General features: G+C 38.5%; 7 protein-coding genes across 10 annotated transcripts in view; 4 read left to right on the top strand and 3 right to left on the bottom strand.

Annotated features, from left to right (window-relative positions):
* The first annotated feature begins 10972 nt into the window (after positions 1-10972).
* Positions 10973-12992, top strand: LOC141430412 (uncharacterized). The gene has a single exon (XM_074091104.1). The coding sequence runs from the start codon at positions 11248-11250 to the stop codon at positions 12910-12912; it is 1665 nt and encodes a 554-aa protein (XP_073947205.1). The 5' UTR covers positions 10973-11247; the 3' UTR covers positions 12913-12992.
* A 2164-nt stretch (positions 12993-15156) lies between these two features.
* On the bottom strand, positions 15157-30028 carry oxt (Xylosyltransferase oxt). Its single transcript, XM_074091102.1, has 4 exons — positions 29260-30028; positions 28865-29007; positions 27018-27175; positions 15157-21506 (listed from the first exon to the last, which is right to left on the bottom strand). Exons 1-4 carry the CDS (start codon positions 29856-29858, stop codon positions 19689-19691), a joined length of 2718 nt encoding a protein of 905 aa, XP_073947203.1. The 5' UTR covers positions 29859-30028; the 3' UTR covers positions 15157-19688.
* A 5767-nt stretch (positions 30029-35795) lies between these two features.
* Dhrs4 (Dehydrogenase/reductase 4) lies at positions 35796-37944 on the top strand. The gene is made up of 6 exons (XM_074091101.1): positions 35796-36240; positions 36336-36513; positions 36600-36677; positions 36757-36903; positions 37004-37138; positions 37564-37944. Exons 1-6 carry the CDS (start codon positions 36110-36112, stop codon positions 37732-37734), a joined length of 840 nt encoding a protein of 279 aa, XP_073947202.1. The 5' UTR covers positions 35796-36109; the 3' UTR covers positions 37735-37944.
* ecd (ecdysoneless cell cycle regulator) lies at positions 37906-41196 on the bottom strand. 2 transcript variants are annotated; one of them, XM_074091099.1, is made up of 3 exons: positions 40728-41196; positions 40293-40501; positions 37906-39277 (listed from the first exon to the last, which is right to left on the bottom strand). In XM_074091099.1, exons 1-3 carry the CDS (start codon positions 40936-40938, stop codon positions 38030-38032), a joined length of 1668 nt encoding a protein of 555 aa, XP_073947200.1. In that variant the 5' UTR covers positions 40939-41196; the 3' UTR covers positions 37906-38029. The 2 variants fall into 2 exon arrangements, with proteins under 2 accessions (XP_073947200.1, XP_073947201.1); XM_074091100.1 differs by having other exon boundaries at positions 40293-40495.
* A 967-nt stretch (positions 41197-42163) lies between these two features.
* LOC141430407 (U6 snRNA phosphodiesterase 1-like) lies at positions 42164-48166 on the top strand. The gene is made up of 5 exons (XM_074091098.1): positions 42164-42435; positions 42527-42669; positions 44236-44413; positions 44508-44670; positions 44839-48166. Exons 1-5 carry the CDS (start codon positions 42347-42349, stop codon positions 45019-45021), a joined length of 756 nt encoding a protein of 251 aa, XP_073947199.1. The 5' UTR covers positions 42164-42346; the 3' UTR covers positions 45022-48166.
* On the bottom strand, positions 48167-59502 carry LOC141430406 (tether containing UBX domain for GLUT4-like). Of its 3 annotated transcripts, none has more exons than XM_074091094.1 (9): positions 59438-59502; positions 59106-59303; positions 58836-59028; positions 58266-58485; positions 57013-57409; positions 56282-56473; positions 54032-54194; positions 53758-53941; positions 48167-49786 (listed from the first exon to the last, which is right to left on the bottom strand). In XM_074091094.1, exons 2-9 carry the CDS (start codon positions 59184-59186, stop codon positions 49681-49683), a joined length of 1536 nt encoding a protein of 511 aa, XP_073947195.1. In that variant the 5' UTR covers positions 59187-59303; positions 59438-59502; the 3' UTR covers positions 48167-49680. The 3 variants fall into 3 exon arrangements, with proteins under 3 accessions (XP_073947195.1, XP_073947196.1, XP_073947198.1); XM_074091095.1 differs by having other exon boundaries at positions 59432-59463; XM_074091097.1 differs by having other exon boundaries at positions 59428-59452.
* Positions 59503-63360: 3858 nt separating this feature from the next.
* LOC141430444 (uncharacterized) overlaps positions 63361-70898 on the top strand; it is a 10872-nt gene continuing 3334 nt past the window's right edge. Inside the window, exons 1-4 of the mRNA XM_074091138.1 lie at positions 63361-63398; positions 64417-64698; positions 69640-69674; positions 70775-70860. Coding sequence (XP_073947239.1) covers positions 63361-63398; positions 64417-64698; positions 69640-69674; positions 70775-70860 — 441 coding nt within the window. The remainder of the gene's footprint in view (positions 63399-64416; positions 64699-69639; positions 69675-70774; positions 70861-70898) is intronic.

Raw genomic sequence — 70898 nt, 5'->3', positions numbered from 1 at the left:
GCTATATTTGTGTACTTATATACTACAAAATTACTAATTTACACTACATATTTATTTTATCTTACTCTGGTGACTATACCTAATATAAAAAATATGTAAATACGACTACGCGAACGAACGTAAAATGTGATCGCGAAAGAGAGCGCGAGACGAGCAACGTACGGCACCGGTGACAGCGCAGCCTTGACCAAAGAACTTAATCCTACTAAATTTCAGTGTGTGCGTGCGGCGGGTGCGTGCGTACTAGCGCCAACTGGGCGCACACATTTAAGCCGCGCGAGATACTTTTTGTCGTAGTGAGCCTACTTTGTTCACTTTTACTATGATAATAACTGAAACTTTTTTAATTCAAATACGTATAAATATCAATTGCATAAATTCACCCTCATATTGTGAGTGGTTTTACTATATATTAATTGTTATGGGTAGTTTGCAAAAAATATACATTATTATATACTTGTACCATTTCGTGGTTTATTTAGGAACGGCAGTGGTGCTGCAGCAACGCAACGGGCAGGCGGAGGGCGCGGGGGTGGAGGTGGGCCGCCTCGGGCCCTCGGACTATTTCGGCGAGATCGCGCTGTTGCTGGACCGCCGCGCGCCGCCACTGTGCGCGCCGCCGCCCGCTCAAGTGCGTCAAAGGGATCGTGCCAGGTATGCACACTGCCGCAGAGATCGCGCGGGGTGGAGGTGGGCCGCCTCGGGCCCTCGGACTATTTCGGCGAGATCGCGCTGTTGCTGGACCGGCCGCGCGCCGCCACTGTGCGCGCCGCCGGCCCGCTCAAGTGCGTCAACTGGACCGTGCCAGGTATGCACACTGCCGCAGAGATCGCGCGGGGTGGAGGTGGGCCGCCTCGGGCCCTCGGACTATTTCGGCGAGATCGCGCTGTTTGCTGGACCGGCCGCGCGCCGCCACTGTGCGCGCCGCCGGCCGCTCAAGTGCGTCAAACTGGATCGTGCCAGGTATGCACACTGCCGCAGAGATCGCGCGGGGTGGAGGTGGCCGCCTCGGGCCCTCGGACTATTTCGGCGAGATCGCGCTGTTGCTGGACCGCGCGCCGCGACTGTGCGCGCCGCCGGCCCGCTCAAGTGCGTCAAACTGGATCGTGCCAGGTATGCACACTGCCGCAGAGATCGCGCGGGGTGGAGGTGGGCCGCCTCGGGCCCTCGGACTATTTCGGCGAGATCGCGCTGTTGCTGGACCGGCCGCGCGCCGCCACTGTGCGCGCCGCCGGCCCGCTCAAGTGCGTCAAACTGGATCGTGCCAGGTATGCACACTGCCGCAGAGATCGCGCGGGTGGAGGTGGGCCGCCTCGGGCCCTCGGACTATTTCGGCGAGATCGCGCTGTTGCTGGACCGGCCGCGCGCCGCCACTGTGCGCGCCGCCGGCCCGCCAAGTGCGTCAAACTGGATCGTGCCAGGTATGCACACTGCCGCAGAGATCGCGCGGTGGAGGTGGGCCGCCTCGGGCCCTCGGACTATTTCGGCGAGATCGCGCTGTTGCTGGACCGGCCGCGCGCCGCCACTGTGCGCGCCGCCGGCCGCTCAAGTGCGTCAAACTGGACCGTGCCAGGTATGCACACTGCCGCAGAGATCGCGCGGGGTGGAGGTGGGCCGCCTCGGGCCCTCGGACTATTTCGGCGAGATCGCGCTGTTGCTGGACCGGCCGCGCGCCGCCACTGTGCGCGCCGCCGGCCCGCTCAAGTGCGTCAAACTGGATCGTGCCAGGTATGCACACTGCCGCAGAGATCGCGCGGGTGGAGGTGGGCCGCCTCGGGCCCTCGGACTATTTCGGCGAGATCGCGCTGTTGCTGGACCGGCCGCGCGCCGCCACTGTGCGCGCCGCCGGCCCGCTCAAGTGCGTCAAACTGGACCGTGCCAGGTATGCACACTGCCGCAGAGATCGCGCGGGGTGGAGGTGGGCCGCCTCGGGCCCTCGGACTATTTCGGCGAGATCGCGCTGTTGCTGGACCGGCCGCGCGCCGCCACTGTGCGCGCCGCCGGCCCGCTCAAGTGCGTCAAACTGGACCGTGCCAGGTATGCACACTGCCGCAGAGATCGCGCGGGTGGAGGTGGGCCGCCTCGGGCCCTCGGACTATTTCGGCGAGATCGCGCTGTTGCTGGACCGGCCGCGCGCCGCCACTGTGCGCGCCGCCGGCCCGCTCAAGTGCGTCAAACTGGATCGTGCCAGGTATGCACACTGCCGCAGAGATCGCGCGGGGTGGAGGTGGGCCGCCTCGGGCCCTCGGACTATTTCGGCGAGATCGCGCTGTTGCTGGACCGGCCGCGCGCCGCCACTGTGCGCGCCGCCGGCCCGCTCAAGTGCGTCAAACTGGACCGTGCCAGGTATGCACACTGCCGCAGAGATCGCGCGGGGTGGAGGTGGGCCGCCTCGGGCCCTCGGACTATTTCGGCGAGATCGCGCTGTTGCTGGACCGGCCGCGCGCCGCCACTGTGCGCGCCGCCGGCCCGCTCAAGTGCGTCAAACTGGACCGTGCCAGGTATGCACACTGCCGCAGAGATCGCGCGGGGTGGAGGTGGGCCGCCTCGGGCCCTCGGACTATTTCGGCGAGATCGCGCTGTTGCTGGACCGGCCGCGCGCCGCCACTGTGCGCGCCGCCGGCCCGCTCAAGTGCGTCAAACTGGACCGTGCCAGGTATGCACACTGCCGCAGAGATCGCGCGGGGTGGAGGTGGGCCGCCTCGGGCCCTCGGACTATTTCGGCGAGATCGCGCTGTTGCTGGACCGGCCGCGCGCCGCCACTGTGCGCGCCGCCGGCCCGCTCAAGTGCGTCAAACTGGACCGTGCCAGGTATGCACACTGCCGCAGAGATCGCGCGGGGTGGAGGTGGGCCGCCTCGGGCCCTCGGACTATTTCGGCGAGATCGCGCTGTTGCTGGACCGGCCGCGCGCCGCCACTGTGCGCGCCGCCGGCCCGCTCAAGTGCGTCAAACTGGACCGTGCCAGGTATGCACACTGCCGCAGAGATCGCGCGGGGTGGAGGTGGGCCGCCTCGGGCCCTCGGACTATTTCGGCGAGATCGCGCTGTTGCTGGACCGGCCGCGCGCCGCCACTGTGCGCGCCGCCGGCCCGCTCAAGTGCGTCAAACTGGACCGTGCCAGGTATGCACACTGCCGCAGAGATCGCGCGGGGTGGAGGTGGGCCAACTCGGGCCCTAGGACTACTTTGGCGAGTCTTCATCTTTATTTTTATAACTCCCTAGGTCCCTCAGTTAAGTAATACTAAACATACAACAATTGTCCGAGTTACTATAAAATATACCCAAATCACTATATACGAGGGGCGTTTGATAAAAAGTGAGAATGAGTATGTTCTAAACAACTTTTATTTAATGTCATTTTATTTTCGACATACTTACCTTTTAGCATAATACACTTAGTATATCTTTTTTCTAAACTTAAAATTCCATTTTTAAAAAAGGTCTCATCTTGAGTACTTAACAAATCTTGTACCTACTGCAGCAACTACCGCGTCGTCGTCTTCAAATTTCTGGCCTCTCACTCTCAGGTATTCTTTCAATCTCGGAAATAAGTAGGTAGGAATCACTGGGGGCGAGATCTGGTGAATACGGAGGATGCTTAAGGATATCGAGCCCAGCATCACGAATTGCAGCCATTGCAACGGCGGACTTGTGTGCGGGGGCATTGTCCTGGTGGAACAGCACAACTTTCGAGAGTTTACCTCGCCGTTTTACGCGGATCTCATTGCGCAATATTGCTATTTGTTTGGCACAGAAAGTGCCCGTAATAGTGGCTCCACACTCGAGATACTCAATCATTACTACCTCTTTACCATCCCAAAAAAGAGAGCCCATGACCTTACCGGGAGATGGGCCCACATTGAATTTCTTCGGAGTTGGACATGATGGCCTTTTCCATGTCATTGATTGCAGTTTCGTTTCAGGGTCGTAATGATGGAGCCATGTTTGGTCCATTGTTATAAGCCGCGCCAAAAAAAGTTCCCGGTCTTGCTGTATCAGGTCCAAAGCTTCTTGACAAATCTCGACTCTAGTTTGTTTTTGCGTGTCAGTAAGCATTCTTGGTACGCGCAGATACCTTTTTCATACCCAAGCGTTCATGTAAAATATTATGCACGCTCCCCTTTGAAATCTTCACATTTTCAGCAATAAAACGAACCGTGACACGACGATCCGCCAAAACTAAATTTTCGACTTTTTTCACAATTTCTTCAGTTACTGCTGTAGTAGTAACGAAGAAAGTCGTCCATGGTCGATGTTCTTTCACGTCTAAATTCGGCGCACCAACGTGCGACTGTCGAATACGGAGGAGCATTAGACCCTAAAGTGTCCCGCAAATCTAAATTGGCTTGGTCCGTAGAAAAAAATTCAAACAAGTATTTGATAACGGCGCGCAGTTAAATTTTCTCCATTTTCGCTAACGTACTCAATGGCATTGCAAAGAAATTACCGATTTTTTTTTAAACAAAAGACTTAGTAGCAATCAGCAAGATAGATTAGCTTTACCGGCCAGTATTTAATTTCCTAATATTGAAAGAGTTTGCATCTCTTTTTCACTTTATATTGAACGCCCCTTGTTTGTAAAGGTAAACCAAAAATATATGTCTATTGTCAAGAGGGCGCTATTGTTCTTATTTATATGGCAATAGTTCAGTATAGTCGGAACAATGCTTTCTTTTTCCTTTGGCGACTTAAAACCTGAGGAGGAAAGACCTTCTTTCGTAATTCGCGTAATCGAATACCTAGAAAGTTTATTATAACCATACCCGTCCCGTCCGTCCGTCATAACGTCTCGTCCGTAATATTTGCCAAATTTCATCCAAATCCGTCAAGCCGTTTCAGCGTGAAGAAGTAACAAACATACTCACTCACTCACAAACTCAACTCACTCACTAACTTTCACATTTATAATATTAGCAGGATTCTGTGGCTTAACTAATGTTGTTTAGTTTGAGCAGTATGATCTATGTTTTAATTATTTGCTCGTGTTACAGGCCACACCCGGCATTAAGCCTCACTTATTCCTATACATTAATGAAATGACTATAATGTTCTTGTTTGTGTTGTAGATTTGAACGAGTATTGGGGCTCTGTGCCGACATCCTGAAACGCAACATCGCACAGTACAACAGTTTCGTTTCTCTGTCCGTGTAAAAATTGTTCAAATGGACTTTGTGGTTAGTCCAATAAAATTAGACTGAGACCTGATTTAGGTTTGAGTTAAAAAAATTATACGAAAACAGAAGAAAGACAAAAAACAGAAAAGTTAAGATGAAAAACAGACAGAAGTCGCAATATGTTCCACTTCCATAAAGTATTTTATTCTAATAATTAATATGATGTTCAAAATGTGGCTATTCTTTCTGTCTTAGAGAGATTTTTTGTTCTAATTATATTTGATGCCAATTTTATGTGTTGTCCGATTGAAACTATATTTAACCAAATTTTAGTAAGTTTTGGAATGAAATAACGTAATGTAAAGTTTGGCTGCAATCTAGGTGTGTATGTGTGTTTTACATTGTACTATTTTAATATATACTTATTCATCGTAAGTCAATTACTGTGAAGAGTAAGTGTTGTTTTATTCTGTATTTTATTAAAATTAATAAAGCGAAAAACATTGTTTTATGATACTAAATTCTCAGTAATATTAACATTACATTTAATTTTCATCTTTCATCCCTGACAAATTCAATGATTAATTTATTATGTTCTGTATCACCAAATGAAGAGCTATACATACTACGTGCAGGTAATGACAATACAAATCAAAGCACGTAAAAAGAGCTCCTGGCGATATACCTGCGCAGAAGCTGCGCAGTGAGCGAAATACGGAGCAAATTGGCGGCGGAGCAGTGGGGAACGCGGGAGGGGGCGGCCGTCACGCCATTGGCTTGTTAGTTGACAGATATTATGCGCAAACGTATCCCCTCCACTAGCCACCCAGAGCTCTTTTTACGTGCGTTGACTTGTATCATCCCGTCTCGCTCACGCTAATGCTATAGATAGGAGAGTAAAGCTGGGTACTGACCAACGTTACGAAGTGTAATGTACATTCGCATCGAGCATGTTACGCATTGAGCATGTTCGCTGTGTTCTCCAAATCTGCGTAATGTTGCTCGTCAAAACTTGTTACAGCGTACTGACTGAACCGCGTTTACAGTCAAAGGATTCGCCAAAAAACTGGCAGCCGGGTGGAGCACTCAAAAGGGTTTCCCCGTAACACTAAGTACTGACTGCACGAATGCTCGCTGTGCAACATGTTACATTACACCTCGTAACGTTGGTCAGTACCCACCTTAAGAGGAAAGCATGATGAGAATTGGGTATGAGGCTCCTGAGATGGGAGGCTCCAACTACAGGTATATTTTTATCGATAGTAGACTTATAATGTAGCTCACTCCTGTACAGATATTTATTTCACTTTCCGTTTTTTTTTTTTTGTAAACCAGACGTTTGGTGAGATTAATAGGTTATGAGCCTTGGTCTGATAAAAAAACCGGCCAAGAGCGTGTCGGAAACGCCAAAAATAGGGTTCCGTAGCCATTACGAAAAAAATAAGTAATATTTTTCTAATGATTTCGTATTTTATACTGAATAGCGGCCGCTCGGCTGGTGATCTTCTGGTTTACCTGACACATCGTTGGGCACAGGCGATTGAGACAAAGGGTGAAGCATTGGCTGTTAGCTTAGATGTAGCGAAGGCCTTTGATAGGGTTTGGCACAAAGCACTCCTTTCAAAACTTCCGTCTTTTGGGCTTCCCGAGAAATTATGCGGATGGATCGGCAGCTTCCTAACGGACAGAAGCATAAAGGTCGTAGTTGACGGCGCATGCTCTGACTCCATAATGCTGGTGTCCCTCAAGGCTGTGTGCTATCGCCTACGCTGTTCCTTCTGCATATCAATGATATGCTGCCAACTGGCGGCATTCACTGTTATGCGGATGATAGTACGGTTGATGCCTCTTACACCGGCCGCGCCAATATTTCTCGGGAAAACGTCACAGAGTGCCGAAACAAACTTGTGTCTGAAATTGAGACTTCCCTTAAAGAAGTTTCAGAATGGGGTCGACTTAATTTAGTCCGTTTTAACCCCACAGAGACACAGGTTTGCGCGTTTACCACAAACAAGTCTGCGTTTGTTGCTTCACCTCTTTTCGAAAGCACTTCCCTAGCTACCACAGCCAGTATCGGAATCCTTGGTATTGACATCTCGAGTGAAGTCCAGTTCCGCGGCCATTTAGAGGGTAAGGTTAAATTAGCCTCAAAGAAGCTCGGCGTGCTCAACAGATCGAGACAGTATTTCACTTCGGCCCACCGCCTCCAGCTTTATAATACACATATGGAATACTGCTCTCATCTGTGGGCAGGGGCTCCCCAGTACCAGCTTCTCCCTCTGGACCGCATACAACGGAGAGCGACTCGAATAGTCGGCTGCCAGCGAGTTTCTGATCGACTTGACTCTTTGACGCTGCGTAGAGATGTAGCTTCACTGTGCATCCTCTATCGCATGTACAACGGGGAGTGCTCCGAGGAGTTATTCGGGTTGATCCCTGCCGCATCCTTTCGCCACCGACCTACGCGACAACACTTCCATCCTCACCATTTAGACGGTTGGCGGTCCTCTACTGTGCGTTTTTCCAGAAATTTCCTGCCTCGCACAGCAAAACTCTGGAATGAACTATCGCCTGCGGTATTCCCGGACCGATATGACCTTCAAGTTTTCAAGAAAAGAGCGTACTCCTACCTTAAAGGCCGGCAACGCACTTGTGACTCTTTTGGCGTTGCAGGTGTCCATGGGCGACGGTAATCGCTTACCATCAGGCGATCCGCCTGCTCGTTTTCCCCCTATACCATAAAAAAAAAACTTCCAAGTTTAGGTAAAGTTTATACCTTAGGCTACCTACTATTTACTTTTAAACTACTAATAGTTTTCAAGCAAACTAACCGTTATAGTTTTCCTTGTAAGTTGGATATACTAACTATCATCCTGATTTTTTTTTTATTTTTCTACCCACCGGTTTAGATTTTACAGGGGAGGGGACGCTCGATTTTAATGAAAATTTGCACTCTAAAGTTGAATATTTCGCAAACAAATCACTGAATCAAAAAATCGACTTAGCAACCCCCTAATGGTATCCAACGATACCCCACACAATAGGGTTGGTTGAGAAAAAAAATCACCCCCACTTTACGTCTATGGGAATGGGAGGTACACCAAAAAATTTATTGTACCATTTTCTCGGCATAGTTTGCACATATCTTCGTGAAAAATTACAGCTTTCTAGCATTGAAAGTCCCTGAGCAAAGCCGCGGACGGACGCACAGACAGACAGACATGGCGAAACTAGGTATAAGGGTTCCGTTTTTGCCATTTTGGCTACGGAACTCTAGAAACAGGTCGTATCAACAGTTGTCAAATGTCACGGGTGACACTATATACCGGCACGGACAATATCGGCCCGATATTTCGTGTACATGCACATACAAACTGGCCCTATACCACGAAGTGCAAAACTCGAACTTCGTATGTTGCCGTCCCGCTAACGCTTACGTCATTTAATCCGCGAGTGAAAGGGACGGTGCGATACGAACTTCGATTTGCGAGTTTCGTTAGTAGCCCCTCTGGTGTCAAACTGACAAGAATTTCTATGAGCGTGTACACGAAACCTCAAACCGGTATTTCCATGTCGGTATTGTACGGGCGGGAAATAGTGTCACCCTAATGTCACCATACCACGACACATACGTACACCAAAGACGTACACACACCGAAGTACGTGCGGCGACATTTGACAACTGACAGCTGTTAATACGACCTCTTTTTTTAAATGAAACAGACCAAGGCACGAAACCTATTAAATTATTAATTTCACCAAACGTCATTGACTTATACACCTGTGGACTGGAAATGCCTACAAAATACGAGTGCATACCTCTAAGCATGGCGCATAAAATGGCACTCAAGGGTTGTGATATCGATTTCGAAACCAATATATTTGATATCGATATTCAAATTATTAGCGGAAAATTAAAGCTTTTTGGAAAAGTCAGTTTGAAATACATTTTGTTCATAATTACTGGCGTATAGGTACAAGGAGATTGGTAATATAACATTCTTTTGGAAATCATAAGGGGTAGAGGTATTTATCAGGGCTTTAAATACCGTTAAAAAGTGGTAACGTTACCAACTGTCAAACCAATTTAACGTTAAATGATAATTAACGTTAAACGATTTACCGTTACTTATACAACTTTTTACCGGTATAAAAAATGGTAACGTTATCAGCTATTCATTAAATTAACGTTAATTCAAAAGTATCGTTAAATCATTTTAACGGTATTTATATTAGTATTTACCGGTAAGCTTGGGTAACGTTAAATGGCAGATTATCCTCATTTATCGAGCGAGTATGCACGCGCTAAATTGGCAACACTCGGTAGCATAGCAAAAAATACCGATAGTGTTACTTCGGTATAGTTATAATAATGTGAATTGAGTTAACGTTAACAAGCCCTACAATGTAAAGTAAATTTACCGGTAAAAATAACGGTAATTAGATAACGTTAAACAATGTTAAGTTATAAATTAACGTTAAATTTTAATACCGGTACTAGGTATCTTTATGATTTTTACCGTTATTTAACGTTACTTATAGTGTGAATTTGGTAACGTTAACCAGCCCTGGTATTTATATCGAAATCAGCAGGGCTACTACGAAAATCGAAACTCGAAGTTCGTGTCGTGCGGTCCCTCTGACACATACTATTTAATACGAGAGCGAGATGGGACCGCACGACACGAACTTTGAGTTTCGTAGTAGCCCTGCTGACGCGCTTGCAAGCGTGTAAATGACATTCAAGAGTTTGTATTGTATTGGCTAGCTACTATTCTTTTAATCTGTGGTATTGGCTAGGAGTTTGCAGACGTTTAGCAAGCCTAGTATAGTAGCAATAACAAATCGATTGGCATATTATTTATTAAAATCTGACGAGTAGTCTAGATGCTACGGTGGAACATACGTAAATACAAACATACATAGACTGCTAAAATCATTACTCTTCCTTCCTCTTTAGTCGAGTAAAAAATAGTCTTGCGTGCACATGTCAGTCAATCCAATACATTATGACAAGTGTTTGTTGCCATATCATCAACCAAGAAATCTGTATTACAGTCTTAAAATCTGTATAAGATCTGCAGGGCTACTACAAAACTCGAAGTTCGTGTCGTGCGGTCCCTCTGACACTTATACTGTTTAATACGAGAGCGAGAGGGACGGCACGACACGAACTTCGAGTTTCGTAGTAGCCCTGCTGAATAAGGTATGAGATCAGTAACATAAAATTTCTTTACTTTAATTGATTTGATTTTCTGTAATGGTAGTATTGTCAATGGCAATAGTGTATGGAAATACGGTAATGATATGATATCTTAGATCTGTGCGAAAAACTTAAAATTTTGTTCAGAAAAAGCATTGTTATTTTATTTATACATAAGTATTCTGTTTTTACAAACCATTTTTTGTCCACCTTCAATCTGTGACGTGATTCTTCATGAAGTTATTGCTTTGTTAACAACAGCCCCTCCATAGTTCCGGCGCTTGATTTATTACACTGTTTGGTTTTTATTAAATTTACAGTAGAAAACTTGCAAATTGTTAAAAGCTTTATAAAAGTACTAGATTTTACCCGCGGCTTCGTCCGCGTGGAATTCGGTTATCGCGTGCTGTTCCCTCGGGAACTGTGCATTTTTCCGGGATAAAAAATAGCCTATGTCACTCTCTGGCTCATAAACTATCTCTATGCCAAAAATCACGTCAATCCATCGCTCCGTCGACGTGAAATTCGGACAAACATACAAACACACACACTTCCGCATTTATAATTTTAGTATGGATAGTAAAATATTATCTGTATCGCCAGCTTAAAATCTGTTTAAATGGTAACACTTCATGACTGTCACTGACACTGACAGTAAGTCATTGTTTGTAATATAATGAAAGTACTATGTGCTTGTAATGTAACGCGCCAAAAATGTGGTGCTAAAAAAGAAATAAATTCTGTACTGTATATACGAAAAAGTGATTTCTGGGAACGTAAATCCAGTGGTTCATATTGAGATTGACAGTAATAGAACCATATTGAGGTCAATTACAAATAAAGTAAGTTTAAAATTATGATGGGGACTTGAAGGGATACTTGGAAGATATAAAATATAAACAGAAGAATTGTGTAAACGTTGCAGTTAATATGGATGTCATAGAATCAATAAAAAAGGACAAAGCTTATATCAAATACAAATTAGTTGTAAAAAATTGGGAAAAAGAATTCAAAACCAGCCACTCGCGCACACCTTCAAAATTCGATATCAAGGAAGCTCCATCAAAGATAAAGTATGCGTACAAAAAATATTTTCAGCTGAAAAGTTCTGCACTTGAAAATTCTCTATCAATCTGCATTGAAGACGAACCCTTTGGGTCTCCAAGCCATGCTCAAGATTTTGATAATGCATTTGAAGCTCTAAGCCCACCAACTGAACAATTAGTTGCCACTCTACCGAGTGGGCCACAACTTGAGAAGCTATTGTTAAATGCACCACCTAAACAGGAGCCCTTCAAAAATGTTCAACCTCAAAGTCCATTCACTGATAATTTATCTAAGAAGCTGTTTCAGAACAAGAAATTCACTTTAAGAAATCCAAGAAAACTTTCAGTGCATAAATCACAGTCAATGATTGAAAATAAAATTGATCCAAATAGTGAGATATCAATTACTGAATGTTTAACTGCTGCACCAACATCAATGTCAATAGATGTAAGCAATAATTGTGACCCATTTTCAATATCTGACAGTAAAAGTGTAATTAGTAATAATGTCCTTTCAAAAAGCTTTGGCAATGTCCAGAATAGTATGATAATTCCTTCTGTAAGACAACTTGATCAGGGTTGGCTAGAAAGAGCAACAGGTTTGAAATTAACTGAGCTAGCCAATCAGACCACAAAGTTGGTGAGCCCTAAAACTTTTGGTTTGAGTAATATTATTATTGCCAGGGTAGATCCAGGTGAAGATAAATTCTGTGATTATGTAGAGAACAGCGAGTCTGAAGGAGAAGACAATTCGTTTACTAAGTTGAAACCAGCCCTTAAAAAGCGGAAGATAGATTCTTCAATAAATCATGAAGTAGTAATAGATAATAGTGAAGATAAACCAAAAATTGATGTATTAAAGACACATGAATTAGATAAAACTCAAACCCCAGAAGTACCTGCAAAGAACAAAAGAACTCGGAAAACACTTAAAAAGAGTACTAAAATTCCACAAGGCAGCACAGAACAGCAACCTCCAGATATTACAGAATATGTTCCTTTTGGCATTGAAAATTTAAAGCCTCGGCATTCTAAACCTACCGATATTTTGAAATCAGTTGATAACTCTTTAAATTCTGATCTTAAATCTTCTGAAGCCAGCGCTATTGGAAATTTAGAAAATAAGATTAAAAACGGTACTCTAAATGAAAACTTTGTAAAAATCAATATAGAAAAAAAAGTCTTTGTGCGAGGTAAGAAGAGTATGAATTTTTCAAAGTACAAAAGACAACAAAATAAGGACAAAAAGGCTCTTCATGCTGGCATGGAATTTCCGGAATCTGGAAAAATGTTATGTTTTAAGTGTAATTTGCCAGGCCATATGGCAAGGTATTGCACAGCACACAGAGGAGATGCACTTTTGCCCTTAGAAAGCTATAGTGAGGATAACATTCCTACATTAGAAGACATAGAGAATATTGTAAGTAAGGAAACAAACAAGCTTTCATTACCAGAACAATTGAGTACATCAGTCTTTGAAGCTAGTGTGATCCCAGAGTCATTTCTTAAACTGTTGGCTGATAATCCTACCAATGACACAGGGAAATAAAGCCTATCTATTCTAGTTTAACGGCAGAATCTACAAATATTTTACAAGAAACTCTTCAAATGTTTGGACATAAATCATTCCGTCCCGGACAAGAACATGCAATCAAGCGCATTTTATGTGGTATGTCCACATTATTGATATTATCAACAGGAGGGGGAAAATCACTATGTTATCAACTTCCAGCTTACATTTACAGCAAGCAATACAAATGTATCACTTTGGTTATATCGCCACTCGTGTCTCTAATGGAAGATCAAGTATTGAGCATGCCTGACTTTTTGAAAGCTGGATGTCTGCACACAAATCAACCACCAACACAGCGCCGTAAAATTATTCAATGTTTGAAAGATGGTCAGATAAACATTCTTCTTATTTCACCTGAAGCATTAATATCTGGTGATTCATCCAATGGCTTTGCAGGGCTATTTAAATCACTGCCACCTATTGCATTTGCTTGCATTGATGAAGCTCATTGTGTCTCACAATGGAGCCACAATTTCAGACCAAGTTACTTGATGATTTGTAGAGTTTTAAGGGAAAAACTCAATGTCAAATGTATTCTCGGCTTAACTGCAACTGCAAGTAAGTCCACTATTAAAAGTGTTATAAGCCATATTAACATACCTGATGGATTGACTGGTGTCATAACAAATCCTGCCCTCCCAGATAATTTGTATTTATCTGTGTCTTTTGAAAAAGACAAAGACAGGGCTTTAGTGACATACCTGATGTCAGAAAGAATTAGCTCTTTCAATTCAATTATAGTCTATTGTATAAGAAGAGATGAATGTGAAAGGGTAGCTGCTGTTCTTAGATCTTGCCTTCAAGAACCAGGCAAAATAAGTATGGAGGCACAAAACAAGAAAAGGAAGAGAATGTCTTATATAGCTGAAGCATACCATGCCGGGATGTCAGGAGCCCAGAGAAAGAAAATTCAAAAGCAATTTATGGATGGCACCTTGAGGATCATTGTAGCTACCGTTGCTTTTGGTATGGGAATAAACAAGTCTGATATAAGGTGCATCATACATTACAATATGCCAAGCAGTTTTGAATCTTATGTGCAAGAAGTTGGTAGAGCGGGGCGTGATGGACAAACTGCATATTGTCATGTTTTTATGAGCAGTAGCAGTAGTGATAAAAACGAATTGCTGAAACATATTCACGCTAATACAATTGATCGCTCAACAGTAAGAAAATTACTTCAAAGAGTGCTCATTCCTTGTGAATGCACCAAATCTAATGACGAATCAATAATGCCCCCTTTACCCAAACAAAGATGTAAAGGACATGAGGTCGGAATTCCAATAGACAACACAGTAGAGGAACTAGATTTACCATCAGAGAATATTGCAACATTGTTGTGTTATGTAGAACTTCACCCAAAGAAATACATAAAAGTCCTTAATAATGCTTATACTGAATGCAAAATTGCCTCATATGGTGGCCCCCAAAAGATAGTTGAAGCTGCAAAAACATGCCCTCCTTTAGCAATGGCGGTTTTGATGGAATCAAAAAAAGGTTCAGACATCACAAAAATTACAGTCTTAGAGTTTGATGTTATAGAGGTTGCAGCCGCCATAGGTTGGGAAAGTGGTATGACAAAGTACCATTTGAAAAATTTAGAATGGACTACAGAAGGCGCTTCATCAAAACGATCTCAATTAAAAGTTGAATTTAATACTCTTGGATTTAGGGTAAAAGCTCTAGGTGATCTTACACCGACGGAACTTGACAGTGTGTTAGATGATCTACACAGCATGGTAATGACTCAAGAAAAAGCTATGTTGTATCAGCTAGAAGAAAGCCATGCTGCTTTTAATAAACTTGGCAGTAATTCTTTGGAAAATAGTAAATTATCCGAAGATAATCTCATTTCAAAATCGAATGAATTAAAATCGACGATCCGTGACTACTTCCAAAGAGAGGATACCTTTGCCAATGATATTGTGTGCCAAGAACGACCACTTGATGAAGAAAGTATCATAAGTGACGTGCGAGCATTGATTGCTTCATATAAAGACTGCAGCTTTAATGGCCGTAGCATCGCAAGAATATTCCAAGGAATATCTTCACCAAACTTTCCTGCAATTGTATGGGGTAGATGTAAATTCTGGAGATCACATATTCATGAAGATTTTTACGGAATTATCAAATTGGCAACACAACAATTAATCCAAATGAAAAATATTTAAGTAATCTTTTTGAAATAATTATGTAAGAAACAAAATTAAAGGCATTAGATAAAATAATTTAGATTTTATTTTTAACACTTTAAATATAGGTATGACATATCCATCCATATCCAAATTCAATCTACTTATACACAAAAACGGAACATCTCAGAGCATTATCAATCACTTTGATCTAGTTCTAGTATGACTTGTGTTGTTAACAATGAATTCGGACTAGAAAACCAACCAACTCCATCATCGTAGTTATAAAGTAGAATAGTTAAAAAAAAAAAAAGTTATTTTTATTTTAACTTATGATTGGTTTTTTGGAGTCTTTTTTATTTCAACTCCAAATTTGTTACTTTTACGGGTAGCACGGATTGCTGAGGACCTGGGTTCGATTCCCAGAGCTGGTCTCTTTTTCTGGTTTTTCTGTGCATCCATGTCTGTTTGTATTTTCGATATGATTTCACGGGATACCCGTAAAAGTAACAATTTGTTACGAACAAGTTTGGAGTTGAAATAAAAAATACAAAAATGACTCCAAAAAACCCAATCATAATTTGATTACTCAGTAGCGACATCTCGTCTGGGTGAGCGGTTAGTTCCGAAAGAGTGTGACGTCTGTCGACGAAACATAGATGTCGCTAGTGCTGCTGCTTACGTAGCATAGTAGAAATAAGCAACCTGAGATATGTATGCATAGGAAAAATTCGTGTCCAGATTTCTGTCCAGCGTGGTGTAGGGGTTTTAGCACGCAGCACGGATCCCTGGGTTCGATTCCCAGTGCAGGTCTCTTTTTCTGGTTTTTCTGTGCATCCATGTTTGTATTTTCGATATTTATCTTCAAAGGCTATACCCGTGTAAGGGAACAAAATATGCCCCTGACGTTATTAGCCAATGAATATATCCTATGTATTGGTAATAATGCTAGTTATTAATCTGCCAAGTTTTATCTCATAATTATTGACAGTTTCCTTGCAATGTCACTTGAAAGTTTTTTTTACTTTTCTAAATATCTTGAAAACTACTGGTCCGTTTCTTTTGTGAACGTATGTTGTTAATGGCATGAAGAGGAATAAATTCGCAAAACACTAGAATCTCTAGGTCAACATTCACTTGGGTCATTTTTGATGTCAAATATTTCTAACTTTTTTTTTGACACTTGTGAGTCAGCGACACCCACCATTTTTAGGGTTCCGGAACCAAAATGGCAAAAACGGAACCCTTATAGTTTCGCCATGTCTGTCTGTCTGTCTGTCTGTCCGTCCGTCCGTCCGCGGCTTTGCTCTGTGGGACTATCAATGCTAGAAAGCTGTAAATGAAAAGTGCAAATTTTCATTAAAATCGAGCGTCCCCCCCCCCCCCCACCCTCTAAAATCTAAACCGGCGGGTGGAAAAATTTGAAAAAATTTAGGATGGTAGTAAGTATACCAAACTTTCAAGGAAAACTATAACGGCTAAGTTTGCTTGAGAATTATTAGTAGTTTACGAGTAAATAGCAGCCTAAGGTATAAAATATACCTAAACTTGGAACATTCCGCACACAATACGAAATCCTTAGAAAAATATTACTTGATTTTTTCGTAATGGCTACGGAACCCTATTTTGGGCGTGTCCGACGCTCTTGGCCGGTTTTTTTACACTGATGTGACATCTCTTTCCGTACCTACAAATATATATTGGTCTGAAATCAATCGGCTTGGAGCAACATGGTGATTTTTTTAAATAAATTTTAGTTGCCTAAACATCAATCTCTAGAATGTACTCCATAACGGACTATAGGTACGCTTAAACAATCTGTAGGATAATGAAGATTTATATAAAATATAAATATTCTCGTACTCGTAGTACGCGTATACCTTGGTGATGTACTAACTAGGCCGGTATACTCAAAATTAAAGAAATCGCCATGTTGCTCCAAGTCGATTGATTTCAAACCAATATATTAAATGATATCTGTACATCACAAGTATTTAACACAACTTTATTTTTAACACAGTAGGTTCGCTATTTGAAGGGATCGCTAATGCGGATCGGAATTATTTCCAAATATCCCTGTCCATGATATAATCATTAACTTTATAATACGCCTTGGATATTAATGTCTTCTTGACAATAGATCTGAATTTTGTATCCGTTTCGTTATAAAATTTTATTATAAAAAGTATGCAATTTCCCAGAAACGACTTTTTGGTTTTAGCCAGTCTGTAAGATGGAACTTTAAGCTTCCCTGTTTCTAGTAGCCTTTGGCTTATCGACGTTAGTGGGAAAATCACATATGTTCTTCCTTACATACATGATTATTTCAAAAACATAAAGCGACGGCAGGGTTAGTATACCTGTTTCTTTAAAAAAAGATCTTAAAGATTCACGCGTCTTCAAATTATAAATTGCTCTCTTTTGCAAGATAAAAATCGACTCCATGTCTGCAGCAGATCCCCATAAAGTAAGCAAAATACACCAACCGTGCCGTCGCCACATCGGTTAGCTGCCGTATTTTCCAAACTGCAAAAGCAGCAGAACTCAATCTACCCGCGATTGCTGTGACATGAGGTCCCCACTGCAGTTAATAATCGAGCGTAATTCCTAAAAATACTGTTGATTTTACAAATTGAATAGTTTGACCATTTAACTTTATATTAGAAACTTAATTCGAGTTAGATGAATTTATCAACGAGAATTTAATATAATTATTTGGTTTTCTTAGGATTTAGTAACAAATTATTGGCAGCAAACCATGCGGATACCACGGACAGGGTTTCATTGGGTTCAATGAAGTCGGTATCTTTTCTACTAACCTTAAACAGTAAAGACGTGTCGTCAGCAAACATAACTATACCCGACCTTTGGCTTACCATATAAGTTAGGTCATTTACAGAAATAAGATACAGGAATGGGGCAAGAATGGATCCTTGAGGCACTCCCATTTCGACCACAGATCCCTCCGATACCGTTCCGTTAATCGCTACCTTTCGCTTTCTTTGTGTGAGGTAAGATTTAATGAGTTCTAAAGCGAGGCCACGAAAGTGGAATATTTTGCAAACAGATCACTGAATCGAAAAATCGTTTTAGAAACCCCCCATTTGGTTTTAAAAGACCTATCCAACGATACCCCACCCCACACTACAAGGTTGGATGAGAAAAAAAACACCCCCACTTTACGTCTACGGAGGTATTCTAAAAAAATTGTTTTTAAATTTTTTATTGTACCATTTTGTCGGCATAGTTAACATATATATTCGTGCAAAATTACAGCTTTCTAGCATTGATAGTCCCTAAGAAAAGACGCGGACGGACAGACAGACAGACATGGCGAAACTATAAGGGTTCCGTTTTTGCCATTTTGGCTACGGAACCCCAAAAAGAGTACTACACGTACTTACGAGAAAAGTGTACGTTCAGGTTCTAAAGCGTTTCTTTTTTTCTACGTGTAGTAGGTACCTACTGTTTTTTTAATTAGCGTACAATTTAGTCCATTTTTTCTGATTCACAAGAAATTTGAAAACACGACTGCTATATAATGAAATAGATAGCGCCCGCCAGGTTTTTTGTAACTACGGGTAGTACATTTTTTTTAAAAAGCGTACATTTTCGTACATTTTTTTGATGCCAGTTTGAATTCCATGCGACACCATGTCACCGCCAGGAAGTATGACACGGAATTCGATCTTATACTGTATTATATGTCGTCGCCTGATCGCGAAACTCCCAGATAATGAAATTCCTAGGGCATATTATCATGAATCGTCGCCATTCCATGTACTCGTAGGTATAGGCCAGTAAACCCGACATCGTTCATCGTGGTACAATTTGCCTAGTGGCATTTAGCCATATCGATTGAATAGTGTATATAACTCTACAAGTTAAAGAGTAGGTGGGCAAATAAACGATCAAAACTTCTTTTAAACACCAAATGAAAATAAGATTTCATTATGACCATTATCTTTTTGACATATAAAAAAACTATCCTATCTCCTTCTCCGGGATCCAAACTCTGTATACCGAATTTCATCTAAATCGGTTCAATGGTTTAGACGTGATGAAGTAAGAAACAGACTTACAAACGTTCGCATTTATAATATTAGTGGGATTTGTATTTATAGTGCCGCTGCAATAACAAATAAAAAATTAAGGAGGAACTCCTTACGCCTTGCGTATTCTTGTTGTTTTCATTGTATCTCTTTAACGTTTAAATATACAAACCTCAAACTCGGAATGATAATAGAAATAACTATACCTACCTAATGCATTACGTCAAATAATAGAGCTCGACTTGGCGGGGGCACTGCCGTGCCCCCAGATAAAAATAGGTCAAGCGTGAGTCGATCTAAGGGAAAAAATTTGAGAATTTTCGTGTACTATACATAATTATAGATAATAAATAGTTAGTTTTCACCTTGACTGTACGGAACATTCGGTGTGTGTCCGACTCGCCCTTGGCCGATTTTTACCTAATTATGCTCAAGATCGATTACACGCAGTCCATACAAAATACTCGAGTGTAAAAGTACTTAATCGACATAAAAGCTTATAAAATAATATAATTTAAATGCACAAAATGACATTGGAATAATTTCAATATGTTTGGTGAACTATTTGTCATACTCTTTCAAGGCGACCAGTCTTATTATTTAATTTTCCTATTGATCCCTTTGGATCAGGGGATAGAGAGCTCCATTCTGTCGATTTACAGTATTCAAAAGTAAGCTTACCACAAACAAAGTGTTTGCTCATATTATTACTAGAACTAAAACTCACACACGAGCCTAATACACTATAAAATTGGGAAGTTAACCCATCTATCCACTCTCTTAAGTCCTGATGTATTCTTTTTGTGTTTGAATATGATATCTTTTGTAATAATAAACTATCATCAGGACCAGGTATAAAATGGATTGGTTTTATAAAAGAAAAGTTTTTGTAAGCACTCTGAGATCCACTGTGTATTATGTTTGCCTCTTGATGAGACAACTCCTTACCAGAAAAATATTGCAATGGCGTTATAAGGAATTTAGTTAGTGCTACTAAATTAGATTTACTTTCAAATAATCCAACTTTCCAAATTCCTGGCAGCAAAGGCACCTTGAGGTTAGGTTTTATGAAGTTTGTTAAATTATTTTCATCCAGATGAATGTAGTTTATGTCTGCTATGACGCCAGCTGGATCCAACCAAAGAATCGTTAAGTTTTCAAACTGTTTATCAATGTTGGGTGCAAATTGGTATAGTAAATTTGGCTCCGATAATGGCCCTAAAATATTACCTAAATTTCTGAAAATCATTTCTTTTTGATCATAGTTTGAGCTAACCTTAAATATTTTTATATTGTCTGCGTATGGGTTTTCGAGATTTAATTCTAAATGTTTTTGTGGCTTATACCAAGTCTCCATTAGCACACTGACATCTTTGTCTATAAATGCTCTATGTAATATAAGATTTCCTTTGTAAACATCTGCGAAATTGTAAGTGCTTATTTCAATAATTTCTCCAAAATCTAAGGAACACGCCTTGTCTAGTAAAATTTTAGCGTTTTGCCGTGTGATGCTCTCTGCGTGCGTTAATAATGTATCATCCGTGCTCGCAGTCAAGTCATCTGTGCTATAAAGGCTTTGCCAGTAAGCTTCCAAATTGGGTATAAAGTGATGATCATCAAACCCTATGTAATTTTCTACTCTAGTAATTATTTCCTGGTTTATAATAGGCTCAAATTTTCTAGCGAAAAATAGCTGCCTGTCTTGCGTGTTCTGAATTCTGGGCCAGTCTTCTATTTTAAAATCATTAGGAGAACACCCGCACCAGTCAACTACATGTTTATATTGACATTTACAACCCAACTTTCTTTTCCAATTAGTGACGTGCAAGTTATTGTCCACATATGTATTGCAGAAATGAGAATTCCTTAATACAGTGTGGAAAAAAGATTCTGCTGGTAGCAGGGTGTGCTGGAATATTATATCCAAACCACTCAGTAACGTATCTTGTTTGCCAATAATATAGGACACAAATTCTGGTGATAATGCTATCCAATCACTTCCTCCATCAATAACGATGCCACGAGGTAGTTTTCTTTCGCCAACTCTCCACATGTGAGTTTCACATTCAATAAATGTTTTGTCCAGTCCTTGTTTCTTGATAAATCTTTGAACTTCTCTTCCATGCGATTTTACAAAGTTGAGACCTTTATTGGCAGACAGAAAACTCTCAATACTTTCCAACGATTTAATTGGGAAATCACTTTCACTTAAATTGATCACAAAATCCCATTGCCAATCAAGCTCCATAAAATCTTTCATTGATCTTAAAAGCATGGCGAGTAAAGATGCACCACCCCATATTGTAGAAAATCTCTTTGTGGCCAGTTTGATATTTTTGAACTGTTTTTCCAATAACGATAGTTTTCTATGCAAATAATCTTGACGCTGAAACACATTTTAGAGTTTTGTTACCTAGTAATGGAATAAAACTGTAAATATCGTTCAACATAATTATACCTACAAGGTGACTTCAAATTACTACGGAATATTTCAGATGTTTGAGTTAGCTTGACTTACCATAACTGTAATTGTTATTCAGGATTTTTTTATTGTGATTTTCAAATGTTTCCGTGCATTAATTGATGATCAAAGTATACTGCGCCAAAGGCGTTGTACACAGAATAAAAAATCTCAAGAAAAATCTTTACCAGGTTTTCAGTCAAATCAAACAAATTACCTGCTGAAATATTCCAGAATAGTTCAAAGACATCCTGAATACAGGTAGCTCGTAACTTACGCGATAAACTTAAGGTTTTGTCATTGGCACAATCGTCCATTCTATCTGAACTTGTATATTGCCATAAAAAAAACTTAAAGAGGTAGTAGGTGGGCAGGTCACATACAATACATTACATATACAGGGTGTCCCAAGAAGTAATGTCAAGCGAAAGTCGGGTAGAGGGCACCCGAATCACCCCCCATGTATGTTCCGCGATTTTTCGTAGTTTAGAGAGTTATGGCCTTTTTTCTAATTTTCTACTAAAATGAGACCATTGACTGAGACTGAGACCTATACTTGCTCATATCGACTAAAATAATTGAGATCATTGCCTGTTTTTTTATGTGGAGTTGAATAAGTAACAGGATCATATATTATGTATGACATGTTAAAAGAACAAGACCCAAATGTTACAAAAAAAAGAATTTTATAAAGTGAGCGTAGAGTACATGCTACTATGCTACTATGTATGCTTTCAAGAGTAATAAAAAAAAAACTCACAAGTATTTAACTTCCAACCAACTTCATAAAATTCCTTACTTTATTAGCTATCTACACCATTCATTTTATAGGTCTATCATTAAGGGATCATATGAAAATTTTTAGTTCCGAAGTTGGACCTACCTAACTAGACCGTTTGTCCCAGGACTCCCACTCCCAGGTATATATAGTCGCCAACAACTTCGAGCGCAGAGCCTCCGACTATTACGGGAGTTGGCACAATATGGACATTAGACGTGACTTTCGTCTTGTCCATGTTCATTTTCAGCCAACTCGGTCGGAAACTCTGCTGAGTCAGTGACTAAGGTCCTCCATGCTCTCAGCCATGGCTAAAATGTCGTTGGCGAATCGAAGGTGAGTGAAGTACTCGCCATTAATGTTGATGCCTCGTCCGTTCCAGTCCAGAACCTTAAAAGCATCCTCCAATGCAGCGGTGAACAGTTTCGGAGAGATGACATCTCCTTGTCTGACTCCCCGCTACAGAAGTTAGGCTTCATGCTCTGGTCCTGTAGTTGGACGGACATAGTAGCGTTTTCGAACAAACACTTCAACACTTCGATATACCGGTAGTCTACTTGGCACCACTGGAGCCTGCAGCACAGCCCAAGTCTCGATCGCACGAAGGCTTTCTTGTAGTCCAGAAATGCAAGGCAAATGGGGAGGTAATAATTATTCTGTTTTCTGCATAACCTAAGTCGTCAAACCTGGGTGCGAGACGATTTACGAGCCTGGAAAACAGCTTGTAAACTTGGCTCAGAATTGAGATGGGTCTATAGTTCTTCAGCATGGTGTTATCACTTTTTTTGAAGAAGAGCACCATCACACTTCTGTTCCATGATTTCGGCGTTCTCACTTGGTGGAGGACGGAACTAAACAGCGTCTGAAGGCCCTTAAGGACTGGTTTACCACCCGCCTTCAGGAGTTCGGCTGTAATTCCGTCGTCACCCGGGGCTTTTCTTAAGCTGTTTGAAGGCCATACTAATCTCGTACAGGCTGACATCCGGGATGTCTTCGGTATACGAGTAGTGTCGGGTTAATCCAGCCCTCGGGTCTCTAGCTAGATTTTCGACAGGTGGTCGGGTTGTCGTGTATAGCAGCTGTGCTGTGTATAGCTGTCCATAAAACCTCTCAACTTCCCCCAATAGTTCACGTTTAGATGAAATAATTCTGCTGTCGTCGGTCTTTAACTTCATCAACCGGCTTTCAGGCAGACAGATCCCTGGTAAACACCTTAGAGCCCCAGTTACGCTCAATAGCCTCTTTAATACTTTTAAATCGGCGTACATCGCGCTTCAGGGACTTTGTGAGATCTGCCTGTTGAGTTGCCGATAGCGACAAGCGTCACCAGAGAACTGCAGAATCATCTCACGCCTCACCTCTATGATCTTAAGGGTGGAGTCAGAGAGCCTTTTGGTTCTAGTACGGTGGATCTTGAAGAACTTAGACCCGACCGTATGGACATCTTCCACAAAGCCGTCGTTGTAATCGTCCACGTCGCTACCTAGGCATTCGAAACGGTTTTGAAATTCGAGCTGAAACCTCTCGGGGTTTTGGAGCTGAGCAGGTTCCGGGCGGAGCGTAGATTTCATCAGTCGAGACCTTTCAAGCTTGAACTGGATATCCAATGAGCCTCGTGGTTTTAACCGCACTGATCACGGAGAAATAATTGAATATGTGCTTTTTCATCGACATGACAAAATCTATCTCATTCGACGTAACACCATCGGGGCTCATCCAGGTCTACTTCTGCTTACGTTTTCTGAAGAAGGAGTACTCCATAAAACCGGCCAGTAGGTACCACCTACCCGTTCATTCCTATGTCCCACTCCAAATTTCCCCACTCTCAGCGTTTCACCGTCTCGTTTGCCCAGCTTTGCGTTGTAGTCCCCCATAACAACCGTGAAGTGAGTTCTGGAGCTATGAATGGCTCTGGAAATATCCTCATACATGGTCTCCACCTCATCGTCGAAGTGCGTCGAGGCCGGAGCGTATACCTGTATGACCTTCAACGAATATCATTGGGTCTTTCTGAGTACAAGGCACGCTACCCAGCTACCCTGGTCGACACACTCAATCTTTACCACGTTGTTCAGGAGGGACTTGTGGGCGATAAACCCGACACCTCACTGAGACTGGTGGTCGCCCTCCCGGAAATAGAGTAGGTTACCGGACTTCAAGGTTATCGTGTCCTCCCCCTCTCTACGGACTTCTGACAACCCTATGATTCCCCATCGTAACCTACTCAATTCTTCCTCCAGTTCCGGTATCCTTTCATCGGTCCGCAGTGTTCGGCAGTTACATGTGGCAATCCATAGCGAAAGGGTCCTTATGGCAGGTATTGAGTTAAGCATAGATCCATGGTCAGAGAGAGCAAGCTCTATTATCTCAGCTTTGCCCCCCTTCACATTGTGTATAATGTTGTCTATTTATACAGGTATTGCTATACAATCGTGTCGGTTCCGCCACTCCAAGTCTAAGATTAAAACTAAGCAAAAGGTTTTCAAATAAGGCTGAGAGTTTTGTCTTTTTTAGCATGTCAATATTAAAAACACCACAAACTATGACCTTTTTGTTGTGATAGTATATTTTGCTGTATAATGTTTCCCAATTTTTTTATGGAATAAGGGTTTCGTTTAGTAACTATGTAATATATGTAATAAGTAATTTTGGATAAGCGCAACATTTCCGTTGTGTTTTTGTTTGTGCACTAATAAAGCGTCTGTGACACAATGATCACGGTATTAATCTTGTACCAAAAGTGTGTGTGTGTGTGTGTGTGTGTTAGATTTCGAAAAAGCTGCAATTACAGTCTTCGATCAAATTTTGAAAACATCTATTAAATGCCGTTTTCAGTTCAATGTTGTTTTTCATTAGACTCATGTTTTGGATATTTAAAAAGAAATATTAAAAAATAAAAATACGATTCTGGCGCTGTTTACTTACAATTAAACGAACACGCTCCTCCTCGCTTCCATCGTCGTCGCACCTAACTGGACTTTGTAACACATTAGATTTCTGTTGCTATACTAATTACAAAACTCTATTTGTATTTCATATTGCCAATTGAAAAAAATGGTGTGTAAATCTTACTTAGATTGAGTAAAAATTTGGCTTATGTACGAAAAAGGAACTGTCGCACTGACGAAAATTTATTCGTTCAATAGTTGTTGTTTGACCTAGTGAAAGATTTGACAAATGATAAGTTTTCCAAGCGTTTTGAGTCATTATGATATTCTGCTTTATAATAATTCGACCAAATGAAACATTGCCAAACAAAAATTTGGTAATAGTTAGTTGTCAAAGTGAATAATCGGCGAAACGTTGGTAGGCAAGTGATATTCGGCCAAATCTGTGGGCCAAATTAATTTCTGCGAAAAGGCAGAAAACACATTATACCATATAAAAATCGGCGATACTAATGTTCTGCTATTTAATATTCTGCAGAAGTATAATCGGCGATAATAGTGTTCTGCTATTTAATATTCTGAGAAATGACTATTATTCGAACTGATAATTATGCAAAGTTTTGATTATGCAAAAGTATCATTCGGCTAAAAAAATGTATGAGATACCTGTTATGCGAAGTGTATTTCAGAGAATCGATATCATGTAAGATAAAGGGAACCCTATTTTTTGATATTATATTAGGTACCACGGCACTTTTTGTAAGTGTATCTATATAACTTAAACTTACTTATCAGCAAAAGTTGCAAGTAAATTAAACAATTTTATCAACAGCCTTATCACTCTTGTATGTGCTCTGCCATAAGGACCCTTTTCTACTAAACTTTGAAACCGATTTTAATATAGAAATACTTAACGTACACTAGTGAAACCAAGCTACAAATACACGTCTATCCGTATATTTTACTATTTTGGATAAAACAAAAAATATATAATTTCGAAGGATTTTACAAAAACGTAAATATCTCCGTAACTAGAAACTGCCATAAGGACCCTTTTCTGGTGGATCATCACATATATTGCCAGGGCCAAAGGTTGTCGTTTTTGATAGCCACCGAGCCTCAGCTGGTGATTAACTATAGCACCCCCTACCCCACCGTTACCATGGCCGCTACCGGAGCCAGGAATAGCAGGGCCGCCGGGATCTAGGCGTCTGGGCTCATTTTGTGGGTTCATTTTCCATTTTTTATCTCGTACCTTTTCGGGGGGAAATGCCTTAGTCACCCCGCATGGCAGGCGGATTGGCGACCGCAGTTACACCAGATAGTTCGCGGAGCACGCTGCTGCTCATCCTCTGGTTTATCCCAAAGTCGACTATTACGACACTCTCTGGAAGAGATGGAGTGTCGCAATTCTCGACCAACACCACACGGTACATACATGAGGTATCGATCTTGATGATGACTTTTACTTAGCACATTTTTAAATTTTTGGTAGGTGACCTAACCTGCCCCTTAAGTTAGTCGTACGACTTGCGGGACAACCTGTATCATTGGATTAGGATGGATGATAATTATTAGAGCAATATGTATTATAATAAAACATTCTACAATTCTTAGGGGCTGTTTCACCATCCATTGATTGGCGTTAACCGACGGTTAAATGTGATGCCGCCTCCGTCTATTCGAACAAAACAAATAGAGACGGCATCACACCTAACCGCCAGTTAACACTAATCAATGGATGGTGAAACAGCCTCTTAGAGTACTTACTGCATCAATATGTATATAAAAATAGTGAGTTGTTCTGTACAGTGCATTGATCAATCGATGTACTTGTCGCAGCGCACGCCCATTCAAAGTGAGCAGGAACACAATCCTGGCTGGTTCTCTTATGCTGCTAGATGTAGCAGGAGTGACAGAGGTGAATTCTGAAAAACAAAACCAGACAAGTGCGAGTTAAACTAAATAATAATAATAAGTAAAGGGCGAATGATGGATGCAATATGGTGAAGAAAGATGGATAAGACTTGGGACTTTTTACTTTTTTTAGCCTTTGTACCTACATCTTATTATCCTGTGTTCTGTTATTTTCATGTGTTTTATGTACAATAAAGAGAGTACTGACGTTTACGGCACGTCACTGCGATTCCGCACCGCACCATTTAGTTTTCGTATTTTTAGCAGCGGTGTGGAAAGCATGCAAAAAAAAAACGATGCGCTTACGGTGCGTCACTGCGATTCCGTGCCGTCACCGTTTTTAAGCAGCGGTTTGGTCGCACCTTAACACGTGAAATTAATTAGAGTCCCAAGCAAACATCGATCGCGGCGAAATGCGTCTAGGGTAAAATACTACACGAAAAATGAGATGCTAAAAATTTATTATACTAATGTAAAAATATGTGATTAAACCGGAAGAGCGTGTCGGACACGCCAAAAATAGGGTTGCGTAGCCATTACGAAAAAATTAAGAAATATTTTATACGGAATCTTCCATAGTTTAGGTATATTTTATACCTGAGGATGCTATTTACTCTTAAACTACTAATAATTCTCAAGCAAACTTAATCGTTGTAGTTTTCCTTGAAAGTTTGATATACTTACTACCATGCTACCATCCTGAATTTTTTCAAATTTTTCCCTGGTTTAGATTTTAGAGGGGGGATGCTCGATTTTAATGAAAATTTGCACTTTAAAGTTGAATATTTTGCAAACAAATCGCTGAATCGAAAAACTTAGCAAACCCGTAATGGTTTTAAAAGACATATCCAACGATACCCCACACTATAGGGTTGGATGAGAAAAAAAATCACCCCCACTTTACGTCTATGGGAAGAACCCTAAAAAAATTTTTTTTAGTTTTTTATTGTACCATTTTGTCAGCATAGTTTACATATATATCCGTGCAAAATTACAGCTTTCTAGCATTGATGGTCCCTGAGCAAAGGAAAAAAAAAAGAAAAAGTGTGTGTATGCTGAACAGAGTGCAAGACAGTTTCAACATAATTCTAAGCATGTTTGCTAAGTGCCTGAACTGCCCTGTGGACTAACAATAAGTACTGGCTAAAGATTGTCACTGGTCAAGCAAAGTAGTAATCTTTGTATTGTATAGTAGAGGTGAATGAGGGCTATCGTTTTTTGTCTCACTAGATGGCGCACTGTTGCGTGAGGTTTTTAAGTATGGTTTTGAAAGTCTGTTATTACGGGCGTGAAAACAAAGTTTAGATTAAAATCATATTTAATAAACCTTAAAACCATACCATATAAATATCGAGTATGCCACAGTGTTGCATAGTCCCCGTTTTGTTCGGAAAAAAGGGAGGACAAAGGTTTCCGAAAGACAAAACTGTCTCAAAACACAGACATTCATTGCCCCGGAACGCATATTTACCATAATTAATTTCAGATATTGCAAAATACTCACAATATTATTCTAATTATAAATAAACCCGCGTAGCTCACCCAAAACCTATGAGACCTCACGCTAAACTAGCACCTCTAGTGGCGAATTCATACGCGATAGCCCTCATTGGCCTAGAATGACATTCAGATAGAACTATTTTTCTTACTTTAATAGACATCAAAGAAATTATTATAAACAATGTCAGTTTATTACTTACTTGCAAGGCCAGTTTCAAAGACATTCATTGTGAAGTAGCCCCCACAGGTATTTGAAGGCTCAGCTGGGCACTTCATATCACAAGCCTCATCTAACACTTTAGCTGATTGAGGTGGTTCAATTTCCCCACAAAAACACTCAGAACTGAAATGACACAACAATTATCTTATACATTTTAATCTGATTAAATAAAAACATAAAATTAAGAAACCATTGACAAGCCTTCAAAATAAAATTTGGTATTACTTTGAAAAATATCATATAAAAATTTTCTATTCCATTCCATTCTAAAAAAAATCCCTTGAAATAAGTTTCATAAAGTTCATTCAGAAAAATATTTCATTTTCAGGTACACAAGCTTTTTTAAAAGTAGTGATGATATTTAGTTTTACTCACGCGTATTGAACTCCAGCATAAGGAAATCCAGCCTGTACACAAATATCCAAACAAGCTTCCCTTGAATTTGTGTTAGCATAATTGCCATAAAAACTGGAAAGAAGTCTTATTTTTTTCTCATCTTGATAACATCCTAAATGTTGCCCATAAGTCATACCTTTACCATGACAATAATTTGGTAATGTTTTTGGATATAAACTGCCAAGTTGTATAAGGCAAGTTTTGTTAACAATTTGTTCCTTACAAGATTGCGTTTTGGCCCTGTGAATGGCTGATATTGCCTCCCGGCTCTTGATTTCGCAGATTGGCTTAAAATCTAACTCTTCTAGCCGCAGGTGCAGGTGAGCGACAGGTTTATTTTGAGTCTTAGCTTTTGCCGGGAAATCTTCGTCGTCGTCGAAACCTGGACCAATTTTTCTAGCCGAAACTTCACCTATCTCGTGTCTTGCTAAAGTATGCCCATTCTTGTAAAGTAAGTTATCATTTACAGTAGGAAAATAATTAATCGCAATTAGAATTTGAACGAAAAAAGCTATCAAAATTGTTATCAGTAAACACTTCCCATATTTATAATATACCCTTCTACAGAAAATAGCCATTGTTGCTATGGCACTTTCATTGTAGTTTTAATTAAGAAAAAAAATTAAACATTACAAACATGATTTTATGTTATAAGAAAAAAGAACTATTGTTTTAATTACAATATTATAAGCAAACATTCCGATTTACGTTTATAAAAAGAGAAGGAACCTTCCTTACATTAGTGACGGATAACTGACGTTTAACGTGTAACAAGTGTTGCCACATTAAATAATATAATGCCGCATTTACACTCGCGTACGAGTCGCTAGACAAGGCAGGCGAGGTACGAACGAGGTGAAAGTGAGACCTGCAGGCTGATAGAGATGGAACTGTAGCATATAGCTATTATATTAAAACATTTTGTGAAGTAAAAATACTAGTTTTATTGGTATCTAGCAAAACATTACAATTGAAAGACAAATTGGTAGAACGTGTCATCACCAAATTCAAATAATGTCCATAGAGAAATGAGGACGGCATTACACCTTCCAACACCTTCTCCTGATGTGGACTCATGTGGCTGAGGCACGGCGCTATCCACACATCAGCCTTGCACAGTGTCTGGCAAACTTCACCTTCGACAACGGCTTTGTCATAATGTCAGCTAGCTGTATCTCCGTCGGACAGTAGCTGATGTTGATCAGTCCATTCACGAAGTGTTCATGAATAAAATGGTACCGAACGTCAATATGTTTCGATCTTTTGTTAAAAGAACCAGATTTCACCAGTTGGATCGAGCTTTGGTTATCAACATGCAGATTTAACTTTGCTTCTGAATCGGTTATTTCTTTCAACAGTGACTTCAGGTACAATGCCTCTTTGCAGCAGTCAGCTGCTGCTATGTACTCAGCTTCGGTCGACGATAATGCTACTATAGGCTGTCTCTTGGATGCCCATGATATTGGTGCATTCCCAATCATTAAAACGGAACCAGATGTGCTTCGTCTCGTTAGCGGATCACCAGCATAGTCCGAGTCGCTGAAAGCATCGATATCCTGTATTGGGCTATTTCGTTTGAAAATTATGCCCTTTTCTTTGGTTCCAACCAAATACTTGAATATTCTCTTTAGCTTTGTGACATCTTCTTTAGATGGATTTTCAACTTTTCGGCTGACTTGATTTACCGCTTGCGCGATGTCTGGTCTAGTTCTGGTAGACAGGTACAGTAAACTTCCCACTGCCTCCCTATAGGGATATTCCTTCTCCTGGGCAGTTTCCTGTATCGACTTGGCATCGTTACTCGCAGGTGTCTCACATGGCTTCGCATTTTGCATACCATACTTTTCCAACATTTCGTTGATATAACTCCTTTGAGTCAGCCTTATTCCTTCCTTGGAGTTGTTTATTTCCATACCAAGGTAGGTGCTTGGATTTTCATTCTTTTTCATTTCAAATTTGTTTTCAAGTTTTTTCAATAAACCATCGATTTGTCTTCTATTTTTTCCTATGACCAAACCGTCATCGACGAATAGTCCGATGATTATAGATTTGTCTTGGTTTACGAAAACGCATCTTTCGGTATTGATTGTCTTGAATCCCAAATCAAACATCGCTCGGGTAAAAGTTTTGTTCCATGTAAACGGAGCTTGTTTTAGACCGTACAGTGACTTCTGCAGTCGGCAAACTTTTTCCGTTATAGTGCAGTCAGTATTGTAGCCAACAGGTAGTTTCATATAAACTTCATCTGTCAGTTCCCCATACAAGAAAGCAGTCTTGATATCAAACGTCATGAAGTAATAATTTTTGGATGCGGCAACGGCTAGTAATGTCTTTAGGGCAGATTGGCTTACGACTGGGCTATAGATTTCTTCGAAATCCAGGTTTCCTTTCTGTTCGCAGCCTCTTACGACTAATCTGGCCTTATACGTTCCGTCATCTTTTATTCGAAATACCCATTTGTTAGACAAAATTTTATGTCCTTTGGCTTCCGACTTGTCAACTATTACCCACGTGTTATTTTTCTTTAGTGAGTCCATTTCAGATTGAATCGCCTTCTCCCAATTTTCTTTGTCGGTGCCTGTCACAGCTTCTTTAAACGTAAGAAACGAGCTGTCATTGCTTTCTTCAGTAGTAAGCATAGTTACGCATCGATTTAGCTCATAATCCTTTGTCCATACTGGTGGTCTCACTTCTCTTTGTGGTCTGCCACTTGTAGAGGATGATTCAGTTGGATCTGGATCAGGCTGGAACATTTCTTGATCAGGCTGGACATAGGAGTCAGAAGGTAGATTAGGATTCTGAAAAGGTAAGTTTTTATTAGTAATTTCTATTTCTATTTTTTCGGTTTCAGGTTCAAGTTTCTCCGGTTGACAATCTTTGTATTTCTCAGTAGGATTCGTTTCATAGTGCATCTTTTCGATTACTTTTACATCTCTACTTATGATTATGTTTTTCTTCTCCGGTACATATATTCTGAAGCCTTTAGCGTTTTTCGCATATCCTACAAATACTCCTTCCACAGCTTTGGCTGAGAGTTTCCCTCTTCGGTTCTTATTCAGTACAAACGCTCTATGACCGAACACATGTAGGTGTTTTGCTGATGGTATTCTTCCTACCCACTTCTCATAGGGTGAACTTCCTTTTAGAGCTCTTGCTGGACTCCTATTTATAAGATAGTTTGCAGTATTTACTGCCTCAGCCCAGAAGTTTGCAGGTATATTGGACTCTATCATCAGACATCTTGCCTTTTCCATGAGTGAGCGGTTTTTTCTCTCACTACAGCCATTTTGTTGTGGGGTGTAGGGTGCAGATAATCTTCGACTAATACCATTTTCCATAAGTAATTTGTCAAATGCTTTTGATTTGTATTCGCCTCCATTGTCAGATTGAAGACTTTGAATTTTCTTCTTATGGAAGAGTTCAACGTTGTTCTTATACTCCTTGAATTTCTCGATAACTTCGCTCTTTTGTTTCATGAAGTACACGCAGCAGTATCTAGTGTAATCGTCAATGAATGTGACGTAATACTTTGATCCACCCAGTGATTCATGTTCGAAAGGCCCGCATACATCGCTGCTGACTATTTGTAGCGGTTCGGTAGAGAATATTTCGTCATGGCTTTGGAATGGTAATGTGGTCATTTTTCCTTTGATACAGGTTTCACACGTCTCAAGCGTGTTTTCCTTAAAGTTAAGTCCTCGCATCATTTCGTTTCTTACCATCAGCTTTAGGTCTTTCTCATTCACGTGACCAAGCTTTTTGTGCCATTTCATTATTTCGCTTTCAGCTCTAGGCGTGAAATTTGCTATCTCTTCCGGTTCATCAAGTTCAAGAAAATATAATTCATTTTTTCGTTTAGCTTTTAAGACAACACTGTTATTTTTTAGGACTTTAGCTTCATTTCTTTCAAATAGTACTTTGTAGCCATGATCCGTGATTTTACTAACTGACATTAAGTTATTTGTCAAGTCTGGTACGTATAGTGTGTCTAGTAAATTATTTTTGCAGCTCTCGGTGTAGAGTACGACTTTTCCTTTGCCTTTAACTTCGGTAGTGTGTTTTTCCGAAGCTAATCTCAGTGTGTCGTTCGCAGGAATTAGGTCGGTGAATAGCCTTTTATCTCCTGTCATATGTGACGTGCAGCCACTATCTAAACACCATGAACCATCTTTGGTTTTCGAATTTTCTGTAGTCAAACATGTGTTATAGTTTTGTTCTTGACCTTTGTTCACGTTGCCCTTAGGCTTTTTCTTTGACCAACAATCTTCTGTCAAATGCCCCTTTTTGTTGCAATTCTTGCACAACAATCCCTTTTTCTTTGGCTTAACATAGAATGCCTCTGAAGTTTGAGGTTCGACTTGCCTCCTTGCTTCATATTCTTCTATAATTTTGACCTTTAGGATTTCTGGACTTGGCAGGACATCTCTGGACTCAATAGCTGTTCTGAAGCTATCAAAGTTTGTAGGTAAACTATAAAGCATCATAATGCTTAGTAACTCAGGATGAATTTTGACATCCATATCTTCTAATTTACCGACTACGTCCAGAAAATTATTAAGATGATCTCTTACGTCTTCTTGGGGAGTCATTTTCTTCAGAACCAGCTGTTTTAGCAGCGTAGCCTTCCTTGCTGGCCCTGAACTCTGGTGGACTGCCTTTAACTTGTCCCATACCTCCTTAGACGTATTACAGCTCTTAATTTGCTTGAGTTCGGCAGGAGATATAAGCAACAGTAGTTCTGACCTTGCCTTTAAGTCTTCCTTGAAGTAAGCACTCTTTTCTTCAGCATTAGCAGTCGCCGCTAACGTTTTTTCGCCACTAGCGATGTCCCACAAGTCGTTTCTTATGAGAATTGCCTGTGCCTGTAGACACCAGGTATCGTAGTTCGATTTCGTCAACGGTTCTATGCTTCGAAAATTTGAGCCCATTTTGTTTACTCACTTTTTGTTATTAAAGTAGCTAATTTTCCATTTGCCACAACCACGCTCTGCTACCACTGATAGAGATGGAACTGTAGCATATAGCTATTATATTAAAACATTTTGTGAATTAAAAATACTAGTTTTATTGGTATCTAGCAAAACATTACAATTGAAAGACAAATTGGTAGAACGTGTCATCACCAAATTCAAATAATGTCCATAGAGAAATGAGGACGGCATTACACCTTCCAACACAGGCAGGGCTACTACGAAATTTTAAAAACGAAGTTCGTATTGTACCGTCCCTCTCACTCTGGTTTTAAAAAATGATACAAGCCTCAGCGGGATGGTACTCTATGGATACGAACTTCGAGTTTCGTAGTAGCCCTGCGCGCACGCCTCGCCTCTGCCTCGCCCTCGCAGCGCTCGCGTCCAGAGAGCGGTTTTTGGGCGCGCACGAGTCAAAGGAAATCGCGACGAACGAACGCAAACTTGGTTCGCTCTCCCGCTTCATTCGAGTTTGAGTTTGACGAGTTCAGCTGTCTGAGCTTACTCAATACTTTATTTGCAACAGGGCTTGTTAACGTTACCAAATTCACACTATAAGTAACGTTAAATAACGGTAAAAATCATAACAATACCTAGTACCGGTATTAAAATTTAACGTTAATTGATAACTTAACATTATTTTACGTTACCTAATTACCGTTATTTTTACTGGTAAATTTACTTTACATTGTAGGGCTTGTTAACGTTACCCAATTCACATTATTATAACGATACCGAAGTTACACTATCGGTAATTTTTGCTATGCTACCGAGTGTTGCCAATTTAGCGCGTGTATACTCGCTCGATAAATGAGGATAATCTGCCATTTAACGTTATCCAAGCTTACCGGTAAATAGTAATATAAGTACCGGTAAAATAATATAACGATACTTTTGAATTAACGTTAATTTAATGAATAGCTGATAACATTACCATTTTTTAACCGGTAAAAAGTTGTATAAGTAACGGTAAATCGTTTAACGTTAATTATCATTTAACGTTAAATCGGTTTGACAGTTGGTAACGTTACCACTTTTTAACGGTATTTAAAGCCTAGCAGGGCTACTCCGAAACTCGAAACTCGAAGTTCGTGTCGTGCGGTCCCTCTGACATTTATACTATTTAATACGAAAGCGAGAGGGACCGCACGACACGAACTTCCAGTTTAGAGTTTCGGAGTAGCCCAGCTGATTTGTAGGCAGAGCTCAGAGCTTGTCAGCCAATGAGGGCTATCGCGTATGAATTCGCCACTAGAGGCGCTAGTGTAGCGTGAGGTGAGGTCTCCGAAATGCAAAGAGTAAAGTAATGTTTAAGAGACCGAAATGTCAAATCTCATAGTTTTAGGGTGAGCTACGCGGGTTTATAAGAATAAGAATAATAATTTTGTGAATATTTTGCAATATCTCAAATTAATTATGGCAAATATGCGTGCAACACTGTGGCATGCTCGATATTTTTATGGTACGGTTTTAAGGTGTATTAAATATGATTTTAATCTAAACTTTGTTTTCACACCCGTAATAACAAACTTTGAAAGCCATACTTAAAAACCTCAGCAACAGTGCGCCATCTAGTGAGACAAAAAACGATAGCCCTCATTCGGCCAAACAAGCTAAACGCATGAAAACAACCTTTGAACGGTTGATTACAACGGGTTTAATTATTTGTTCACTATGACACAGTTATTAAATTTATGACAATTTTATCAAGAAACGCAGATTAAACCTCTATCTACCTACAATAGGTATATGTGATATTTGATCATATTTCGCCTTAGCCAAAAGCAGTACACTGGATAATTAATTCCAGAAAATACTTTGTAATACTTTTCCTTTCTCTTATATTTGTGAAAATCTCAATGCTACGTTCACTGAGAATGTCCATTAAAAGCAGAGATTTGCATTTAGTGCAACCTTATAGCGTTAGTGCTTCTGAGATGTCAAACAGACTGAAGGGAAAAGTGGCTATAGTTACAGCATCTACAGAAGGGTAAGAAAATACTTAACTAACAAAAACATTTTAAATACTTATAATAAATACTTGTTGTAAATAGGTACCGAATTTTCCATTTTACCTCCTTTCAGTATAGGATATGCTATTGCCAAAAGATTGGGTAGTGAAGGAGCATCTGTGGTAATATGCAGTAGAAAGGAAAACAATGTCCAAAGAGCAGTTAAAGATCTTCGTAAAGAGGGAATAACTGTTGAGGGTGTTGCATGTCATGTTGGTAATGCTGACCAAAGGAAGAAATTATTTGACACTGTAAGCTCAATACAATTTTAACTTTATTGACTATGCTATGCTACCATAGAAGGATAATATTTCTCTGAAATAACAGTTTGTTTTAGGCACTGGAGAAATATGGTGGTGTTGACATTCTGGTATCAAATGCTGCTGTCAATCCAGGTGTGTCTCCAATTTTAGAGGTAAGTTACAACATTCAAGCAAGTGTATATAATTATAATAAGAATAAAAGAAAATGAACAGTAACTTTGTATATTTCAGACTGAAGAAAATATTTGGGATAAAATATTTGATATCAATGTGAAATGCTCTTGGTTGTTAGCCAAAGAAGCTTATCCCAATCTTATCAAGAGAGGTGGAGGGAATATCGTATTTGTGGCATCCATAGCTGGATATCAACCTATGAGCGTAAGGACACATTTATTGAATTCTTTATCACTGTGTTATCAGTTTATGAAATAAATGTAGTGAAGATAATTCCGATTTATAATTATAATGTTTTTTGCAGCCTCTCGGCCCCTACAGCGTCAGTAAAACAACATTATTAGGTCTAACTAAAGCCATTGCAAATGAGGTGGTTACAGACAATATTCGGGTAAATTGCGTAGCTCCTGGGATTGTAGCCACTAAATTTGCTTCAGCTGTAAGTATCAAACTTTTTTAATTAGTACCTGGGTGAAAACCCCCTACGTACCAAATTTTGTCGAAATGAATTGCTTGTTTAAAGGTATTAGATATGTTTATGGCCCATTATATTATATTGCAAACAACATATTTATTATAATTGCTCAATCCAAGGGTTTCCAAACTGTGTGTGTGTACACTTGGATTGCCTACATATTTATGTCTAGACAAGTCACAAAATTTGCATTATTATAAAAAGACATAATATTAAAAAGATTGCGAATCTCTGGCTTCTGTGACAATGTAAGACACTGGCATTAACTCGTTATACAAACATAAATGTAGATGGCGCCACTGGGCTACAAAAAGACAAAAATCATCACTGACCAACTTAATTTTGACAATAACAGCTTTACAGCTCCTACAACTGTAGAAACTTTGCAGATCACCAGTTCTGAAGCAGGAAAAGAGCAAAGCTTGTCAATTGTACCAATGAAAAGATTTGGTAAACCAGAAGAAATTGCTGCTGCTGTCGCATTCCTAGCGTCCGACGACGCTAGCTATATGACGGGCGAGACTGTAGTTGTAGCTGGAGGAGCTTATGCTCATCTATAATACCTATGGGTTGTTACAAGTTCAAAGTATTCTTAAAGGGTGATTAGGGCCAGGTTTAGATACTTAAGGATAAGATACTACTTGCCTGAATTGGCCTATCAACAGTTTGTCAAGTTTCATAGCATATTTTAATACATAGGATAAAGTCCTGCAATTGTAAAAAAAAAATACTTTAGTAACTGAAATATGAAATATATTTTTATTATATTACATACATTGTATTATTTATATGCCACAAATATTGGAGCTCAAAAATATTTACAATGTAATCTCAGCACAATTTTTTAACCTCTTGTTACTCATCATCATCATCTGAGTCCAAAAAATCTCTTTTATTAAATCCTGCAGTGTTCATTAAATTACTAGTAGGCCCAGATAACCCCTCTTCCTTCATACTTTGAACTATATTTTGCAGTATTGTTTTACTATCCTGTAGTTGTTCTTGCTTGATATCATTTAGTTCATCATCTTCATCATTATCACCACTTTCATAATAGTCATCACTATCAGATGCTTCTTTATTATCTGTATCACCCAAAGTAATCAGGTCCAACATTTTCTGTACAGAATTTGAAAAATCATCAGGGTCAAATTCAATATTTGATGTTAGGTTATTATTTGCTTCAGTCTCTATTCCTTCGAAATCAGATGTTTGTATTAAGAAAGAAGACAATTTAGAAGTAACATTATTTGCAGTTAGCACATCATCAGTGTTAAATGTCGCTTTCTTTTTATAACGAGCATTAAGTAGGTCATTTAACTGATCAGGATTAATATTAAGCCAGTCTTCTTTGTCTTCTACAAGTTCGTCATTGGATGTACACTTTTGCAGCAAAGCTTCCTTTGATTGTGTAAACTCACAAGAGAGCATCAAATGTGATATTTCATTTGAAACCTGTGCATTTATTGGACATTCCATAACAGAATAAAACTCTTTTGCATTTTTAAGTAACTCCATATAGTCAGCAGATCCTTCAATATTGTTTTTAAAATAACCACTTGCACTTAATTTACCTATAAAGTTCTTGAATTGCTTGGTTGAAAATATGTCCTGTGTGGGTTTGTTCATTAAAATTTGATAGCCAATGGTCAACTTTTGACCAATAATACTTTTCTTATCATCTATGTCTCTGAACTTGATATTTTTGAGTGGTTTTGCATGCATCAACATGGCATATAAGCATTTGGTAAACTTAACATTCACCTGCACACAATCTTCAAATGCAACGTTTTTACAAGCTCTGGCATCAATGACATCATGATTACAGTAGGAACTGACCAGGGGAGCTATTAAGGTTGGTTTCAGAGTTAAGAGTGTTGCTATATCCACTGGCAGTATAGCAGTGGTCCTGTGAAAACTATCCTCAATTTTCTCTGGATATTTTCCAATCCTTTGCAAAATAGATTGCTGAATTTCATGTGATACTTTTGTTTTTTCTGATAATTTTGCTATGATTGTTATTGCATCTCCAATGGTAATTGTTGAATTTGAATCTTGTAGACTAGGTGGTATTATATGAATGCTGCCTTGATGTATAAATATCTGAGAACAAAAAAGTACTGTAAACTTACTGTTAAAAAAATAAAAGCTAGGCACTGCCTAATCAGTAAATTAACTTATCAAGTTAACGGCACTGTCCGCAATATTGACAAACAGTGGTTCTTAACCTGTGGTCCAAAGACCCTGGGGGTCAAGAGAAAACCAAAAGTTAAAAAGTATTTATATAAAGATTAGAAGTAAATTTCTTTATAGTTCAAGTTTCTACTCTTGAAAAAGGTTGAGAAATGCTGGTCACTTGGAATAACAATCATATTCACTATTTTTTTTCTGTCCACCAGTATTATATAATGGTAAGAGGGTGGTGAGTGCAAGCACAAATAACTTTAAATATGCTTTAGTTAGACAAAATAGCACTTGGATTATGGACCCTGAGCATTGCAAATCAAGAATGAATGAAGTTTAATTTCATAGTCAAACAGGCCTTTTAGTCTTATATTTTTTTAATACATGCATTCGCGAATATTCACATATTTTTCCATAACAAAATATCAGAAAAAATACAATTATTAGATAAAAGACAGGTTAATAAAATCAATTTTTATGTTTTTTATAGGTACAAAAAAAATACTTTATCTCATAATCAGTCTTCATTTAATCATTTGGTATTATTTATTTATTTACTTTGCGATGTGTTAGTATAAACTGGGTAATTCTCAGAACAAAGTACAAACGGAAGACTGCCATAGACTATTTGGCGCCAGAACGAAACACTGAATATGTCGGTAGCAGATATTCACATTCGCATTCGCAAATGTTCAAAAAATGACATTTGTTACATCACTAGTACACATCTTATTTTAATACACCAGAATATTTAATCATCTGCAGGAATACTACGAAACTCGAAACTCAAAGTTTGTGTTGTGCGTCTCTCTGACACTTATACTGTTTAATACCAGAGCAAGAGGGACGGTACGATACAAACTTCGAGTTTCGTAGTAGCCTTGCTGTTAATTCTATAAATAACTTAATTAGTGAAGAATTAAAACAAACTAACCCTATTAATTGTGCTCTCTGGATTTGCCCATGAAGGCAAATAATCTGCTGCTTCAATAAGTAAGAAATCTCCATCATTATCTCTAATTTGTATGATCAAGTCTTTGTATTGTTTACTTAGTTCCAGAACTAAGTGTACTATGAACCATTCATCTTCAATGTTGTCCCCAAAGCATGTTATGCTTGTAAGGTGATTTGGTAATTCTGAAACTAATAAATGAGAAAATATTTTTTTGTATGACTTGTAATTCAATATGTATATCACAAAATTGACATGGCTCATGGATCAGCCAAATAAGTGGTCTATCAATTTTTAAACAGGGTCCTATAATAATAACATATGGGTGCGCGCATGCGTATCATCATCATCTTATTTTAGACATACTTTTCCTTAAAACATAAGAAAACAGTGACTTTGTAAAGTTAAAACGTGTACCTTCTTTTTTGTCCTGGACAATCGGCAAATGAATTTTTAATTCGTCTCTTTGCCATATATAATTCTCCGATAATGTTTGAATGGTCGTGTTTAGCTGCTTACATAGGTTTTCCCAAAACAAATTGTCTGTTTCACTGGACAAGGATAAGAATAAACATTCTACGGAATCTTCAAGAAGCGGTTGCACTTTTGCTCTGTTATTTTTCGCCATTTAATAAGTTCAGAACAAACTTCAGCTAAATTTACAGCTTTTTAAGTCTCGTGGATAAACAAATTTAAAATTATGAATCCTTATTTTTTATATTTTTATACGACACAACCCAAATAACACACACAACACGAATAACCATCAAGTAACATACGTTAGTCTCTTTCTTAGTAGTCTGTTTGTGCAAATAACCTGTTGTTTTTTTTTAAAATCCGACTGTCCTAGTCCTAACATGGTCCTAACCCTAACCTAAAAAATGTTATTGACATTGACAGTATTGAACTGACAGACAGTTTTTTTTAAGGCAACAACTTACCTCATGATAAAGACAGCTACACTACTACAATTTTATCGTATACGTTTTATCGTAGAGCTGAAGATTCGAATCAATGAAGACTCGCCTTTTTTACCCGACTGCAAGGAGAGGTACTGTATTTCAGGCGTATCTTGTATGTAATATTCTTTTTTACCGCATATCTAATTTTTTTTTTCTGGCAATGGTGGCCGACTACCGATTGTACCGATTTCTTTAATGTTATAAATTGTAGAAGGTATTATGTAGACTGGTCAACGAAAGCTGTCCCAGACAAACCGGGGCAAATTAAAAAAAAATGAGGCTGACAACACTGGCTGTACACTGGCACTACCCTGACTGTGGCAAGACTTGAGCACAATGAATTGTCAATTTAGTCTCACGAATTATGGCGTCGACCATAGCTACTTACAACAACTAAGTTACCATACCACATTTCAATCAATTTAATTTGTAATGTAAAACGTACTTCCGTGCGCTACCTACGAAATTCTTGAGAACATCCTTCAAGAAATAAGTAGGAAAAACTAAGAAACCCGAAAAATATGAAGAAGCCGGACCTTCAACATCACAAGATGACATCGATTTTGAATAGATTTTATTTTTCCGTAAATAATAATAAAAGAGAAAGAAATATAAAAAATTAAGACACTATCCCATGTTGCCTTTTTTTTTGTTTAGCCACTTTTGGCCACTTCTAACCTCATTTTTTTCATAACTAGCCACTTTTTACCATAATGCTTAGCTTCTTTTTCTTTGGGCAAGGTGGCAACACTGGTCATGTCATGTTGACATGTTATGTCATGATCTGTAGGGCTACTCCGAAACTCGAAGTTCGTGTCGTGCGGTCCCTCTCGCTCTCGTATTAAATAGTATAAGTGTCAGAGGGACCGCACGACACGAACTTCGAGTTTCGAGTTTCGGAGTAGCCCTGCAGATCATGAGTCATGACATGACATGAAATGAAATGAAGTAATGAAATGAGATTGTGTGGAGTGGAAGTAAATAAATTCTAATATTTTTACCGATTTATGAAGGAAGTAGTTACAAAATAAATGTAATTGTGATAGTGATACATGTCAGATTCATAACTATGTGATGTCTGGTTTGTCTTATATTTGTGACTACGGATCGAGTTCAGAAGACAGCGATTCTCTTACAGAGAACAATCAGAAGAGTAATCAAAAGTACGTATGAAAACTTTTAATATGAACTAACAATCTACCTATATATAAATATTGCCTTAATTTTAGTCATACATAAAGTTCTTATTTCCAGATCCAAGTTACCCAAACCAGATTTGAAGAATATTACCGTGGTCCCGACAGAGGACCATGTAGACAATCCGGAACTACACAAAGGGCGCTTGCGTTCCTTCGAACACGTGAGAGGAAATTGGGCATCTTATGTCTATATAAAATGTGTGTATAAATGTGTGCTATTGCTGCTTTTGCTTAATGCACAGTCTACATAATTGTGTATCACTTGTTCTGTAACTGAACTGATACTAACCTAAACACAATTTCGATAGTTATTATCATCTCTTGATGAGTAACCACTCACTTGTTTTGGAGTTTTGATTTGAATTCTATTTTTATTGTCCTGAGCCCTCGCATACTTTCTAAAAGACCTATTAACACTAAGAATAATGGGCAAATGTACTTAATAAAGTACAGATGGTTAATTGAATAAGGAATTTTAAGAATTTTGAAATAAAATCCAAAATAACAAAACTGGTGTACCACGTCCAGGTCTTAAGTAGTATGTCTGTTAAAAAAAGGAGAATATAACATAATAAGAGTGTTGACAGGTAGTTCTAGTTACCAAAAGCAGTTGAGTGTGTAAAATAACTAGTGATTTAAGATTTATTCTTATTATATAAAGCTTGTCCCAGAAAAAAAAATACACAATGTAAAAGGAAATGCTACAAATACAGTAAATTCATTTTTTTTAATATATAATTTTATTTTTGGGTAAGTTTATAATATTTATAAATATATACAGATTAATTTTAAGAAAAATTTATATATTTTTTTTGAATTTTCTTTTAACACCTGCCATTAGGCTTTCATACATCAGCATCAGTTATCAATGTCGAACCTTCATTCCACTTGTATTGGAAGTATCAACTGAGGTGACATTATTATTATGTTTCAAGAGTTTCTCCTTCATACGAGCCCAATATTTTTCAATAGGATGCAACTCAGGGCAGTGTAGAGGATTTTAGTGTTTTTGAACAAATTATATAGGTATTATTTGAATTATACCACTTTATTGCTTTTTCCTGTAGTGTCATGTTGCTAAGTCAGTCCAAAGCATGACTGGTTTATTATGCCGCTTTATGAATGGTAGGAATTGTTTCATAAGACATTCGGTTAGATATATATCGCCTTTTGTAGTTCCTTTAGCACAATATGGTATGCCCCGTTTGCCATATGAACAAATCAACTACCTCACAAGGACTTTCTTTGCAAATTTATCTGCTTTTATCACCTTAATGACTTCACTAAAGGTCTTTTTATCTACTCCCGAATAATAGTGATGTCCAGGCAATGATTTCAAGTGGAGTTTGCAGTATGTCTTATCATCCATAATTACACAATATTTTTTTTCGCCAATCTTGAGCAAAGTTTTTTAGATCTGGGTTTGCCTCAGTTTGTTGCTTCGCATTTCTATTAGGTACTAATTTAAAAAAAAAATTAAATAATCAAATAGTATGGGTAAACAATAATAATAGTAAAATATGTTATTAGTTATTTTAGCCCTTAATTTGACAAAATTAAAAAAAGTTCATGATTCAAACCTCGTCATTACCTCATAGTCCGAAAAATTCTACATTGTAAAATAAATAAAAAAGATAGTCTTCTATCATGGTCATTGTGGCATACACTGCCAAATTAAGGGCAGGGATTGGTAGCTAAGGGGTAGCGCCTTTTCTTGTCATTTAAATTCGAGCAGCACCTTGTTCATTTCTTGTTTACTTACAGATCCTGAGGAAGAGAATTTGACAAATTTGATAAGCAACTTACTAGCTGCTTGTACCTCTGGTGAATTCCATGTATGTGATGATTTCCATATAAGTTTATCAAGAACAGTGAATCTGAAGTATCATTTGATAACTCCATTTGTTAATTCACTTCAAACAAGCATAGGCATCATTGAAAGGTAAATCTGTTACAAAAAATGTGATATAGGTAGGTACATATTTCTTATAATTATGTTTTTCTTGCTTATTTTTTTTTTAAATTATATATTGCAGCTTTGATTTGGGGTTTGAAAGTGTCAAAATATACTGCAACGAAGAAAACAATAGGACCTTCATATCTGTAGCAGTAGACCACTTCAGTAACAAATATTTGCTGAAAATTGTGGAGAAAGTTGATGAGATTCTCACTGACTTTAACTTGCCTACATTTTATGCTGTAAGTAATGTTAATTAATATCATGTGTAATGTAATATCAGGTTCAATAACTTCTCCAATATGTCTGGAAAATCAGCCCTATTTATGTTTTTTTTTTTCGCTGAATGTGGTTAATTTATGTGTATTGATCAGTCAGTAAGTAACTTTTAACTTTTCTGTTTATTGCAGAAACCATCACTTCATATGAGTATATTGTGGGCGAATGGAAACAAGAAATCAGAGTTAACTGGTGCCTTAGAAAAATTTAACAATATTCTTTATCAGGAGACTGAAAGGTCACTCAAAACCATAACAGTAAACAACGTTAATTCTAAAATAGGTAATAAATTTTTCCAATTCATGTTACAGTGAAAACAAATGCAGGAAAATATGGATCAAGTGAGAAATAGAGTGTTTATCAACCCTAACTTCAACAAAGGGACAAATAATAATGAACCTATAAGACAAGTGCCAGCTATGCATGTAAACCCCTATTTCTGCCAACATTCACAGAAAATACAGCCAGTGCCAAAAGGAAAAATTTACATCAATCCTAACTTTGTTAAGTCAAATGGTATTACAAATCAAGTCCCATTTATGGCACATCAAACCTATGGAAAACCCATTTCAATGATACACAGCAGCAATAATGTGTCTCCTCCTCTTATAAAAACAAATGATAGTAGTATCACAGTCTCAATAAAAACACCTTCAAGTGAACCTTTTCATAGCACCTCTCGCTACTCATTGTTAAGGCCAAAAGGAACTGAGCTACCAAAAGCTGTGCCCACAAACATACAGACACAGACTGTTAAAATTAGTAAATATAAATCGATAAAAATCACTGAAATGAGGAAGACCCTTGATACAATCAAACCTTTAAATGCAGGAAAATCAACTACTCTTAAAGTGACCACAAAACATAATTCGATTGTATCAAATTTAGCAACTAATAATGTTGATACTAAGTCTCCCAATACTCAGGTAAATAGATATAGAATTGTGAGGCCGTCTGTGAATGTTGTCAGTAAAGCTCAATTTAAAAGGCAACTATCGAATAATTCTAGAAAAGTAGTATGCAGTCGAACTCGTATAAAAACTTTCGGAGTATACAAGAAAAATAACATCCCGTGCCCACAATACCGTAAATATGGCAAGTGCTTGCGAAAACTGCACGGAAAATGTGATTTTCTACACGATAAGAAACATGTATCTATTTGCAGAAAATTCCTAAATGGCGTGTGCCACGATAGCTTATGCCTTCTGTCCCATGAACTTTCTGATACAAAATTGCCTACATGTTACTTTTACCTGAGAGGAATGTGTACTAAAGATGGCTGCCCATATTTACATGTAAAACTAAATGAGAAAGCCAAGGTTTGTTCTGAATTTACAAGAGGCTACTGTGAAAAAGGTGATAAATGCTTACATAGACATATAACTAAAAATACAAATAGTAATCGTAAGCGACGACATAGTATACGAAAGCAATCTCCTCAAAAATCAATGAAGTACAAAGTAGAAAAAAATAGAACAAAATATAATAAAAATAATGCTCAGTCAAGAAACAGTGCAACTGAATTGCACCTCCAGTTTTCACGGGAGAAAACTGAAACAGGTAGTAGATACTACAGAGACTCAGTAGAAGAAACCACTAACAATGAGAGCCTTGAAGTCATTAAACCTTCTAGGTGTAAATTGGGAACCTTACCATCATTTATCCAATTGTAAAAAACTCGAAACATGAACAGCCTATTTTTAGTTTTTTACCTTACAAATGATGCTATTGTATTGTAACACTCCTGGGACTTTAAATCGCACCGCTGTAATGTGGCCGAAACCTCGAGGTAATTTTAATATTATAAGGCATTAAAAAGTATATGGGTTGATCCACAAAAGCTAACATGAATGAATTGAACGAAAGTGAAATCATTTGTAACTGTGCGAGTGCCTTTCTTATACAGACGCCTCCTAATATTTTGTAAATAAGTGGATCATCCTTATTATACTATTATCACTTATTGAATCCACCTGTATTTAATCATTATTATTTTATTACTTTATATTTTATATACTGCCCCCAAGCTGTCCCAGCGGTATCGGCAATTTTTGTAAAAATAATATTTTTTGTCTTACAAATATAAATACAATTTTACTCACAAACGTAACAAAAAATATTGTACTGTTCGCTCTATAAATTTGTAACTGACTAATAAACTCGCTACAGGCTGAATTTACCGTCGTACTGTAGTACAGTCAACGTCATAAATAAGTGATCATTTCTGTACCTTGTCGCTTTCAGTCATTACACAATTTGTATTATTTTTCATATACGTTGACGTTAATGTGACAAGGTACAAAATTGATCACTTATTTATGACGTTGACTGTACTGCAAAACAGTGTCTATAGATAGTATAAGCAATTTTGAACTTTTCTGCTAATATCATGTAGGTATTTTAAAAATGACGAGGTCAAACGCACAGCGATAAATGGGCAAAAACTTTCAAAAAAGTCAAATTACTTAGTTTTATTCTTGTGAGCAACTACATATAATTAGTTATTTTATTAGTTGTTTGGTTTTTTCATAAAAGAAATGAATAAGCAGGTATACCTACAGTCAAAACCGTTTATAGAGACACTAGTTACTAGACACTAACGACATATCGGATGTACGATCAAGAAAAAAGCCCCAATACGATCATATATTGTCAAAAATAACACTGGTTATAAAATAATGACCAATCGTGTTAAGCGACCATATTCCTGTCCCTTCGATGTCGTTGTAAACAGGCTCTGTACTAGGAAGTGCCAAATTCGAACTTATATTATTTAATACGAGAGTGAGAGGGATGGAACGACACGAACTTGCAATTTGCTAATTTTGTAGTAGCCCTGATATTTTAACTGTATTTGTATTCACGAAATAAAGATTAGAGCCAGGACCTAATTTGTATTTTGTGTTTCGATAAGCGCCGACTCTACACTTTGCTGTTTGTTTACGGGCACAGAACAATAAAATCTCTTTTATTTTTCTCAATTTTTTTTATTGTTCTTTGTTTACGGGCATTCGCGAACGTGATTTTTTTCTATTCTGAGAAAAAAGTAAAGAACAGCATAACGATACACACTAACTCAATGCGTCAAAGCGCAATGATATACGAGAGAGACGCGGTGGTCGTTTTTCAAGAAACCTGAACACGAACAACAAAGTAGTGCCAGTGATAGTGTTTGTTACACACTCATAGCGCGTACCACAAAAACTTAAAAGTATCTCAGACATGCCCAAAATAACACTTTTCTATGAATGATATGTGTTAAATACTTGTTCAATGACCAAGTTTTTGTGGTACAGTAGAAAGCAAAAATATGGACTTATCGAACTACCACAGACTCGCATTCCGACGTAATAAAGCCGTGGCAACATAATTTCGAGTGGTTTGAATAGATACATATTTTTGCACACGGAATGTTTTATGTTTAATCGGTTATATTTTAAATAAAGACAGTCAAATATATACATGTTGTTTTTTATTCATTTTATCCCCGGTAATATAAAACAGTAACATAACAGTGAACATTCTCTCTTCTACTTGTTCCTTCAAAATTCGATCTCTAAACATCATTCAGGTATTACTCTAGTCTACGAGAAGATTTGTTGTATGGAGACTTACGAAAAATTCCCCCGTCTATGAAACTTGGCACATGATGAAAATAGGTAATACAGATTATAATTATACAATAATCCAACAACTTTTTTTACGAGAAGTTAGGTATTTTTACCTAAATATGAAAATCGTTTATAGCTCTCTGTGAAAAATTCCACAGTCTGAAATTCTTTGTATGTACTACTTAGAATATGTATGTAAAAGAATCCAATGTTTTTCGACTTCAGAGATACCGCAAATTTAACTTTTAACATTTTGCACTGTAACTTCTACCGAAAAATTGCTCTGCTGATTTTTATTTTTTTCATCACACTTGCTCGTAAACAGTGTCGTAACATGCAGGCTAACTTGGTTGCAACCCCCAAATAAAACCCTCGACCTTAATGTGCTTGTCATGAAACCCGTGGTCGGTAAATGAGTCATTGCGCGTACACATTTTGTTGTCATGAAGCCCAAGGTCGGTAAATGAGTGTGATACTGCATTGCGTGCTGCAGCGCCTGCAGCAGCGCGGCGCGCGCACGTCGTGCGCATGGTCAGGCTGGGGTAGGGCGGCGCGGAGGCTGGCGCTGCCAAGAGCGTAGTCAGCGGTATCGGCAATTTTTGAAAAAATATTAGTTTTTCTTACAAATATACAATTTTACTCGCAAATGTGAAGAAAAACATTGTATGTCGCACGGGCGGTACTAGAATTACGAACATCGACTCATTAAAGTTACGTGAGTGGTAATAAGAACGTAACGCTGACTTTTAACCCGGGAACTACATCTCGTCTGCGTATTTATAGTATATCCTTAAAAGTATAATGTGCGTTTAAAAATTTGTTCGATAATTGATAAATCTGTTTTAATATATAGTCAAATGACCAATACATATTGAAGAAATTACGTAATTAAGCAAAAATAAAAATAAAACTGTTTCAAAATGAAAAACTTTTGGATAAGTAACTGAGAAAAGCTATGTATTTGAACATATAAAAGCATATTAAAAAATAAAAAGCAGCAGAGCAATTTTTCAGTAGAAGTTATAGTGCAAAATGTTAAAAGTTAAATTTGCGGTATCTCTGAAGCAAAGAGTATAAGTACCTATGTCTCTGAAGTCGAAAAACAATTGGATTCTTTTACATACATATTCTAAGTAGTACATAGGTACGTATACAGAAAGAATTTCAGACTGAGGATTTTTTCACAGAGAGCTATAAACGATTTTCATATTTAGGTAAAAATACCTAACTTCTCGTAAAAAAAGTTGTTGGATTATTGTATAATTATAATGTATATTACCTATTTTCATCATGTGCCAAGTTTCATAGGCGGGAGAATTAATCGGGTTACAAAACCTTCGTTGGTCGGAGTATATTCTTGAATTATTTCTTAAACCATTTTGGCATTTTGCTATGTTTGGATGTGGACGGTCCAGCATTAGAGGTTCTTTGATTTTCTGGTGCATTCAGGTTCCTACTGCTGGGTGCTCTGTAAACATATGAACAGTTAAACAAACTTGCTATTCGAACTATTAAATATTTTGTCAAACATATTGAAAAAAAAAAAGGATTGACTACTTGTACAGCAGTAGTAGGTAATTGTGGGAAATAAACCTTATCAAGTTCACCTTCTGCTAAATTCGTGTCATTTTTTTACGTTTTGTTAGGAAAAATAATACAATTATGCTAAGCAAGGAAAAGAAACGCTTCCATTTGAAAGATTCTTCCGTCGACTGCCGTTCTTGGATTGTAAAACTTAACAGGTTTCCTGTCCCGAAGCAATGTGCAGCGTTCTTTTGACACGTCCCCATAGTAATGATAGAGTAATGTAATATCCCCAATGTAATGTCCCCATAGTAATTTTCATTGGTTATCTAAATGTGGTTCAAGAATAAAAATAATATAATACGTAATAAAACTTATTATTTATCGAAAAAACAACTTCATTATCTACACTGGTCATGAGGCACATGTGCCTCATGGACGTACCAGTAATGTCAAGCATGAGGCACATGTGCCTCATGGGTCAGGGAACCTGTTTGCATAATATAAGGAATGGTTAGTTACCATAGTAAAATAGAACAAAGTAGGTTTACTACGAACAAAAGTACATCGCGCGGCTTAAATGTGTGCGCGCCGGAAAGCGCCGGTACGCACGCACCCGCCGCACGCACACACTGATAATTTAAAGAGGATTAATTAAGTTTCCTTTAGTCAAGTCAAGGCTGCGCTGCCGTCGGCGCCGTACGTTTCGATTTTAGCTCGCTCGTCATGAACTCCCTTCGCGAGATGATCACTTTACGTTCGCCTACTCTACTCGTACTTACGTATTTTTTGTATTAGGTATAGTTGTAAATTAGTAGTATATAAGTGTAGTGTGATAGTTTCGTGCTAGGACACATGAGTAATTAGTATGTACACAGTCGCCATCACCACTTCCGCGAATTTATAAATAATATTTTTAAATTTAGTATGATAATAATAATAGAGCGGCAAAGAATCTTGTTTCTCTAGACACATATATAAGACAATTTTAAGTTAACTTTCATATTAAAATTATTTGCCGATAAGTAATTAATTAATCTAAAATAAGTAGACATCGACAACCCTAAGCGTCCGCGCCGGAGTAGGCAGTTGTCTCCTTAAGGGTCGGAGTGTGCATACTTGTTCTCTTTTACTATGATGTTACCATGGCAAAGTTTGTGTGTCTTTGTGTGTGTATATATGTTTGTTACTCGTTCACGCTAAAACGTCTGGAATAACACATAGGCTACTTTTTATCTCGATATTCCCACGGGATAGGGATACAATCTCGAAATAACAACCGCTTGGTTTTGTCTTTAAATTTTGGACAGTTGTTCTTAATCTTTTCGCCGCCACGTCAAATACAAAAGACTTCACCCATTCGCCAGGCTTCCATATTGCAATGCCTAAAATTGAACCTTAACACACTTGAACGAAGGTTGCTTTTGCATTGAAGTAATGGACGGACGTATATATAGGTCGTTGGCGTGGAACCTGCGGTGCGTATATATGAGTCGTTGGCGTCGAAAAGATTAACACAATCTCACTGCAGACCACGATATAAATTTTGGCATTTCCCAGAAGCAAAGGATAGTAGGATGAGAGTCGGAGTGGGGGGTGAGCTGTCCGAGGAATTTGCGGTGATGCCCGGCGTTAAGCAGGGTGATGCCTTGTCGCCTTTGCTTTTCAATTTGGCTCTAGAGCATGTCGTGAGGAAAGTGTTGTCATTGGATGTAGGTTTGGAGCTGGGTGGGACGCATAGGGTGATAGGGTACGCCGATGACCTGGCTTTACCTTTTAGGGGAAGCCGCAGGCAGGTGGTGGAGGATGCGGGGGTGTTGGAGCACGAGGCGTCAAAGATTGGTCTTAGGATTAACCACGGCAAGACGGAGTATCTCCACATGAGGCGATACAGAGACACGCGTGTTCTGCGCAACTGTCTTCGGGTCGGGGGTTCAGTCTACCAGGGAGCCCAAAAGTTTAGGTATCTTGGCTGCACTATACCGATACACACACAAGAGAGGAGGAAATAAAAATACGCATACAAAATACTCTGCGGTGTAGTGCAGCTCTCCACAGGGTACTGGTGTCTAAGCTTCTCAGCAAAGGTACAAAACTCTGTATCTATAAAACCGTCATAAGACCTATTCTTATGTACGGATGCGAGGCTTGGACTCTAACCCAGAAGGAAGAATACCAGCTTCTGGTGATGGAACGTAGGATTTTTCGGAAGATCCTGGGACCCGTCAGAAGAGACGATGACACGTGGAGGATCCGCAAGAATGCCGAGATTGAGGAGGTGGTGGCTAAGCCTAATATAATCGGCGAATTTAAATCTCACAGGCTTCGGTGGCTCGGCCACTTGCTGCGAATGGGGGAGGATCGATGGGTCAAGATGGCGTATTTGGGACGGCCAACTGGTCGTCTTCCTGGTTGGTCGGCCGAAGTATCGCTGGAATGATGCTGTGGTGGCGGATCTGCGACAGCTTTAAGCAGGCAATGAGAGCTATCGCGTATGAATTCGCCGCTAGAGGCGCTAGTGTAGCGTGAGGTCTCCGAAATATCAAATCTCATAGTTTTTGGGTGAGCTACACAGGTTTATTTATAATTAGAATAATTTTGTGAATATTTGGCATTACCTGAAATTGATTATGGCAATTATGCGTTACGGGGCAATGAATGTCTGTGTTTTGAGACAGTTTTGTCTCTCGGAAACTTTGGTTTTCCTTTTTTTTCCGAAAAAAACGGGACTACGCAACACTTGCTCGATATTTTAATGGTACGGTTTTAGGTGTATTAAATATGATTTTAATCTAAACTTTGTTTTCACGCCCGTAATAACAGACTTTGAAAGCCACACTTAAAAACCTCACGCAACAGTGGCGCCATCGAAAAAGACAAAAAACGATAGCCCTCATTGGCGTGAAGCTGCGCAGGTTCGGGTTAAGTGACAAGCTCTCGTTTCGGAGGCCAAGACTCATTTTGGGTCGCTGAGCTTATAAAATCCCAGAATTTCAATTGTACCAGATAGAACAATTTACGCGTGCGAAGCCGCGGGTAAACTCTAGTATTATAAATGCGAAAGTTTGTGAGTGAGTGGGTGAGTATGTTTGTTACTCTTTCACGCTGAAACGGCTGGACGGATTTGGATGAAATATGGCAAAAAATTTGTTTACAACCTGGATTAAAACATAGGATACGTTTTATTCCGATATTCCCACGGGATAGGGATAAAAAATTGAAATAACAACCGCTGGGCTTAGAGTCATGAAATTTGGTATGTAGGTAGCTGGACGTTTGGAATAACACATAGGCTACCTACTTCCCACAGGATAGGAATAAAATCTTGAAATTTTAACCGCTGGGTTTAGAGCCTTGAAACTTTGGACAGTTGTTATAAACACAGTCTTAATAAAGACCACAATATAAATTTTGGGAATTCCCAGGGGAATTTTATGAAATCTCGGAATTTCAATTGCAAGTAAGTACCAGATTGAATAGTTTACGCGTGCGAAGCCGCGGGTAAACGCTAGTATCTTAAAGTTTGGCTTAAAAAAAGGTTACGATTACAATTTGAAAGGACAACATTCGCTCGAACAACGCCGTCTATTGATTGCAAACGAAGTTAACACGTCATCTTGAGAGCCGAAGTACATACGGTATGTTACCGTTTTTCGACAGTGCCCTCTATTCTTGTTTAAACTTAAAATATTATCCCACGGGAACGCATTACCGGAATACTCGTATCAATTATCTCATGTCTTTTTGTCTATCTGTATGCCAACTTTCATGTAAATCCGTTAATCTGTTATTGCGTGATTGAGTAACAAACATCCAAATATCTTCACAAACTTTCACATTTATAATATTAGTAGGATACAATACCAAAAATATAAATAAGTAAGCATCAGTAATGTTTGAAGAATAATAAAATACCGGTATTTAGAAGCTAAGATACTGGCAGCATCAGAGGATGTAGTCTTTGAGTATATTTCTTCCTTGAGGTATTTTGCATTTGCTTCTTCCTGGATCCACTTGAAATGCATGTGGACGCATGGGACGAATTTTGCTTCAAGCAATGTTATTTTTGGATCCAAGGTTTCTTTGAGTGGAGTTGTGACTGTAAATAATTCGATCGTAAAAATCATGCTATAATCTTAATCATATAGCTCACATTTTTAGTGTAGGTTTTAATTTAATTTTCACTTACATATATGAAAAGGTTTATCAGGCGTCTGTAAATGAGCCTTAATGAAGTTGATGACGACCTCTATGGTGTCGTCAGGCGAAAAAATACCTTGAAGTATAATGTGATCAGGGAACTGAACACGGACAACCACATGTTTATGCGCACTTAGTCGCATTTGAGAAGTCTGTAAACAAAGCAAATAGATTTTAATGTCAGTATTTATTTAGCCATTAATGTGTGTACAGTTTCTGTACTATAAAAATAGTGCGAAAAATAGATGCTTTGAGATGTATCATAACATAATAAGCGAAATAAATTTGAGTGCCTAGCCTACTGTAACACAAGTCGCATAATAGTTGCTAAGTAGGTATACAAAATACGCACATAATAGTTTTACAACTACAACCACTCGCATAAGTATGTGAGGAAAAATGTTACTTCATTTACCCAGCTACAATCGAACCCAAGGCTTAGGGAAAGAGGCCAATATTAGCTAAAAATGCCTCCATGTTCAACTGCATTACATACATAAAAAAAAACAGTTATGTTATGAGCATTATCGTATATAACAAAATAGATTAATAGACTATGGCTAGGAAATGTTCATAAAACTCTGTAATATATATTAGTATAATGGTCAATTGTTACCAATTATATATGTAATGAATGGCAATAATTATATTGGAGGCCGAGTTAATGTTAAAATTGATTGTTATTATTGTTTTTGGTACATTTGACATTGGTCTTGACATTGTTTATTGATTCAGAATTGTTATTGTTGATTGGATTGTTATTAGTTTATTGGATTGAATATTGATTGGTGATTGTTATTTCTTGTGCTACTTGTATTATGTTATTATTTGATATTATTTGGGTATTTTGTAATTCGGGAATATTATTGAATGAAATATTGTTAATTTATGAATGTATTAATTAGACTATTGCACGTCTCTCCGAGACAGGACATGATGAACTGATAAAAACATATACTGATTTAACATCTATGTAATAACTTATGACCCTGCAATAAACATTTTGATTTTTTTTTTTTTTTTTTTTTTTTTACCACAAGAACTACGCCAACTATAAACATATTATACACGATAACTTATTGATGACAAAATTAAGGAAATGGTTAATAAAAAAATGTTTCTACAGGTTAAGAGAGTTTTTAGAACATAAGGAATAATAATCTGAGACAGTAACAATAATTGATGCAGTAATTAATTTGATCTATGTAAATAAATAATATATGACAGCTTAATGATAATATTGTATTAGTGACTATTGAATCAACAACAATTTGACATTATTATATGTATAATTTGCATGCCATATTCGGTTAAACATGTGAAACAAACAATTATAATTGTTATAATAACCACCTACATTGTACTTACCACGTTTAAGCAAATAAATATATTATTCTTTCTTTTCTTTCTTTCACTATATTAACCTACTCAACTTAGGCTGGCTAACAAGGGCCTACCGATTCTGTCTGTTCTGCCCACAGAGTACATATAATATAGCTAGCTTGTAGGAGTTGGTAGGCCATGGTTCTGCCATACCTAGACTAGAATAGAACTAAAATATATCTTTAAATTACAGGGGGCGAAGGCACATCGTATTTCTTAATTATGATTACATAGTTTAATTTCTAAAATATATATATATAAAAGAAGAAACTGACTGACTGACTGACTGACTGACTTATAGATCAACGCACAGCCCAAACCACTGGGGCTAGAAACCTGAAATTTGGAATATATGTTCCTTAATAGATGTAGACGCGCACTAAGAAAGGATTTTTCGAAATTCCCACGGGATAGGGAAATATCTAAACTTTTTTCGCTTCTTTGCTTGTAGTCGAATCTCTGGAACTATTAAGCCGATTTTAAAAATTCTTTCACCGTTAGTAAGGTACACCATCCCTGATTGACATAGGTTACTTTTTTCCGGGATAATGCAAAATTCCCGCGGGATAGAAATAAATTAATTCAATTACGGAGCTGATTTAAAAAATTCTTAATCTTATAAAGAGAAAGAATTTTATTGTTTGTTTGTTTGTAATGGATAAGCTTAAAAATTTAAAATCTTCTGAACCTATTGAAGAAAATCTTTCAGCTTTATAAGATAGATATCTACGATAAATAGCTACAAGTATGTTGTCAGCTAGTAACCAAGACTATATTTTATCCCAGGAACGTTTAAACTTCCCAAGGGACGCAGACGAATTGGCGAGCAACAGTTAGGCATTAATAAAATATAAACCTGTTTTGCAAGTTCTTCTTTCTTTGAACCAGTGATCAGGGGTGTATTTTCTAAGTCTAATCTCTGATTCTGTAAGTCAGAATATAATCTTCGCACTTCTTCTACTGTTAATTCATAAAAAGTATCAGGAAGGTCTTCCATTTCCTCATCTGAACCTTCTGGCATAAAAGCAATGGCTTTTTGTGCACCCAACTGAAATTTAAAGCATCTGGTGAACTACAGTTCAAATATAGAATTTAACCAAGTTTACTCATAATCATTTAAGGTATTTTGTCAAGGTTTTATGGAATTAGCAATGAACAGTCAAGGAAACTGAAGCATGTACCAGGGTGGAACCTTTTCATTATCAATTGCGCTATGCTTTCTTTGGGTAATGTATGAGATGTCAACATGACATTAGTAGCACAAAGGCTCTACCCCGGTACGTGTTTCAGTTTCCTCAACTGTACATTTATTTAGGTCAATTTCAATTATTTTCGGTAGGGTGACAGCACCACCAAACAAGAGCCACAGGAGTAAGGGGCCAAATGCCTACTGAAAGGAAATGGTGAATTGGTGAGGTAGCCTAGGCTTGCTCTAATTTCATCACCAGGTAGTGTCTCTAGATTGGAGATAACAAAAATATTTTATATGGAGTGGAGTTTAACCCTGATTGTGGGGTACTTTGGCAGTTCTTTCAATCATAGGATTATAGCTTATTTATCACAAATGATGTGATATATATTTCTTACAAATGTAACTTCTTCTTCTATTTTCAATCTTCTTTCTAAGTTTTCTTGAGACAGGCATGATGTACTGGATGAAGCACTTTTTACATTTGCCTCAAAATTATCTACTTCCATTGACACATCTTCTTTAGTTGGTAGATTATCATCACTATCCCGGATTTGAACTGTTTTCTCTTCCTCATGTTTAACTTGCGTCTTTTTACCTTTTTCCTTTTTAATCAAATCAATGGGGTCAAATGTTTCAGTATGAACTTTTTTCTGGACCTGCTGCTTTTCAGGAGCTCCAGAACTTGGTGTTTCTTTATATGTATGTGTGGGTTCCCTTTCTTTATGGCTTTCTAAGACTTTGTCATCTTTTGCTGGCAGTGGTCTTCGGTAGACAGCTGACACATTTGCTTGCCTATCAGAAAAAATAAAGTATTAAAATTTTTGATTTCCAGGAACAACCAAAACTTTGTTCAGTACCAAAGTGTACCATTATTGGTACACTTTGGTACTGAACAAAGTTCAGTAAAGTCTGACTTTATAGTCAGAAACTGGAAAAATTATTCCCCATTGAAATGCAGCTAAATTATTTTGTTTTCTTAGTAATGATTTAGCAGCTTCAAATGGGCCCACTTGCAAAAGAAACATAATGGAAAGCTAGTAAACCGGGATTTTTAATGCTATGGAAAAAATGTAAACAAACTTTTGTCATTATCAATGTGACATTTCAGGGGATCTAAAGGTATGGGGCAGCTAGAATATTATATAAAGTTCTGTTGTTACCATGTTGTTTTCTATCTATAAGAGCCTTTTTTACGGGAGACTACTTATAAGTCGTCTTTTGACCGAGAAGTACCCGGACCAGAGTCCATACTTTCATCCAACAATGAACAAAAAAACGGATAACGTAACAATGAACAACTTAACTGTAATTAAACATAACAACAATGTCAACAATAAAATAAAATAACAGAAAAGGAGTCACTGGAAATTGATTACAAATTTGTTTACATTTTTTCCGTGAGAAAAAAAATTCGGGTTTAGAACGGAAAGCTACTTTTAGATACTGATGAACAAATTATTTGCTGGCCATAAAACATTTCAATAACTTCGATATTAGTATTCACTTTTTTACTTTCGTTTTTTTATTTTAGCTTCTTTGGTCTGAAACATGTTGCTCTTAAGAAAATATTGAATTGAATAAAAATCACATAATATTAAAAGCGAATTTCTAGGAAAAATCTTACTTTTGATTCCAGTAAAATACTCACATTCCTTCTTCTGCTTTATTCAGCAATCTCAGAACAGCTCGTCCCCCTATTAGGCCCAGCTGCCGCAAAGTCTTATCTCTGAGAGCAAGCTCACCAGTAACTTCCTGCCTCATGTACAGGATTGTGGGGTGGGTCAATGAACTCAACTCAGCAGGTGCCAATGTATTGGCTAATTCAAATAATGATGTGTTAGGAGGAAACTCCCCAGTCCTCCTCTCACCTGTTGCCATATGAATTATATCAAACACTACACTTGTCACACACAAGGACAGACCCGTATTTAAGTGCATAATGCCAATAAATTTACACACTTGGTTCTCACACATTTTACCATATATTGTATGTCCATCCACTTCAATATAGGTAGGGCAAAAATCTTTAAATAACATATAAGTTAACATATTGTTTTTTTTTTCAGACTACCTTCTTGTTTGTTACTACATTTTAATCAGACTTCAACTCACAGAAACTAAATTTCAAATCAGTCTGACCATTGAAAGCGGGTAGAAATAGTCTTGCAAAATTTAACTTTGGAATTCAACAGGATAAAAGAGAATAGGAATGCCTTACCATCTTCTAATAACAAGCCTATAACGACATTTGTTTCTTGCCGTGTCCTCTCAGCTTCTACCATTTCCAATGTAGCTCTATTTGGTAAATTCGACCAGCGAATAGTGGTTGTTGGATCAAGAACATGATTATGATGCTTCAAATCATACTCAGTCGGCCGGAAACCTTGCTTCGCGCAAACATCTTCTAAAACCTTTAAAAAACAAGACCTCGTTATTAGCAAAAATGTACTTTAGCATTTATTCCTTGTATATTCAGAAAAATAACAACCTGTAAAATGCTAGTGTCTGGAGTGCAGTGAACCTTCTGCCTTCTTCCATTCGGAGTTAAAACAAGAATATCTTTGGACATATCGCCGAAACTTTCAAGTAAATAATCAGGACTATTTTTTTGATTTTGAATCCAAATAGAAAAACTTTGTTATCATCCGGGGAGTACGAAAACGCTATGTAATGCAAGTTCCTGTACCTGAAATGAAATGGCCAAAAAGAGTTGAAGTAACATCGCTTTTTTTAATTCCGTTAAACTAATTTTGTCTTTTAAGTCTATACAATAAAGTTTAATTTTTGACAAAGAATGAATAGAAATACACCTACGCGTACCCGGCAAGGCGAAAGACATCCTCTGACTCAATTGGCTAAGTAAAGTTTTTTGAAGAGGTGCTAAATATATTTTTCTTCGATAGTCGACGTCTTAATAACCGAGGAACTGCAGCTCTTTTATTTTTATTTCCTCTTATTAATTAGAAATATTTTTTTAAGTGGTCGATATGACGTTTGTGAGATTGAAATTGCAGAACCGTTGAGGGCTCAGTACTTAGTAGAAACACTAAAAAAAAAAAACGAAGTCAACTGTCACTGCTGTCACTGTCAAGTAGAATCTAACCTAAAACCGTTTTATTTACTTTGCGATTTGGTGCGATCAGTGTTTTTTGGATAATTTTTAAAGACCTCTCAGCACAAACTCAGTACTTTAAAATTTGCCGCATTTCTCCACGACCTTTGCATGATAATTGGACCACGATTGGATAGTTTCGAAGACTATTTTGGCTCTGCTTCTTCGACAACGCTGTCTTGCAGTCTCGACGATACGTGGCTTGACTTTTGGACCATATTTTCTATTTTAGCGGCTTCAGTTTTCAATACGAAATGAGTGAATTTGTGCGAGCAGATTCAAGGAACTTGCCACACATGGCTATGAGTCTAGAATATTTTGACACCAGTGATAAGTATGCAATGTTGCCGAAATCAAAGGAGATAAAGCACTCTTGTCCGCACCGGTAAAATGGATGAACGTAAGTACAAAAGTATATCAATACAGTTTCTTGTCTATTTTTTACATTACATTTTAGGGCATCAAAAGTTGAATATGTTGCCGGACCAAAGTTGTTTGAGAGCACAGAATAACAAAAACATAATTATTACCTATATTGTGACCATTTACTTAGATATCAACTGACAATGTGATTGATGCGACAGGTGATGTTGTTCTGCATTGGCTGGTAAATATTATGATAGAGTAAAATTTCTGTGGTTAGTGAAACATTATATTATAACTAGCTGTTGCCCGCGACTCTGTCTACGAAGAATTCGCTTATTGCTTTCCTGCAAGTACTATGTATTTTTTTCGGGATAAAACTGTGAGATAAAAAGTAGCCTATGTTCTTCCTCGGGACTCCAACTACCTACATAATGAATTTCGGCTAAATCAGTTCAGCGGTTGAAGCATGAAAAGTTAACAGATAGACAGACAGAGTTCCTTTCACGTTTATAATATTAAATATAAGTAAGGATTTATAATAATTTTGATCTTTTTTTCAGGTGGATGTAAACACACATTGGTGTTTTTATTTTGGTTGCAAGAAAAAGCCAGTGAAGGAGCATAACCTGTTTTTCCCAAGGACATGCATTTTTCCATAAAAAAAGAGGCATAGAAGTACCACAAAACTCCTCAATGGTTAATGGAAGAGAATAGAATAGATTTAAGATTTAGCACGGAAATGTAATTTTGAACATGACAATCTCTTAATACAGAAATGTATTTTTAGTTGACAATGCAAGTACAGATTCGATTGACAGAAGTGCCGTGCAGTGAGTCTGTTCAATTTTTAGGTTATATTCCCACTAAAATAATAATCCTTGTAAATTAACCATCTGGTGGTGGATTAATTAATCTATAATATTTATCTAACTTAATAACCCATCTGACCGGTTGGCCAAGAGCCAAAACCATGGAGGGGAACGAGGAGCCCCCGGATCCGGGCGGTGGTAGTTTCACGAACACGATGGAGTTTGACACGCTGAACAATGCACGAAAGCGCAGTCTTAGTTCTTTGGAACTATCATCGCCCGATAGGGCCGAACCTAAAGGTAAAAAGGTGATGCAGGGAACGGACATCGACAACGCATCCATAGCAGGCATTTATAAACACCCTGACTTAGACGCGGAATCCCGCAAATACAACAGTGAAGATAGTGGCCCATTTATTGTTCACATCTCCCGAGACGCGGATTCTAGCAACTCGGGCATTTCACTGCAACCTATTAAGGTTGGTCTTGCCTTTGCCAGAGATAACGTCCAAAACATCAAAAAAGATGGTATCAAGTCCGTAGGTAGAAACCGTGTCTCGGTTGAGTTTAAGACCGCTGCGGATGCCAACAATATCTTAGAGAATCCCTGCTTATCACGTCACAAATACAAAGCAAATATTCCATCGTACAATGTTTCTCGAATGGGATTGATTCGTGGTGTACCAGTCGACTGGTCAATGGAAGAATTTGTTGACGCTACTGACCTCATAGACGGACCAGGTAAAATTCTTAAAGCCCGGCGCCTTCAGCGCAAGGTAACCAATGAGGGAGGTCCTCCATCATGGGTTCCAACGCAAACCGTTGTAGTGACCTTCGAAGGTCAAAAGCTTCCTCAGAAAATCTTTGCGTTTTATACATCGTTGAAGGTCGAAGTGTACGTGCTCCCAACAATTCAATGCCGGAAATGTCTGAGGTTTGGTCATATTCAGGCCCAATGCCGCTCTGATGCCCGATGCTTCAAGTGTGCACAAAAACACCCTGGTGAAGGATGCAACATCGCTGCTGAGCATGTAACCTGTTTATACTGCTCAGGCAATCATTATGCGACAGACCAACGTTGCCCTGAATATTGTAGGCAAAAATCTATCAAACTGGCAATGTCGGAACACAGCATCTCTTACCAGGAAGCGTCCTCTCGTTTTCCGGCTGTACGTCGTCCTTACGCCGACGTGGCCAAGATTATGTTCGAGCCCAACTCTCCCTCATGGCAGTCTCCCTCGCCTGTTCGCCCTCCCCTTCCTCCCCAATCGCCTCCCTCAGCTTCATACCGTAAGACGATCATCCGTAAATCTAGAGCAAGGTCCCCTCTGTCTCCAGGCTATGACCGGCAAGCCCATAGAGATATTATCTCGACCCCACAATCCCAACTCCCCAATGGCTACGCCCTATCGTCACGGCGGATGCCAGTTGAGACCCCCAATGATGACCTTATGGAATTACTATTCAAACTTCTCACGAATATAATCGCCAAATGGAGCGATTGTTTACCGCCCGACGTTGCCCCATTAATGGTTTCACTTGCTGAGCGATTATCCTTCTCCAATGGCCCCCCAGGCCAATTTTCTTCAATGGAATAGTCGTAGTATCATCCCTAAAAAACCAGAACTAATCAATCTCATCAACGAGCACTTCGTTTCAGTGGCGGCCATTTCGGAGACATGGCTGAGACCGGGTTCCCAGTTTAGGATCCCGGGCTTCTCATGCCTTCGGGAGGACCGCGGTGATGGACGTGCTGGTTGTGCGTTATTGATTAAAAGAGGTTACACTTTCTCACAAATCCCTCTCCCTCCTCATTCCCATGATATTAACGCTGTTGCGGCCAATGTCATGGGAATTAATTGCGTATCAATTTATATCCCACACCCAAATATCAACTTAATACCCGACCTTTCTACAATCTTGTTCTCGATCCCACCTCCTCTCCTCATTATGGGTGATTTTAATAGTCATAACACCTCCTGGGGTTCATCACATTCTGACATATTTTCTTCCTTCCTTCTGGACCTGTTTGATGACATTAATGTCGTAATCATCAACGACGGCTCTCCCACTCATCGGGTATATCCCGGACAAAACCCCAACTCTGTTCTGGATTTGTCTGCTAGCTCTCCCAATCTTTCGTGTTCGCTATCCTATCAGGTTCTGAGTCAGTCATTCGGAAGTGATCACTTCCCTATAATTATTTCCCAGCCATCCTCTGTTCTTCCCTCACCCGTCCCCCAACCCCTCCTTCAATATAGGTTGGATAAAGCGGACTGGCCAAGCTACTCTCATTATATTGAAAATAAATTAAAAGAGCTAGATCCCAACCTATCAAATCCCTTAGATTTATACCTCTACTTCCAATCGATTCTACTAGAAGCAGCAGATAAGTACATCCCTAAGAAAAAAATACGTAGTAGCAAAATCCCTTCACCTCCCTGGTGGGATGCAGAATGCACGGCGGCGATCAAAGCAAGAGACAACGCGGAACGTAAGTTTAATGAGTCTGGTCTTTCCGATGATTTTGTTGCCTATCAAAAAATTTCTGCCCGTACTAAACGTCTCCTAAATAAAGCAAAAAAGAAAGGATGGAAGGGATTTTGCGAAAGCCTCAACCCTAGAACCCCGCCATCGCTGGTATGGAAAAATATTAAAAGATTTCGGGGCTCTTTCCATCCTGTTTGTTCAGCCTCTCCTAACCCTCCTTCCTGGTTGGCAGAGTTTGCGGACAAATTGGCTCCTTCATCAGTTCCAGAGAAATCCTGTATCGACCCTTCCCTTCCCCCTGCGGAACTAGGTCCTCTCGACAATCCCTTCACATTCACTGAACTTGAGTTGGCTTTAGATGGACTACGTAACAGTTCCCCCGGAGAAGATGGCATTCCCTATCTTTTTATCCGGAAACTTAATCGCTTCTCAAAGGAACATCTACTAAAACTGTACAATTTGTTTTTCGTGACTGGTGAAATCCCACAGGAATGGACGAGCCAAATTATTATCCCATTCCTTAAACCAGGGAAGGACCCTCAGGTAGCTAGCTCTTATCGCCCAATTGCTTTGTCTGCATCAATTGGTAAAATCTTCGAACATCTTATTAAGAATAGGTTGGAATGGTTCGTAGAAAAGGAAAAATTACTCGCAAACTCTCAGTTCGGATTCCGTAAAGGAAAAAGTACAATGGACAACTTATCGATTCTGACCTCAGACATTAGATTGGCCTTCTCCAAAAAACAACATCTCGTTGGGTGCTTCTTGGACATCTCTGCCGCATACGACAATGTTCTTCTTCCAGTACTCAGAGCAAAAATGCTTCAGCTGAGTATTCCTGCGAGGATAGTTCACTTTGTTTGTAAGTTGTTCATAGGACGTACCATAAAAATTCGATCTGGCAATAGTTTCCTCCCTCCTCGTACCCTATGGCAGGGACTCCCTCAAGGTTCGGTGCTCTCCCCTCTTCTTTATAATATATATACGTATGATATTGAACAATCTGTCTCCCCCTTCTGTAGTATACTTCAGTATGCTGATGACTTGGTGCTGTATACCAGTTCTCAGTCAACAGATGCTGCTCCTTCTAAACTCAATGAAGCGCTCAGTTATCTCAAGATCTGGCTAGATGATCATGGTCTGACTTTATCACCATCTAAAAGCTGCATAGTAACTTTCACACGTAGCAGATCCATTCCTATCATGGATATCCGGTATGATGATGAGGTCATCCCCTGTTTGGACGCTGTGAAATTCCTCGGAGTCTTCCTGGATTCTAAGATGACTGGCGTTCCGCATTTGGAGTATGTAACCAGCAAATGCGAAAAGGGTATTAATGTTCTTCGGGCTCTCTCTGGGGTTTGGTGGGGCGCTCACCCATACTGCCAAAAGCTCGTGTACAATGCAGTGATCCGCAGTCAGTTTGACTATGGCTCGCTCGTGATTGAACCCTGTAATAAAAATGCTCTTAAAAAGTTGGACCTGATTCAAGCCAAATGTCTGCGTATCACTCTAGGTGCAATGAAATCCTCACCAAAAATCGCTATGCAGGTTGAATGCTTGGATCCTCCCCTCTCCCTCCGCAGGCAATACTTGGCAGACCGTTTCATCTTTAAGGCGTGTTCTATCTCCAATCATCCTCTTCTTCCTCGTCTGGAGGAGCTTTCCCAAGAAGTATCTGAAAACACGTATTGGTCAAATAAGGAAAAACCGAAGTACATTGTCTCATATTCCAAGTTGAAAAATCTTCCGTCCCCTATATATACGACCAACACCAATCCTATTTTTGAGGTCAACTATGAGTCCTTAACCTACATCCCCAATGTTATCCTTGATTTTGGCATTGACAAGGATAGCCCAGCGGCCAATATTAAATTTAATAAAAAATTACAAGAATGGGAGGACTGGCTACCCATTTTCACAGATGCTTCTAAGTTAGACCCCAATGGTAGTGTAGGATCAGCTGTATGGATTCCCAAATACCAAATTGTTTTGACTCAGAAAGGACCATCTCAATCATCGGTTTTCACTGGGGAATCCATTGCTATCTTAGAGGCTATAAGATTTTCGAATTCGCATAACATCTCAAAAGCTTTAATTTTTTCCGATTCCAAAAGCTGCCTGCAAGCAATTGTCGGTAACCATTTTAAAATGAAAACAAAGTTTCCAATTATATTAAAAATTAAAGAGTCTCTATACCGATGCAAACAACAGGGACTAGAAGTTACGCTTGCATGGATTCCAGGTCACTGCGGCATAATAGGTAATGAAAGAGCGGACACATGGGCAAAAGATGCCATTGAAATCGGTTCCCAGGATTATAACATCATTTTACCATCAGACCTAATGATGTCCGTTCAGAATGACTTGAGGAATTCCTGGCAGACTATGTGGGACTCCTCCAGACTCCAGAAAGGTCGACACTATGGGAACATCCAACCGTTAATCCCCCGAAAGCCTTGGTTTTACCGTTTCCGCTCAGCTAATAAATGGGTCACTTCTACCATTTGCCGACTCCGTTTAGGTCATGTCTGTACTCCGGTGTTCTTGTCTAAAATCAGGGTTCGGGACAACTCTTTGTGTGAATGTGGTCTCGACGAGGGTTCTTTAGATCACATTTTTTTCAGTTGCGGTAGACTCACTTACTCTCTATATGACGCGCTGCCTAAGGATGTTCCGCGACCTATTAACTTTCTGACTCTTCTTGCTCTACTTGATTCTTCCTTGATAAAAATCTTAATCAAATTTATTCAGTGCCACAACATTAAGTTGTAGTATCTGCAGCATGCTTATTATTATATTATTTTTTGTTTCCTTTTCAACTCTTCCTTTTATGCTAGCATGCTTAAAACTCTTCCAATACCCTATGATTAAAAAAAAAAAAATGTAATTGTCTTTGTGGTCTTTGTGCCGTCCATAACATATGTTATTTGTTTAGGTCTCCTGTCTGTTCCTTCCCCAAGATCAAAATTTCAAAAACCGAACATTCTCCTCACGTGTGTAATGTCTCTACGCCGACACTGGCAAAATACGTCTTGCTATCACGGCAAGAGTGAAAGCCATTAAAGAAAAAAAAAAAAAAAAAAAAAAAATGCAAGTACAGTCGATAAAAAGTACAGTCAGCAAAATTTTTTTCTTAATAATATCATTTTTGGTTTTTATTTGTGTAAGCTTTTATTTTTCCTCACAATACTTTTTGTTGACTATACTTGTCTTGCATTGTCATCTAATCTGTAATCAGTATAAGTACTGCTAAAATCTGCTTAAATTTGTATTCTCATTTTGGTTTATAATTATAATACATACATACTCGTACATTGCAAGTCGAATAAAATCTTGTAAAATATGTTTCTTTTCACTTATGATTTACATCATCAAAAATAACGAAAAAATGTGCAGAATTTGTAACATTGCTCACAGAGATTTTGATTAGGTTCGATTCCCGGTCATGTATGTATTAGAGTCAGACAAAATAAAACGGTTGAATGCCATATATATCCATACTAATATTATAAATGCGAAAGTGTATGTGTTTGTATGTTTCTCCGTCTTTCACGTCGCATTGGAGCGACGGATCGACGTGATTTTGGCATAGAGATTGTTTATGGGCCACAGAGTGATATAGGCTACTTTTTATCCTGGAAAAATAAACAGTTCCCGAGAGAACAGCGCGGAACAACCGAATTCCACGCGGGCGAAGCCGCGGGCAAAAGCTAGTATATATACACACATCCAGTTCAACTGGTAGAACAAACAATACAATCTAGGGTCACTGTCACAAGTACAAGTACTAAAAATACAAGTAAATCACCACGGTTTTGTTATAACTTATGATCAATGGTACGCATATTGTTTACACATATAACACACAAGTTAATCAAACCATGGTTGCTTAGGAAATGAAAAGTTTAATATGATTGACAGCCCTTTTATAGCCTGCCGGAAAAATCTTTACAGCGCGATTCAGCTTTTCCTTGAGACGAGATAGTGACATCTTTTGATGCAAAAGTAAACTAAAATCCCGGTTTAACACATAGTGACCTATAATATTTGTGTTATATTTCCTTGTATTTCTTAGTAGTACTTCTAATGCCTTTATGGGGATGGCACAATATTTAATTTATTAAAAATACGACTTGTTTTTAAATTACCCTTTGCCAGGAATATTATATACATGTTCCAATAAATCAGGTCTTTTGAGACATATGTTTATGCTAAATGTTTTTATGATAATTTGTGTATTTATGAAATAAAAACAATATAAATTATTGCATTTTTATTATATTACTCTGCAAATTAACTAAAACCATCTAAAACACATGCAATGCGTTTAGCTTATGCTAAACGTTTTTATGATAATTTGTACATTTATGAAATAAATAAAACATAAATTATTGCATTTTTATTATATTACTCTGCAAATTAACTAAAACTATCTAAAACACATGCAATAAGACAGCTTTGTCTACATTATTTTATGTGGTTATGGTTAATAACAGAGACGCTTCAAAAATACGGATTCTTTTAATCTTCAAATCACGCATTTCACATGTAACCTCAAGGTCGCTATGACTTTATATGGAATCACCCCCTTTTTAGTAGCCACACAAAGCCACTTCATTCTGTAAATGATTTAGCAGAAACTCTTCCTTCAATACACTTTGAAATAAAGAATATAAACCCATTTGTGCATAAATATTTTAATGTATAGCATGACTCTTACTGAGACCATGTCCTTTGTTTTGGTAAAAAACACGATATCTCTCCCTTCTGTTATGTTCTCCTTTGCTGTGTTTGATGTTGAAGGGCTAGAGGGTTCGTATAATCATGTTGTTGATGAGCAACTTGCAGTGGAAGATGAAGCTGACTTGCACCAAGTCGCTTGTAAAGACTAGGATGCATAAATACGCAGAATTCTGAAAATCTCGTCTGTATTTCATAGACCAACGTACAAAGCATTAGAGAACATTTCTGTAATGCTCCATTTCAACTCGAATACTGTCGGAGTCGTCTGAATCCATTGTAGGGATACTGTGATTCGAATTTACTCGTAAGGCAGTCCAAATATCAAGCCAAGTGTCGTCGAGACTGCAAGATAGCGTTGTCGAAGAAGCAGAGCCAAAATAGTCGTCGAAACTATCCAATCGTGGTCCAATTATCATGCAAAGGTCGTGGAGAAATGCGGCAAATTTTAAAGTACTGAGTTTGTGCTGAGAGGTCTTTAAAAATTATCCAAAAAACACTGATTGCACGCACCAAATCGCAAAGTAAATAAAACGGTTTTAGGTTAGATTCTACTTGACAGTGACAGCAGTGACAGTTGACTTCGTTTTTTTTTTTACTGTTTCTACTAAGTACTAAGCCCTCAACGGTTCTGCAATTTCAATCTCACAAAACGTCATATCGACCACTTAAAAAAATATTTCTAATTAATAAGAGGAAATAAAAATAAAAGAGCTGCAGTTCCTCGATTATTAAGACGTCGACTATCGAAAAAAAATATAATTAGCGCCTCTCCAAAAAACTTTACTTAGCCAATTGGACTCAATCAAAGCAATCCAATCAACTGTCAAATCAAAACAGTTTTTTTTATATCATACTTGGCCATGGCCACCTGGGTACACGGCTCTTATTCAACTGACCAAATAGCGCCAAGCGCCAACAAACAACAGAGGATAATTAGTTAATAGCATATAGTTTAGTTAATAGTATAAATATGGATCTAGCTAGATTAAAACCGATTTCATGCCAAACCAAAATGGTGTAAACTAGAAACATATTTGGCAACACTAATTTTACTGTTAATTTAATATCCTATGTTGATCCTTGGGGTACAAACTTCCTATAAATCAAATGGATTCATCAAAATCGGTTCAGTGGTTTCGACGTGAAAGCGTAACAGACAGACAGAGTTACTTTCGTATTTATAATATTAGTAGGGATTAGTAGGGATATTAGTAGGGATTTATTTGTTAAACCTATGAGAATCCAAAAAAACAGTCAGCTGTTCTTGCATTCATTTGACACTTGTTGTTGTTGACCGGCTGACGACAGTCACGCACGTCACCCACACTCGTGAAACGTTTGTACCCGCCTCACCGCGTGCTTAATTAATTACTCTAGTTAACTAAAATTTTATAAGATATACATCGAATTTTACTGTAGAAATAGATTATACGATTTTTAAGTACGAATGAACATTTTTTAAACTAATATGTCGGACGATAGTCGTAATTCTCAATCAGTTGTTTACGGACCTCGACCGACAGCGATTTTAAAGGTAGATATATTATTTCGTATAGTATAACTTCTCCATTAAATATAAGAATTCAAATAGCTAAAAGAATTTGTAATGATCTAATAATTTCTGATTAAAAAAAGCAGACGAATATTTGAAGATGTAAGTTCATGTTAGGTATTGTTGAGGTATACGTGAAAAGGATTCAGAATTTCAGACGTATCTCGAAATTCTCTTTTTGAAGTTGGTTACACAAGAATCATGTAATGCAGTGCAGCCTAGTGCCTTTGGTCTTTGATCACTTTGGCAATTTGATAGTTCCATGTAGATCCATCATCATCATTCTTATTCCTTGTTTCATGATTAGCTTAGACCTTAAGAGACTGAGTGCTAAAAAGCTGTAATTTTGCATTGGTATGTTACTTATGTTAACCATGCGGACAAAGTGGTAACATATTGAAAAAAACGTTTAGTCAACATCCACTATTAATATGGAATGTTTTCTTTCTTATCTACCTAGCTAGATGTAGGCCCAAGAGTGGGGTATTGTTGGATAGATCTTTTAAAAATATTGTAGTGTTGCTAAGACTCATTTTCCATTTAGGGACCCCTGTGCAAAATATGAACCTCTGTGACAGAGCTACTTTTTTCATGACTGCCCAAAGGAGGGTTATGTTTTTCGATTCCATGTATGTATGTATGTCTATTTCTTTGGTCCTCTCTGCAGCCTAATTTTGTTTGTGTTTTCCCCATTTGTATATGGCACCGCCTACCACCAGCGCCACAGGTGGCGAGAGCTCTATAGTTCTTTACTAAACAATGTGGTCTAAAAATCTTGAAAATCTGAAAGGGTTTGTAATGGTGCTAGTGAATTTTTATTATAGCTGAGAGAGTGTTTTACAAGTTATGAGTAATATCTGATCAAAACATACCATTGTTTATTTGCTATATTATGTATATTACTGCTATATATTTATATGTATAACAATGAATATTAGTACAGGACCCTACACTGCATTATCGTCTGACACAATTGACTGATTTTTATATCTATGAACCAAAACCAATTACCATGTTATTCATGCAACTACATTTGTAAGACAGCACATAGGTTTATTCAAGAAAATATTCTATAATTTCAGACCAAGAGTGCATCATTTGCACTGAAAAATTTAATCATCCTACAAGACTACCATGCGGTCATGTGTTTTGTTACTTGTGTGTCAAGGTGAGAAAATTTTATTGTCTATTTGTTTATTTTATTTT

The sequence above is a fragment of the Choristoneura fumiferana genome, chromosome 8 (assembly GCF_025370935.1).
Source record: "Choristoneura fumiferana chromosome 8, NRCan_CFum_1, whole genome shotgun sequence".
Taxonomy (NCBI): Eukaryota; Metazoa; Arthropoda; class Insecta; order Lepidoptera; family Tortricidae; genus Choristoneura; species Choristoneura fumiferana.
The sequence above is the reverse complement of the archived record's forward strand: the minus strand, read 5'-3'. Positions and strand labels throughout refer to the sequence as shown.

Bases quoted from the DNA above. Each gene is read 5' to 3' on its own strand.
- LOC141430412 (XM_074091104.1), top strand. From the start codon at position 11,248: ATGGATGTCATAGAATCAATAAAAAAGGACAAAGCTTATATCAAATAC.
- LOC141430406 (XM_074091094.1), bottom strand. From the start codon at position 59,186: ATGTCCAAAGATATTCTTGTTTTAACTCCGAATGGAAGAAGGCAGAAG. The intron at 58,486-58,835 runs GTAAGGCATTCC...ATATGGCAACAG, and splicing joins AGGCTTGTTATTAGAAGATG to GTGAGAGGAGGACTGGGGAG. The intron at 56,474-57,012 runs GTAAGAAATATA...TTTAAATTTCAG, and splicing joins TAGAAGAAGAAGTTACATTT to TTGGGTGCACAAAAAGCCAT.
- oxt (XM_074091102.1), bottom strand. From the start codon at position 29,858: ATGGCTATTTTCTGTAGAAGGGTATATTATAAATATGGGAAGTGTTTA. The intron at 29,008-29,259 runs GTGAGTAAAACT...GTGTCATTTCAG, and splicing joins TATGCTGGAGTTCAATACGC to TTCTGAGTGTTTTTGTGGGG. The intron at 21,507-27,017 runs GTAAGTACTCTA...AATGTGTTTCAG, and splicing joins TTTATATACATATTGATGCA to CGTCAAGATTATTTGCATAG.
- ecd (XM_074091099.1), bottom strand. From the start codon at position 40,938: ATGGCGAAAAATAACAGAGCAAAAGTGCAACCGCTTCTTGAAGATTCC. The intron at 40,502-40,727 runs GTACACGTTTTA...CTCATTTATTAG, and splicing joins TGTCCAGGACAAAAAAGAAG to TTTCAGAATTACCAAATCAC. The intron at 39,278-40,292 runs GTTAGTTTGTTT...TTTTGTTCTCAG, and splicing joins CAGAGAGCACAATTAATAGG to ATATTTATACATCAAGGCAG.
- LOC141430407 (XM_074091098.1), top strand. From the start codon at position 42,347: ATGTCTGGTTTGTCTTATATTTGTGACTACGGATCGAGTTCAGAAGAC. The intron at 44,414-44,507 runs GTAAATCTGTTA...TATATATTGCAG, and splicing joins AGCATAGGCATCATTGAAAG to CTTTGATTTGGGGTTTGAAA. The intron at 44,671-44,838 runs GTAAGTAATGTT...TGTTTATTGCAG, and splicing joins ACTTGCCTACATTTTATGCT to AAACCATCACTTCATATGAG.
- Dhrs4 (XM_074091101.1), top strand. From the start codon at position 36,110: ATGCTACGTTCACTGAGAATGTCCATTAAAAGCAGAGATTTGCATTTA. The intron at 36,241-36,335 runs GTAAGAAAATAC...ACCTCCTTTCAG, and splicing joins GTTACAGCATCTACAGAAGG to TATAGGATATGCTATTGCCA. The intron at 36,514-36,599 runs GTAAGCTCAATA...AGTTTGTTTTAG, and splicing joins GGAAGAAATTATTTGACACT to GCACTGGAGAAATATGGTGG.